The sequence below is a fragment of the Homarus americanus genome, unplaced genomic scaffold (genome assembly GCF_018991925.1).
Source record: "Homarus americanus isolate GMGI-L3 unplaced genomic scaffold, GMGI_Hamer_2.0 scaffold43308, whole genome shotgun sequence".
Classification (NCBI taxonomy): domain Eukaryota; kingdom Metazoa; phylum Arthropoda; class Malacostraca; order Decapoda; family Nephropidae; genus Homarus; species Homarus americanus.
In genome coordinates, this window is record NW_024723555.1 from 500,041 (window position 1) to 572,129 (window position 72,089).

A 72,089-nucleotide genomic window follows, 5' to 3' on the forward strand; every position below is an offset into this window, starting at 1 on the left:
TCTCACATACACATACCCAGAGAAACATATCAAATGTGCTTCTGTCTGTCTGTCTGTCTGTCTGTCTGTCTGTCATTCAATGTTCTACCACTATGGTGATTATCAAAGATTTTAATTCAATTTCCTTTTCTTTCTTAGTTCACTCTCAAACCTTGAACAAATAATAACACTTGCAATACAAATTATCTCAAAATCCACTAAAAGTTTCAATTCATTCACATCTTAACTAATACTAAATAAACAATTTTCTTTCGCATAGTATTATAGACGCTCAATTGACCCAAAAAAATCAACTTTTATGGATATCAACAAATATTTCTACAAAGTTTTATATTTATTTTTTTTTGCTCTAAGTTATTCTAAAAAAATCGAAATACCAAAAAAATTAAATTTTTTTGACTGTACGAGAGAGTGAAGGGAAATTTCCAGGTCAGTGTTAAGTAAAGTCTTACTCTCCTTTACCCCACAACTACCCCCGCCGCCCTCCCTAGGGAATTTCCCCTCGCCTCGGGTTGGACACATGAGACGAACCAAAAGTGCGGGGAAATTTCGCCTGAGGCAGGGAAGGTTTTAGTGGGACCTATCTCTTGTTGTTGTTCACGTTGGTGAGAATTATTATATCTTATATTTCTTTATTGTTTCTTATTGTTAATTACTTCTTATGATTATTCATTATATTTAATTATTATTCATTATTTATTATTCCTCTCCAATATTCCATATTATCCTTCATTATTTTATTTTATTTTTCTTCAGTATGTCTTATTATTCTCCACAATTTCTTATCATTTGTCATTATTTCTTATGTTACACGTTTTTCACTATTTCTTAGTCAATAGTTTTCGTTAATTCATGTAAAGAATATTCATTATCAAGGTTGAACTCGTTATCTTGTTTAGTGTTGATACAAGTTCGAACAGGAAGCAATTATACCTTGAGTCACCTGCCGTCTTGCCGTTATTAAGATAGTTCGATCATTAGATTTCCGCACAGACTCATGGCTGTGGGGAGGGGTGGTGGTGGTGGTGGTGGTGATGATGATGATGATGATGGTAGTAGTGGTGATGGTGGTGGAGTAACACACACACACACACACACACAAGAGGGCGGGATATAGCCAGTCATCCCGCCGCGTGCAGTGACCGTGGCGTGTTTATGGCGAGATAGAGAGGGTAATCCCGCCGCGACTCTCATACCTCACCCACCCCCCCTCCCTCCCTCCCTCACACAGCTGACACCACGCCCACTACCACCTGGACCCGTGAGGAGAGAGACAGAGACAAAGGGAGAGAGAGATACAGGCAGATAGATAGATAGAAACGAAAACACACAGAGAGAGAGAGAGAGAGAGAGAGAGAGAGAGAGAGAGAGAGAGAGAGAGAGAGATTACAATACAGTTTTGCCTATTTAAAGTACCCCAGCCTAGTCATGACACTGAAGCTACTGTCATTGTTTACTGTCACAGAGAGAGAGAGACAGACAGACAGACAGACAGACAGACAGATAGACGAAGACTCGGAGATAACGAGAAACATTAATCTTACTATATCTACTTTTCTGTCTGTCTGTCTATCATTCTCTCTGTTTGAGTTTCTTTTACTGTTTTCTCTTTTCGACATCTGTCTGTTTATCTGTCCCTCTGTCTGTCTGAAGTTCTGTAGTTATTTTCCTCCTTGACGTGTATCTGCCCGTCTCTTTCTGTTTAATTGTTAGTCTGTCTCGGTTTGTGTGTCTGTCTGACTGTCTATCTTAGCATCACTGTGGTTTCTCTTCTTGACAAGTGTGTGTGTGTGTGTGTGTGTGTGTGTGTGTTTGTGTGTGTGTGTGTGTGTGTATGGACTGTAGACTGTGTGAGGGTGTATTGTGAATTATAGTGTGATTTGGTTGGTGACTGTAGAGTGTGTGTGTGTGTGGGAATTTATTGTAGAGTTAGTAACTATTCTGTAGAGTAATTCTGTAGAGTAAGCCAGAGCATGGTGGTAGTTAACCCAGTTCCTGTAATGGTACTTACAACTCCATTAATTCTACAAAACGATGCTAAATACTGTACACCTATTTTGATAAAGAACTTAATTGAATCATAATGGTGTTTTATAGGTGATAATGGGAGATCTAGGTGAAAATTTAGGGTTAGGGTGATATAGACAAAAAAATAATTAGGTGAAAGATGAAGAATTTGGTGAAAAATAGGGTTTATTTACTTAGGTGACAACTAGAGGTTTAGGTGAAGGTTTAGGTAAATCGTGTGAGGATATCTTATACACTAGGGGGGGGGAGGATAGATTACAGGTGTCTCTAAAAAAAACACCTTAAATACCTGGCGTGCATCTTAAGACAGGTAAGCACACAGACACCTCACCTGGGAGGGGGGGGGGGTAATTTTACACGGTAACAGGTGAGTCACAGGTGTTAATCGGATGTTAATTTATGTCTTCATGTCAACACAAATCCCTTCTTAATTCTCATGATGGGTGGATGATGACGGATTCATATATCATCCAAGTGACGTGTAAGAGGGAGATTATATTTACTAGTGGATTATTCAGCAAGGCGTATAATGATGAAATGCTAAACCCCCTTGAGAATGATGACTTAATCGCTTGAGTATGATAACGATTTCATTATAAACGATTCCTGAATACCTTCTACCCATGTACATCTTCTTATATTCTATTGAAACTTTTATTTTTTTCACAGCTTCTTCTATTAAAAACAAAATTACCTCAAATGCCTCATACTAATTGTGTCTAAATAAAAACGTTCTTTGTTTTATTTACATTTGATTGTCGTCGGAAGAGGTGACTGTTATCGTATCTTATGACAGTCACCCGTCAACACTAACCCCCCTCCCCCCCCTCCCCCTTCTCTCTCCCCTCTCCCCTCCTTCTCCCCCTCCCTCCCTCCGTCCTGGACACTGCAGTTAATCCTTCCTTATCCTGGAGTTAACGATGATTTATTAAGGGTTATCTGTGGTGCATGATAACACAAATCCTGTCAGCTTTTGGTGACAGATACTGGGAAAGATATCGGTTTTTTTTTTGCTACACGACACAGCTGATAGTGTTTAGTCCTTTTTCCTTTGTTCAGAGAGAGAGAGAGAGAGAGGGGGGATCGTGTTCTCTAAGGGGAGTGTCTTGTTAGATGGACCTTAGTTCTAATGGGTTTTAACCTTATATAAACATTAGGCTTAAGGGTTTCAGTCCTAATGGGTTCTAATTTCATCTTCACCATTAGTATTAGGTTAAATTCTAATGGGTCACAGTTCATATGGGGGCCTAACGCTAATGGACTCTAATGGATTTGAGTCTATTAACTCCGTGAGTACGATGACGTAACCCCTTAAGTCATCAAGCCATCGTGGTGAAGGGGTTAATTCATCGTACTCAGAGGTTTAAGTCATCGTAGCATGATGATCTAACCCCTTGAGGACGATGACTTTATGTGGTAGGATGGGTAGCATATAGAAGAGAGGGAGCATAGTAACATACAGGGAGCATATAGCAGATATAGGGTACATAGTAATCACACACAGGGAGCATATGGAAAATATAGGGGGCGTAGTATTACACAGGGAGCATATAGAAGAAATAGGAAGCATAGTAACACAAACTGGGAGCATATGGAAAAGATAGGGAGCATAGTATTACACAGGGAGCATATTGAAGAAATAGGGAGCATAGTAACACAAACTGGGAGCATATGGAAAAGATAGGGAGCATAGTATTACACAGGGAGCATATAGAAGATATAGGGAGCATAGTGACACACACAGGGAGCATAATGAGACACTAAAAAATACATTCCTCACAATACGAGATAATGCTTGTCCTTATTTCTCGATTTATCTAACTAAAGTAAATCTCTCCCTACGAATAGAAAAAATCAACAAAATATTAGATAAAGTTTCCTAATTTTTTTATATATATCAATTTAAGGTAAAAAAAAATTCTCCGCTATGAAAAAAAATAGTGATTGAAATATTGTTCTTTTGGGGGTGTATGAGGAGGAGGACGGGGTGGGGTGGGCGGGGAGGGCGGGGGATGGGTTACGTAATTTGGGTGAGATACAAGAGGCAGTAGTTTACAGAGCCTGAGTTTGACATCACTGCTACCAGTTTGATGACACTGATAAGAGGCACTGATGATAAGGTGTGCCACTGGTAGTAAACTGCTCTCTCTCTCTCTGTTGAGCAAGTGTGTGTGTGTGTGTCTGTGTGTGTCTGTGTGTGTGTGTGTGTGTGTGTGTGTGTGTGTGTGTGTGTGTGTGTGTGTGTGTGTGTGTGTGTGTGTGTGTGTGTGTATCTTTCATTTATTAAAGGTAATTTTTATGATCAGTGTTATTCCATGAGAGAGACAGACAGACAGAGAGACAGTGAGTGAGAGACAGAGTGGAGTGAGAGTTTAATCAGCTAAACAACACCTGGACTCACCGGTGATGAGTCTCAGGTATAGCAAAACTTAATCACCTCAGTAATAAAAAACTCAGGAGCCCTGGTGGTGGTGGTGGTGGTGGTGGTAGTGGTGGTGGTGGTGGTGATGGTGGTGGTGGTGGTGGTGGTGGTGATGGTGGTGGTGGTGGTGATGGTGGTGATGGTGGTGGTGGTGGTGATGGGTGGTGGTGGTGGTGGTGGTGGTGGTGGTGATGGTGGTGGTGGTGGTGGTGGTGGTGGTGATGGTGGTGGTGGTGATGGTGGTGGTGGTGGTGGTGGTGGTGGTGATGGTGGTGATGGTGGTAGTGGTGGTGATGGTGGTGGTGGTGGTGGTGGTGGTGGTGGTGGTAGTGGTGGTGGTGGTGGTGATGGTGGTGGTGGTGGTGGTGGTGGTGGTGGTGGATGGTGGTGATGGTGGTGGTGGTGGTGATGGTGGTGGTGGTGGTGGTGGTGGTGGTGATGGTGGTGATGGTGGTGGTGGTGGTGGTGGTGGTGGTGGTGATGGTGGTGGTGGTGGTAGCTGTGGTGGTGGTGATTGGAGTGCAGTGACGGCCCTTACACACACACACACACACACACACACACACACACACAGTTTTACGACGTACTCCATATAATTTGCACAACCAGCAAAGTCAGAAAAATGAAAGTTATTTCATTCATTACTACCAGTCCAGCCTGTGACAGACATTTTAACGTTATTTCGGCACCTAATTCAACCATACGTCACTGAGCCTCTCGTTAAGTAAGTCACTTAAGTACATACAGATAAAAACACTTAACACTTTTAAACTGAGACTTGTGTCCTTGTGATAACCCTGAGTTGTATAAGTTATATTTTAAGTAAGAGTTTTGTGGTGTGTGTGTGTGTGATCATAATAATAATAATAATAATTAACGGTTTATTGAAAGAGCTTGGCAGCCAGAAGGCTGAAAATATACAGTTACATATTTGGGGAATGGGTTTCGAATTACAAATAATATACAAGTAACATAAGTGATACAAATAAGATATATGATAACTAGTTGGGGAAAAGCTCAAACTACAGTGCATTTCAACATAGTGACAGTGCAAGAAGTAGTATTTACTGGGAGTGAATACACTGGTTTATTACAAGTTATTGATAATTTTTACAATGGTTGGGACTGGGCTCTTCTTATAGCGATCAGTTCGTGCACGTATGGGCTGGATGCGGTTGTGGTGTCGAACAGCAATTCTCGGGCTAGGGATCTCAGGTGGTAGTAGGAGCCGGTGTCGAGGATGGTGTAGAAGCTTCTTACCAAATTTGCAGATGAGGTCGTGGTGATGGTCAGTGAGAGTCGAAAGGGTCAGTGTGTTGAGCACTTCTTGATATGTGGAGTAGGAAGGGGAGAGAATAATCTTGCATGCCCTCTTTTGCACTTTTTCTAGGTGTTTACGTTGTGTGGCATTTAGGGAGGAAGACCAGGTAGGGGAGGCATACAGGTAGGTGAGCTTGGGAAGTATGAATGTTGTGTAAACACTGAGGAGCTCGGGTGCAGGTTGTGTGTGTGAAAGGGAAGGAAATAAATCTATATGTATAAATTATTCTATTGAAATGCCCGAGCGTTGAATACTGACGTTTGCTATATAAATTTTGCATATATAAATTCAACTCATCTGGGCAGTGTTAATTTACGATTCTTTTCAGGAAAAATTAATCCTACATCCGTGACATTAAACCGTATTTAAATTACCTGTACAATGTAAAATGAATGAGGGAGGGGGAGTGCGGGAGGAGAGGTAGGGAGGGAGTGCGGGAGGAGAGGTAGGGAGGGAGTGGTGGAGGGTGATGGTGAGGGAGGGAGGGTTCGGGGTGACGGGGAGGGATGGGAGTGGAAGAGGAGATGAAGAGGAAGCTGGAGTGGGGTAGGAAAAGGGGGATGAGAGGGAGGTAGTGGAGGAGAGGGAGACGATGAAGGAGTGGAGAAGGAGAGGTAGGGGAAGGGGGAGAGTGGGAGAGGGTTGGGGAGAAGAGGTAGAGAAAAAGGAGGGAAAAGAGGGAAGGGGGCGGGAAGAGGGACAAGGAGGAGAAAGGTAAAGGAGCGGGAGGAAAAAGGGAGGAGGGAGGAGAGGGGGAGATAGGGAGAGTAAAACCGTAAAAACCATAGGACAGAAAGAAAAAAAATAACAATGATTTTATTATTAGTGTTTTATTTTTTTATTTTTTTTTACTTTACTTTTTTATTAAGAGTTAAGACAATCATACAACTGACGACAGATGAACTTAATTAAGCTCAGGTAGCTTGTCCGTCTACCTGTTCAACTCCAAACTTTTGTATTACTCACCCCAAACTTTTTATTTATTTTTATTTAATGGTTTAACGACAAAGTTTTTATTTATTTTTATATGAATTGTTAACTCCAAACTTTTGATCTATTTTTCTATAAACTTTTAACCACAAACTGTTTTATTTATCTTCTTATCTTTTCAATTACTTTCTGGTATCAACCTACTTCACTTACTGTATAAGACACTGCTATAATTACCTGTGTGTCTTGATTATATAATTTTTATCAATAAATTTCTATATAATATCTCACCTAAGATACGACTATATCAATACGTGTCTTTGTAATATATAAGCATGTTAAGGTGTTATTATTTATGTGTATATATGATTAAGTAATTTCTAAGTACTTGTATTTCAATATATATCAAATGGTAACTATAGCCCCTATATTCTCTAATTTAATCTATAAATGAATCTATTATATCTAACTCATCTCTTAGCAAATCCCTAAATATGTTGCGTCCTGATTAGTTGTTTCAGAGTGTATATAAATGGGTAATTATCAAGAATTCACTGTTAACATCGTAATTTTGCAATATTGATCATAGTTCACTATCTCTATACATGTGGCTATGATGTCAACAGAAAGTGACGTCATAGTGATAGTCTAGACCAAACCTTACTTAAAGTTCTCATGACTGTAAATAAAGACGTATTATATCCAGGTTTCGATAAGGTGTGTGATCTTATTTCCCGGTTTTAAAGGTTATTCTTCTTTAGTCTATTATTACCACACATAGGCTGCTGCTGCTTCATCATGTAGGTGTTGTGAGCAAGTCGTACTGTGAAGGTGGTTGTATGTCAGTCTGGTTATCCATGAATTTAGCCGTAAGTCCTTCCGATAGTCTGTCAAATCAGTCTTGCGTCAAAATAATCGTCAATGGAATTAGCCTCACGTCAAAATTGCCTTCTGGTTAGTCAGTGAAATCAATCTTACGTCAAAATAGTCTTTTTTTATACTTAGACTCTTCGACAAGATGATCGTCTGCAAAAAATCACGAGAGAGAAAGAGAAGAAAACCAGCCTGTGTGTTCATGTGAAAGACCAGCACACGTCACCTGACACTGAACTCCATGGTGGGGGGAGGGTGAAAGGGGGGAACACTGGCAAGGGGTAAACAGGGACTAGGAGAGGGAGAAGGAAGGGGAGGGAGGGAGGGAGGGAGCAGCAGTAACATCCATCACCAACATCACCAAAGCGGAGGAAGGGGGAGAGGTAGGAACGCCTTCCCCACCTTCTCCTACCTCTAAGAACTAATAACATTTACCAAAATCGATGTATAAGAACGACTAACTAGCGTAACCCAACAGATACCTCGAGTAAAGAGTGTTGACCTTTGAACCTACAAGTGACCCCTGTTGTGCCGTGATCAGATGAAGACCAGAGTACACAGGTGCCAGTTTCTATGACAGAGAGACCCAGTGTTTATCATCCAAAGTTCTTAAAGTTTTGAATTTCGTTGTGAGCAAGTGGAAAGGACCTGTGTGTGTGTGTGTGTGTGTGGTCTTATATAGTATTGAAGTTAATATCTGAGGCTCCTGATGTTACGACTTGTTTTTAGCATATATAAAGAACCTCACTGGTAGAACAAGTAGAGTTCTTCAGGACACCCGAGGTTCTACACTCTTCAACTTATTACCAGTAAATTTAGTAGAAACATCGCTGGCTCACTATGCTGAAGTCTTGGAGCAGAAACTTAAAGCGTGTAATCATCCCGACTGTAGTAACTGTGCTGGCTTCCGGGTTAGCAAATACTCTCCAAGCCATCACAGGTACACACACACACACACACACACACACACACACACACTCTCATTTACAGGAAATTGACTCTGATACAAAAGGACTTAGATAAACTCATGTGTGGGTGTTGGTGGTTATATCGTCAGACCTTCTAGCGTCGGCCCCTTAAGTATCGCGAGTATCAGCAGCTTTAACAATGCGTCTGTGGGTGTTATTGGTCTAGCCTCGAATTTAATGCATAGGAAAAGGAGGCACACCTGTTTACCTGTACGAGAAATGCTCATAGGTTAGACAAATATCACAACAACTAACAAGCAATTCGATAATCAAACGCCGACCTTATAAATTACATGACCTCATTTTAATCAACCTCTAATAGGAATCTTATTATCATATATTCATAATACACAAACTAATGAACATACCATTGGCCTATACCGGTTCATTATTGTTATTGAATTTATTAATAATTAGAATTGTATCTGAATTTTAGGGAAAGGCGAGGGTGAGGGAGGACGAGGGTTGGCGTGGGTGAGGGAGGGTGAGGGTGGACGAGGGAGAGATAGGATCAAGATTAAGGAGGACGAAGACGAGGGAGAACGGGGGTGAGGGTGAAGGCCAAGACGCTACCAAGAGAGAGGGAGGAGGGGGGGAGGGGGTTAAGCGTGGGAAAGTATACATGACGTAATAACATCATGAGAATAAGTGAGAACATCAGTCAATATCCTCCAGCGACTGACAACACGGTGAGGGTGAAGTCCTTGGCGATGATTATTGGTCGACCCTCAACCTCCTACGCCTCCCTGTACGGCAATAAACTCTTATCTCTCTCTAACTCTGATTGTCCGTGTGTGAGAGAAGACGACGTTTGGTGGATATAAATATAACCTGAAACCTTTTGATCATGTCTCACCTGCCTTAAAAAAAATGTATAGTAATTATGAGCGTGAGTCAGCCCCCCCCCCCTACAGGTAAGGTGAATCGTTGGAATAATCTTGCTCTGTTGTTTAGACTATATACTAAGTTCATATATTGATCTATTAATCTGGTAAGTATTCCTCTTGGGTTATATTACTCCGTGGATATATTATAATATTCCGGGTGTCTATAACATCAAGAGTAAACGTAGGTAGTTATTATTAATTTCATATTGGTAGTTATGGCAAAGTTAACCAGCACACAACAGCAGTCTCTCTATGTGTGTGACGGTCGAGTGTGGTCAGTCCTTCCTGCTGGGGGTAAAATACCGTACTGCCGATTTTATTAAGTTTACTAAATACTGTTGTTGTTGGTGGTAATAATCCCCTAGACACGAGTCACGACCAAGACCTGCATACTGGCGACATTGTAAGGGCAGCCTCTCGTGTGAAGGGGTGAGTGAGGGCAGGTAACAAGGGTCGTGTGGTGGCAGACGGTGAAGGTCGTGTTTCCGGGAGGAAGTATGGACCGAGTCTTGACTCTTAAGCGAGGAATCAAAATTTTCTCGCTTATACGTCAAAGTGAGTCGTGGTTATGTAGGCAGCAAGCGGTCGTGAGCGGGGGAAAGAAAGTCAGTCAGTTAAGTAAGGCGAGCATAGAGCTATTAACGCAATGTAAAAAAAAAGGCTTGAGGCAGAGGTTCGTCTGCGTGTGGTGGAGGTGGAAGGAGAAGAGAGAGCGTGCGAGACTGAAACCGAGAGTCGAGGGTCAGATCCTGAGGAAGAAGCGGCGCAACAGACACGACGCCGATAGGAGAAATAAAAGCCAAGAGATAATGTCCCTCACAACCTGAGCGGAGACCGTCCACGTGCTCCCGTCTCCATAGTTGCCCGTCGACTGCGCGCTCCTTGTGTGTGGCGACGGTCCCCTGTGCTGTGGGCGGAGCTTAGTACACCACCACCACCACCACTTATTATGTATTGTATGATATATGACGGTAAACCCGGGGCTTCTAGGCTTCCAATTCATTTCTAGTCACTGTTTTTCATCCATTATGTATACGAGTGTCATACATTCAGGGTGAATTTGTGGTCGGCAGGAATGACTGAGTTGTCGCCAAGAGAATGAGTAGTTGACATTTAGGGCGGCGCAAAAGGCCCTGAGGCTCCACCCAGCGGAGGAGGAGCCAGGGGTGAGGGCGGGGCGGCCTCTCGCACTACCAACCCTAAACGGTCCCCGAGAACCACCCTGGAGTTTGACCTAAGACGTTGTGCACGACGGATGCGGCGGTGTACTTGATGCTGTGCACGTGGCTCCGGGGGAAGTATAGTGTTGTGACAAGCCGTGCACACGTCGATGGGTCCGTGCACATAGTGTATCGGTGGAGACAAGCAAGAGGCGGAGTTACGGCGGCGTGGTGGCGGGAGTTAGTACTAAGCCAGGTGCTGAGGTGACCGCTCCTCCCTAGTTGACTCAACAGTGGCCAGACGCACCCTCTACTCCCTCCCCGCTACTCGCTTTATTACCACCCAAACCATCGTTACCACCGCGTTACCAGGGATAGTAGTAACGCTATCACTCCCCCTCCAAGTGTGTGACATATATATATAATAAAAAAATAAGAGAGAGATAGGGGACCTGTGCTCCCGACCGAGGCAGTGTGACATGGCCTCCCCGTAACGCATGTGACGTTGTGCAGCTACGCTCGGGAATGTGACGACGGCGAGGTGTGACAAGCAGATTCCTGTGACACCTCCCCCCCCCCCACGTCACCATGTTGGGGGTTGAATCCAAGCCTAATGATACAGAGAGATTTAAGCCGGACGGCCATGAAAAAGGTAAGTTTATCGAGATTGTTAAAGTAAAGTTGTTTTTGTGTGAAGTTGACCCGCTGTGTGTGTCACCTGCCACCTCCCTCACTGTTTTGGTCGATGCCACATTCCAAGCGTGTTAGGTGATCGGCAGACAACCAGGCAGTTACACTCGTAGTCCTGTCGACTCGTTGCACTATTAACACCACTGTGGTATGCTCCGCCACCCTCACTGTGTACCTGGTGGGGTGGGGGAAAATATGCAGTATATTGAGGTATTTGCCACACGGGGCGGATAAGTGAATGAATCGGAATAGACCACACACACACACACTGAGGGTAATAAACACACACGTCGCGACACCACACACTAACACAACACACCGTTTAGCTTACACTTAGTAGCTGTGCATGTAATTCGTGTGACAAATGCAGGTGGTAGTAACAAGGCCATTCGTGGGAGTGTCGTTACGGCGGGGGTGTTACGTTACAGCTCGTGTGGTGGACGGACACTTCTTGTAGCCGTCTCTGTCACACACTTCGTTCCTCCTCGACCTGAGCTTTAGTACACATCTTGAGAAGGAAAATAGAACTCAAAACTTACCTGTAATTAAGAAACTCCTTATATACCTGTTTTTTTTTATATAATTTAATTACCGAACTACCGGTACCACTCTTAGCTAATACGTGTAATTATTGCCCATCCCTATACAAAAGTAATTAATTCAGAAACTATGTCCCAGCGTGTGTTATAATTATTTGTATTGTTTGATAATCGTAGTGAAATAATTAGTAGTTTTAAGAGCACTATAGACTCACTCTAAGTTACGGTCTTAAACGACATGTGTGTGTGGTGTTAATTGTCGCTACCTGGGGGGTCGATTTTTTTTCCTTATTTTTTTTTTTAATTCAATCTTCTTTTTTTTTAACGAAGGGGAAAATAGAGAAAGAAATGGCTGATATTTCTTGTATATTTCCTTTGTGTCTTCATCATCAATATTTTTTTTCTTCTGATTCTTATTCTCTTTATAGGTCATAATCCTTTTCTGTTTCTTTATTTCTTGTTTCACTTCTTTTTCATCATTATTATCATCTTTCTCTTATCTCCCATTTACATTTATTATTGTCTTAGTTCTAATCTTCCTTCCTTTCAGTATTTGTATTATTTTTTTTTATGATTTTATTTATTTTTTTGTATATATTTTTTTTATGCTCTCAGTTCAAGTAGTATATCTTATCAGCATTGAGGAAGGGTGGGGGAGGGAGGAGGGGGGTAGCAACATATTATCTCCTGCTAGTGATAATGTGTGTGTGTGTGTGTGCGCGCGTGTGTGTGTGTGTGTGTGTGTGTGTGTGTGTGTGTGTGTGTGTAGACTCCTTATCACTGATGACGTTCAGTTTGGGTTGGCAACACAAAATTACATCTTAGGGTTATTAAAACACTAGTGGTGGTGGGGGGGGGGGGAGGATCCACACGGTGTTTTAAAAATGTAATCTTAACTTTTTCTTTACCGTAAAATATTATTAAGGTAATTATTTGGGTGAATAAAGTAGTTGGGGAAATTTAAGGTAAAAAATAAATGTTAAATAAATAAAATAGCTTGAGGTTACCTGTATGTATAAATGAGTGTTTTTAGTTATTTATTAATGGTTTAAAATACCCAACAGGTAATCACTAGTTAATGGGATTAGTAACAAGGTGTAGTATTTATTTATTTTTTAACCGGTTCGTTTACAAGTATTTATTTATTTATTTTTATTTTTTATTAGTGACAAAAAAATATACAATGGGAATTAATAAGAGTATTCTATCTTTATCTACTAGGAATTAATAGTGGGGAGTTTCATAGTAGTTAAATTAACACGAACGACACTTGCTTGCAGTTACCTTCCCTCCACACCCTTCTCGGTTAATTATAATCATTGAGGGTTAATGTTTGATCCTGTTAATTGTGGAGTACTGTACCTGGTGGAGGCCTGACACACACACCTCAGGTAAATACTCCCTAGGAAAAAAAATTAATACTTCACGATGTTGGAATTTCTAGATCAAGTAAAGATTTTCTTTTTTAGAATTATTTAACTTAATTTTTATTTTATTTTAATTTCTGATACAGGTGTGTTAGGTGATATACTATATGTAATTAATAGTTTTGTTTAAGTTTTTATTAGAAGGGTTATATCACGTGATTTCTTATACAGGTGTGAAAGGTAAATTAACACCTGTAATTGGTGATTCCCGTTGACTTTTTCACGTGGGCGGATATATTTTTTTTTGGGGGGGGGGGCGGGGTTAATGTTAACTACGATTAAATTAAAAATAAAACAAGAAATTCCTACCTGCAGGCATTTGATTTTGTTAAAGGATTATTGTATCTTTTTATGATAATTGATTCATTTTCATTAAACACTTTTGATATCCGTAGTTACAAAATTCCTGATTCCTGATTTAGATTCCCAATTCCTGATTACAGATTCCTAATTCTTGATGCATATTCTCAATTCCTGATACAGATTCCTAATTCTAGATATCAAATTCCTAATTCCTGATGCAAATTCCCAATTCCTAACATAGATTCCTAATTCCAGATGTTAGAGTCCTAATTCCTGATACAGATTCCTAATTCAAGATATCAAATTCCTCTCGGTGTTTAACTTTAATCCGCTACCAATAAGTTCCTCTTACGACAGATAGCCTTATGCAGTGATGTCATTTAAATAATTGTAGTCATGAGTTAAATAATAAACACGTAGGCTCTTATTACTGAAGAAGACGCTTAGGTGGGAGAAAAAGTTAGGAAAAAAGAAAGAAAATATTTAAGAGAGATTTTACTGCCAATCCTTAAATAGAATAAATCCTTTTCGAGTTGTTGTTGTTTTTTTAATTTTTATATTAATGTTATGAGCTAATAGGGAGTAGTAGAGGTATTTTTTATTTTTTTTTTATTTTTTTTTTGCGTCAGTCATATGGTTTGTGTAATTTATTTTCTTGGTTTTGTTTGGCTGTTGTGGTTTTGTTTGTAATACATATTATACATAATATATACGTACATACACACATATAACACCTCCCTCTCAACACAGTATACATACATGACACACATGCACACACACATATATGCATACGACAGCTTCCACACACACACACACACACCCGTCTCCAACACAATTGTCATATTGTATCTCGACCAACCACGACGTTTGACATTCGATATGAAATTAAAAATAAATATTAAGGTTCCCACATTTTAAATATTAACCAATGTACAATTATTAGATTACAATAGTCTGCATTTAAGAGTTTATTATCAGTGTGAACATCGCTATTATAGGTAGAGTAGTAATAAGATTATCTTTAAGTGTTCAGTAAGAGGTCTTTTACACGTGTCATCTCTTGCAATAAATATATATATATGTGTGTGTGTGTGTGTGTGTTGGTTCACCTGGGTAATTACCTGTCTTCAGTATATGTTGAATAGAGCCAGTGTGTCACTCTCTCTCTCTCTCTCTCTCTCTCTCTCTCTCTCTCTCTCTCTCTCTCTCTCTCTCTCTGTCTATCTCGCTATCACTCTGTTTATCTCTTTTTTTGTTGGCTTATGTGTCTGTCTGTCTCTGTCTCTTTCTATGTATACTGTATATATCTGTTTATCTCTCTCTCTGTCTGTCTCTGTCTAATTATAATCGTCTGTACAGAAAATTTAACTCTTATAAAAATTTACTTTGTCTTTGTTCACGGTGACTGAAAGAGCCTCACAAGACACACCCCCTCCCCCCTGACCTTCGCCTCCTGTCTGGCAAAACAGTGTTATGTAATCTATATAAAGGCAACCCGGAAAATAAAACTAGGAATATTGTATAACTTTTTTGTATAGAGTTCAAAGGCTGAGATAAATCACTCCAGGAAGTCTTAAAAGTGAAGGAAGGAAAAATTAGACTTACGATTACCTGAGAATTAAACACCCTAATGGTAACTTAATCTAATCTAACGGTGACCTAACCTAACCTAACACAACACTACCCTAATCTGACGCTAACCTAACCTAACCCACACCCCACACACCCCTCAGGTAGCGTTAGGGTGTTTAATTAGCAGGTGAGAGGAAGCTGCGGTGTCTAATCTTCAGGTGATCCCAAACAATAAGGTGACATTTCAATTCTGTTTAGCCTCACCCGAAAAAAAAAATCCGATGTTGAGCTTGAAATCCGCCTTTAATTCTGGACAGTCTCACCAGACCTATAATTTGTCTCTCCGCCAATGTATCTCCTCCTACGTCGCTAATATCTCCTCTCTTACTCCGCCAAGTTCTCTCTTCTCGCTCCATCAGTGTCTCTTCTCTCACTTCGTCAATGTCTCATCTCTTAATCCGTCAATGTCTTTCCTTTTCGCCAATGTCTCATCTCTCAATCCGCTAATGTCTCATCTCTCAGTCCTCCAATGTCTCTCTTCTCCGCCAATGTCTTATCGCTCAGTCCTCCAATGTCTCTCTTCTCCGCTAATGTCTCATCTCTCAGTCCTCCAATGTCTCTCTTTTCCGCCAATGTCTCATCTCTCAGTCCTCCAATGTCTCTCTTCTCCGCCAATGTCTCATCTCTCAGTCCGCCAGTGTCTCTCTTCTCAGTAAAATCTGATGAGAGAAACGTGCTGAGTCACATGGCGGTCTCAGCACCTCCTTGCCAACAAAGTGCTGCACGATGGACGTCTCTCTATCTCTCTGTCTCTCTATCTCTCTGTCTCTCCTCCAAACACAGTGATTTAAGATGGTTTTAAGGTATTTTTCAGTACTTTTATGGCGTTTTACGAAATGATTCAGAAAGATGTGGTGTGTGTGTGTGTTTGTGTGTGTATATATATATGTGTGTGTGTGTGTGTGTGTGTGTGTGTGTGTGTGTGTGTGTACCTGGGTTATCACTGAACAAGACGCAGAAAATATTAGCGAGTAATTCTTGTTTGCAATTATTATTATTTTTTCGTTTAGGGGAGTTTTTGATTTGCTATTGCAGTGATGTTTGCAACTTGTCCAACCATTCAAGATATTTTTTTTTAACATACGGAAACGTATTTGGTAATAGTAGTAAGGTAACTTGTTGAACCATACCGTTGGGCTGTGATGTTAGTAAATTATATTCCATTTTTCTCGTACTAATATTACATTTCTGTCGTGTTGTGGAAGTGATAGGTTTAGATTATTCCCCTAATTATAGATCAAATTTGTCGTTGTAAGTGTTGAAGGGACGACAACGCTTAGCCGGGGAAGATTTAGTAAATATCTGAGCGGCGCAGCTCAACAAACACGACTCAGAGTGTTTGGCCTCACAACTAAACGGTCCACAATATTTGTTTTTTATTTAAAGTGAAAATATAAAAAAAAACACAGAATCCACAACTATGTTTGAGGAATTACATGACATAAAATGAGATGATGATTAATTATAAAGGTTGTGTATAATAATAATAAAAAATCTAATACTTACACAGGTTTGAATTATCTCTAGTTAATATCTCCCGGAGACTAGATGTGTGGATGTGTCCATGTGTGTTTTCTGTCATCATTACATATTTATTTATATCACACACACCCAGTGGCATAAGAATATTTGTTTAGTGTTTGGGGGCGGCAGCAGCGTGTGGTAGTGTGGCTGTAGAGTAGTTGGCCGCAGGTGTTGGTCATAGCTGCGGGAGGCTGCGGCGCTTCACTCTCTCTCTCTCTATCTTCCTTCATAACCATAAAGATCATTCTCACCTAACCTTCTATAAGCGTCTGGGGAATATTTACTTTTACCCTGATGGAAAAATTAATCGTTCTATCAGGAGGAGGAGGAGGAGGAAGAGACCAGTGTCGTCGCGGGAGGAGGAGAAGGAACGAAGGAGGGAAGTAAGGGAGGAAGGAAAGAAAAGTCGGTAGCAATTGTTTGTGGTGGCGGGGAGGAAAAAGGAAGAAGAGTGTGCCCGTCACCTAATCCACAAACGACTAATGTTGGACAAGATTGGTGACAGGTCTTGTGTGGTGTGCCGAAGAAAGACCTCAGCGGGGGTCTTTTATAAGCGGAGACCCTCTGCATTGCAACCACACCATCCACTGCAGAGAGATTTTATTTTTAATGTACGGGTGAACGTGAGTTGAGGATGTGTTAAAAAATGAGAGCACGGCAGTAGGCAGAGTTAGTGTGATAATGAGGGTGGTGATGTGTGTGTGTGTGTGTGTGTGTGTTAGTTAGTTGAAGTGCCGCATCGAAGTCTCAACAGGAATGGCAGGAGAGACACGCCATTGTTGTTGTTGTTGTTAATTATTATTATTTACCTTTCTGACTTTTTATTGTTTCTTAATTGTATTTATTATTATTATTATTATTGTTATTGATTTTTAATATTACCGATATTCTTAATTATTATATTATCGTTGTCGTTGTTGTTATAAATATATCTAAAAATTTTCATACTAACCATCATTCAAATTTGTTTTATTATTATTATTATTATTATTATTATTATTATTATTATTATTATTGTTATTATTATTATTATTATTATTATTATTATTATTATTATACCTATGAGTGTGTATTGTTGTTTGTTGTTGAGAAGTGTTCAATATCTTCGTCTTTCCGTAGATAAACATACTGATTTAATTACCTTATATGTGCGCCAGTAAATGAATAATAATGTGTTCGGTGATGGAGGTTTCCTAATATAACGGACATTTAATATAACGGATTTTCTTCTATATAATCCGTTAAATGGAGGTTACATAGTATAGAAGAGTATTAATTTTGTTTCTCGTTCAAGATATATAATTTGTATGGTTGCATCGGAGGAATTAAATAGTATAGTGATTAAATAGATGTTGTTGGTGGGGAGTTACTTAAGGGAACTTATATAGGAAGATGTATTTAATTATGTGATTATTTTTTGTTAATGTTTATATATCTCTTACCTGAATCTTATAATAGGTTAAGTTACCTACATACACACACACACACACGGTATGTATGTATGTATGTATGTATGTTACACTAAATAGGTATAATCGCCTGTTAAGCCTTAAAAAGTAATTGACGTTTTTACCAAATAGGAATAACGTTTCATTGTCATTACTACAACTTAACGGGATTTAATTAATATAAGGTAAAATTGGCTCTATTTCATTTAAGACATCGTTATCTGTAAAATAAACCATACTTTAATTGGCTTAAGTTAGTAATTAATGTATTTGTTTATTAAATGTAAGTACAGTGTTATAATTAGTTTCATGATTGTCACAATATCCAGTTTTTTTGGTGAATTTCCCAGACCCAAAAATTTATAGAATTCGAGATGATAGATACTTGTACTTTAGCCCCTTGAGTACGATGGCTTAGTTCCTAGAGTACAATGAAGTAGCCCAGTAAGACAGATAGTTTTAGTCTCTTGAGTACGATGAATTAATCCCTTGAGTATGATGGCATTGTACTCAGGAAATTAAATCATCGTACACAAGGTGTTAAAAATATTTTACGGTGCTATTGAATTGTACTCTAGAAACTAAGTCATCGTACTCTAGGGGTTAAAGTACTGATCTGAGACACCCAGAAGGACTCGAACTGTTAAAATATCGTAAGTTAAAATATACTCTTAACTGATGATCTTAGAACGTATTTAATCTTGAGATACTCTGACGTATTCTCAAAAATTCTCACATAAAAAAAATCTTATCTGGTGAAGTTAAAACACATAAGTCTATCAGTAAAAAATAAGACAAATTTGGATTCCCAGAAAATCTTACGTTAAAATTACCTCCCTAAGCGGTGATATAAGAACGTAATTACTTCGATAATTTTCAACTCGACTCAAGATGGCGTCAAAATAATCAGAGACTTTACCTTAGCGGGATGAATTTTTATGTAACGTAGGGAATTATTCTAACTTTAGACTCTTTAAGTGTGCCACACGCTCATACGATATATATATGTATGTATGTATGTATGTAGAGAATATAATACGTAAGAGACCAGGCTAACTCACATGTAATCAATATAGCTCAAGTGAAGTTTTATATAGCTCAGGTAATTAACACACACACATATATATATATATATATATATATATATATATATATATATATATATATATATATATATATATATATATATATATATATATATACTGTATATGAGTAATATGTAGTCTACCCCCTCTCATGTTATTCTAAATAGCTCAGCTGAGGTGTAGGTAACGAGGTGTATTACACTCATCTAAGGTATATATATAGATCCTATAATATATGGTCTATAATGTGTTATTTCGCTCATCTGTATATATAAATCACACATGGGATGGCTTAAGAGATGGTGTGTAAGCCTTCAGGAAACTCATTCACTCCTTGAGTTATTTAAGGCTGAAAATCTGTGTATGTTAGAGTTTTTTTTTTGAGTTAATGATGCTGTCAAGTGTTGGTATCGGTGTAATGGCGGCCTACACTGTGCACTCTGGTGATTATGTCTACGGATAACCTTATGAACTCTTTTTCTTACTCTCTATCTCTTTTCTGTCTAACCCTCTCTCTTTGCTTTCTCTTTATATCTCTCTCTCTCTCTCTCTCTCTCTCTCTCTCTCTTGTTGTGTGAGTGTGCGTATATGGTCGGTGTGGAGGAGGTGGTGAGGTGAGGTCCAGTCTTCATATGTTGTTCAAACGCAGGATTTTTTTTTTTAAGCGATATCTGTTAATGTTTTTCCCTGTTCTCTTTTTCTTTCATTTCTTCTTGTTATTCTAATTCTTGTTCTCATTGTCATTGTTCTCTGTGTTATTCTTCTTCCTGTTCTCTTTAATATTCTTTATCTCCTTTACGGTCATCGATTCTCAATCCTCCGTGCGTTAAAATTCCCCCTTTATCTAGGGAGAAAAGACCACCTCTAGGTAATTAATCTTAAACTACAATACAAACGATTAATCCCCCAAATGGCGTCGAAATTCCCCTAGAACTACAAACGTAACTAATATGTGATCTATTTTCCAAGTGATAAAGAAGAGACGTCAAAATTAAGAATATGTGAGACTCTAGATTCAGTGATACACCCTACCATACTTGTCTTATGCGTTATTAATAAACTCCAAAGCCCGATTTAGTTGTGATAGAGATTGTAAAAACTGTAAAATAATTCGTAAGGTGTTGGATCATAGTTTTAGTGTTGTTATATATAAATTGTTGTCATCCCTCAGAAGAAAGTGAGAAAGTTACATCGACTATCTTAAAACAATGCCTTTGGTTGTCGCAGTAATACGCAGGCGCCGTAAGAGAGAGAGATATACGCTACTCATGAAGGTAAACTCTCTCTCATGTTAAAAATTTCATCTTGAGTGAAAAATACTAATTAAACCGTAGATATAATAAGGAAATATGTCATAAACATTACAAAAACAACAACATACATATCTCCCAGCGTGCGCGGTGTGGTTGTTGTTGTGGGGTGATGAGTCTGTGTTTTGCCTCATGCAGTCAGTAGCCAGGCAACATTCCGTTCTACGTCGGCGGGGTGGCTGGCTGGGGGTCGGAGGGGAGCACCAACACCCAAACATGCGCTGCTGTGCCACGATCGGTGTTCGATATATGGCAGACAAGGAGCAGGACCCCCAACCGGGAATGTCACTGCCTGGCGTGGTGTATGAGACTGTCTGCCGTCTTCTCCATGGTGTGTGTATGTATGTATGTATGTATATATGTAATGTAGTTGTTTATTATTATTATTATTATTATTATTATTATTATTATTATTATTATTATTATTATTATCATTATTATCATTATTATGGGTTGGGTGTAAACGGGACTACCAATAGGCCCGCTGCAGTTTCCTCCATTCTTATGTTTTTATTATCATCGTCATTACTAATACATTACTACTATTATCATTATTAACATTACTACTACTATTATTTTTTACTAGTACTATCATCATCATTACTATTATCATTACCTTTCCTGTGAATCTCGTAAGGCAACAGATAATACCAGGGTTCGTATCTTGGTTCGTAATTTTCCGGTAGTTCAACGATGTGTGTGACAGCTTCTACGTACTGGGCTCTTTGGCTAGAGTCCTCGATAACTTGTGACATGATACTTCTGCCTCTTGTGTTACACCGCCCGTCTGGTAACACTCTGCTTTACGTAGTTATTAGGAGATATATGGTGTATAGTTAAGTTTTTCTGAGATATTTGGTGATTATGGCGATAGTCAGGGATAAAAGCAATGATTGTAGTAGTGGTGATGGTAGTGGTGGAGATGGTAGTAGTGGTAGTAGTAGAGAAATAATAATAATAATAGTAATAATAATAATAATAATAATAATAATAATAATAATCTTACACAACATATCCATCCATACACAGTCTTATTTCTCTTCCAGTGTGACTGAAAACCCACAACAAATCAGGCACCTTCCCTTCCCTTCCCTTCCCTTCCCTTCCCTTCCCTTCCCTTCCCTTCCCTTCCCTTCCCTTCCCTTCCCTGGACACATATTTCCCACAGTTTACATTTTGTAATATTACACCTCCTTGGCCTAAAACCCCTCTAATGGGGGAGCTAAGGGTAAGGGGATGTAGGGGGGTTAAAAGGGGGGAGAAAACATACCCTTTTTTTTCTTAGTTGTAGTTAGTGTTGGGTTATAAGAGATACGTAAAGTAAAATTATTATATTGTTGTCTTTATGTGTGTGTGTGTGTGTGTGTGTGTGTGTGGATAAGTGAATGGTATTTTCTTACACTTACAACCTCAAGTGTGTTGGTACTGACTGTCTTCTTTGATAGTGAGGATTAAGTTAGCTCTCTCTCTTTCTCTCCCTCTCTCTCCATCTCTCTCTATCTCTCTCTCTTCCTCTCATTATCTCTCTTCCTTCCCTCTTCCTCCCTTAGTTAAGAGATACATCCTCACATCAAACCAGTTTATCGGGTAGAAAGGAAATTATTTTATTGTCCAAACCTCTGAGTATTGTGGAGGCTGAAGGCACGAGAGGTTCCTTAGGGAGGTGTTACCGGCGGAGTCCCTCGTCGGATCTCAAGTGAAAGAGCAATTAGTGCATTCCTGAGTCAAGACCCTGTGTGTGTGTATGAGTGTGAGAGAGAGAGAGACAGAGAGCGAGAGTGAGGGAGAGAAGGAAAAAATGAGGCGCTGAGCTTGTGTCTATTGTGTGAGAGGTCCTGCCTTCTGCTGATGGCTGCTGCTGATCGGGTTGCGATTTGGACGGAATTTTGGAGTGATTTTAGGTTCTGGGGTGTTTTTAAGGGGTATTTTTAGGTAATTTGGATTTTAGGAGGTAATTTTGAGGTGCTGAAGTGATTTTTGTGAATTGAAGGTGTAAATAATTCCGACATTGGGAGGCGACGGTGATGTTGAGGGGAATTTTTTAGGAAATTTTCTATATTTTGGGGATAATTTTCAGTATAGAAGAATTGTTAAATGATTCAGCGCTGGATTTTGGAATATGAAGGTAATTTCAGTGCTTCAGAGGTATAACTAATGACATATATGGAAATAATTCAAAATAATTACAGCAAGGAAGCTAATGATAATAATATGGTAATAATTATCTCACTAGACCCTTATATATATAGAGAGAGAAACGAATAATTCATGATTCAGGAAAAATTATTAAAAATATGACCAAAATTATTCCGAGTTCTTTTAGCAAACACGAGTAATGTTTAAACACCTAGAAACTAACATTACAAAATAACATTCGACTGTTTTGTACTTTGAAATCTGTTAGTTAGTATAAATGTTTAGATGTTTAGTGACTTTGTTTAACTTATTCTTTTGGTGTTTAGTGACTTTGTTTAACTTATTATTTATTTTTGTTTGATTGTCCACCCACGAGGTTGTGTCAGTTGAGAGAGACCTTGATTGTATGTTTGTCTTGGTGAGGCAGAGTTCTTCAGGTGGATGATGAGGCCTTGATGTTAAGGATGAGTTGTGAATGTTTTGATGACTAAGAAGATATGTTTTAATTTGAGGTTTTTGCTTCCTGTGAAATGTTTAGTGTTTATACGTTGGTCTGTCAGTTAAGGTAGGGTATCCGGTGAATGTTGAGGTGTGTCCGATGAATGTTGTTCTGTCAGCTAAGTGAGGGTGTCCGGTCAATGTTGGTCTGCCAGTTAAGGTAGGGTATCCGGTGAATGTTGAGGTGTGTCCGATGAATGTTGTTCTGTTAGCTAAGTGAGGGTGTCCGGTCAATGTTGTTCTGTCAGCTAAGTGAGGGTGTCCGGTGAATGTTTGTCTGTCAGTTAAGGGTGTCCGATCAGAGAGGAGTGTCCTATTAACATTGGTTGGTTTAGACAGGGAGGGTGTCCGCTGGGCGTCGGCTCTTCAGATAACAGAAATGTCTGGCAGATGTTGGTAGTCAGCTAGTAGGGGGTGTCCAAGTGTTAGTTACTGTGTGTCTATCAGTGTGTGTGTGTGTGTGTGTGTGTGTGTGTGTGTGTGTTTGTTTTATTGACAGCGTTAGTCGAACTCTTGCATACTAGCGAGGAATGGGGTTAGGTTAGGTCGACTAATCCCTTCAAAATTATGAAATTACGTACAAAACAAATTACAGTGACGTCTCCACATAACGGACTTGTCTCACTATATAATCCGTTAAATGGAGGAGCATCACATCTAACATACCCTCGATATAACGGACTTCCACCTCTATTATAGTTCATTAAATGGAGGTTTAACATCTAACATACCCTCGATATAACGGACGTTCCTCTCCATGCTGTCCGTTATATAGAGGTTTTACTACTGTACACTTATTATAGATTGATTTTGAGTGAAGGAAAAACATTAATATAATTTTCATGTGTCTACTATTGTAAGCCTTGACCCTTGAGTTTGTTACAAGTAAACTCTAAGTAACTGTAACATGGTCTAGATACAGTCTTTTACACCTCCTCCTCGAAAGTGAGGTCGAGTGTAAGCCCTGGGCCTCGATGGGGGGATGTTCGTGGTAGTGTAATCTGTGGTCAAGGTAAACCGTCAATGTAGATGTGTGGTAAATACTCCTTAACCACCTACTTTAGTTTACTTCTGTTTATCCTAATTTGATATTTTTTTTTACGTGTTTCACTGTCGTATCCGAATAAACAAAATATAATATAAACTTTAAAAGCGCTTATCATCATTAAACTCTTAAGAAAATACTTTGAAAAAAATTATTAGTATTTCACCAAACTATTTTATATGCTACGTGACAAGTTATTTATCAGAAAATAAATATTGACAAAAATATAGGATGATAGTTAAGTATATTATTCCAATGAACTTAACTACTAATAAAAGTGGTTTATAAACATAGCGGTAATGAGGAGAATAAATATTATAAGAGCCTTTATAAATCATTGGTAGTCTGCAGAGTCGAAGTCATCGTATCCAAGTGGTCATCTTGTCTCGGAATGGATGACTTTAGTACACAAATATATTCTCTTCATTACTTATCGCTTAATTATATTTATTTTTTATCACTTCACATCTATGCATTATCTCACAGCTGTACATGTTATGAATTGGTTATATAATTAATAACAAATTTATTCACAAGGTTGTAGATGTAACATATATGTATTATATTTTTTAGAGTGATTTGTATGCATCTTTTCGCGTGTATTAAATACGTGGTATACATATTCATACAGATATCATCCAGCCATCTTCCTTTCAGTATCAATCATCATGATATACTGACTGATAAAACTGATATTCTATTTAGTGAACAGATCGTCGACAGGTAAATGTGCTAATTAATTACTCATGTAAAGGTAGAATAACTTATCATGAGTGTAGTGACAATTGACTCAAAAGTCTACGGGTTGAGCATATCATATCGAGTGTCCATCGCTTACACTCCGGGACACTTGGGTGGATAAAATACACAACGGACGATAAAATTATAATACTCCTTATGGTTTTCTGAGGCCTTATTAAAGTTACCTTGTGTTAATTACATATAGGTAAGGAGGGGAAATGGAGTTACTTATATAGAATGAAAACTTAGTCAACATAGCTTAATTTAAACAAATAGTTGAAGCTCTTTAATCAATAATACCAACAACAGCAACAGTACCAAAACAGGAATCACTTCATCAAGGTGACAGTAAACGTCTTGAGAATATTTGTGATAACTTCATAATTTAATATAAGGGAAATTTTTCGTTAAATCCGGATTAATTTAAGTTCGTTGATAGCGTTCGTGTAAGAAATATGAGAAGAAAGAAAAATAATTGTAAATCGCTGTTGTAGAATTCCATAGAGTTCGTGGGAAAAATTCGTGTAAATTGGGGATCGAGTTTTCCGTGTAAATTCAGATTCAGTTTGTTTACATATTTTGGGTAAGGTTTTGTGGGGGTGTTCTTGGTAACGGTGAATACTGATGCTGGAGTGAATGATATGAACGATAGTAAACACACACACAAAAAAACATTCTCTCTCGCTAGGTGAACTGGATGAGGCTACCTGGTGAATGCTTACGGGAATGACTAACACACACACACACACACACACATACAGTCGTACATTCTCTCTCATTCCCCAATCATTCACTAAAACGGGTCTCTCTCTCTCTCTCTCTCTCTCTCTCTCTCTCTCTCTCTCTCTCTCTCTCTCTCTCTCTCTCTCTTTCCTTGTTTAAACAGGACCCAGCTGCTGTAGTGCCCCCCAAAAACACTCGGAGGCAAATAGAACACAAAGAATGATACGGACATGAACACATCATGCCTCCCAACACTAACTAACTAATTGCTTACAAACGCTGGCGGGCGGAGATGCTGTGCTGTTGTTACCCCGCTTGTCTGTCGGTCTATCGGTAACATAATTCCCAAGATTCTTTTTTTTTTTATTGAGTTATATTAAAGTTTTTATTTTTATTTTATATGTTTGAGGTGAATCATGGGGCCATTTGTAATTTATTGTTTCTAGTTAAATGGCCATGAGGGTAATTTTTTTTTTAAAGGGGGTTTAAATGGCACAAGGAAAAGATCATACTGATTTGTTATTGTTATATTTTGTTTTACCGAGATGTCTCTTTTTTTTTTTGTTAATGCAGTGTTTAGTATTACAGGTACACGTTCATTCATTATCAGGTGACTTAGGTGTTACTGAATACAAGTCTAGGTGTATCTTAGCGTCGAAGGATATCATATCTACTGTAGGTGTATCTGACCATCCAGAGGCGATATTCAAAGTGTACCGATATCAGCGACGGTTATCTTGTGTGTGTGTGTGTGTGTGTGTGTGTGTGTGTGTGTGTGTGTGTGTGTGTGTGTGTGTGTGTGTGTGTGTGTGAATGTTATCCTCGTCATGATATCAGAATGAAGAAGACATTTTACCGCTACTTTCAACATAATCATTAAACTTTAATGATATCGAATTCAGTTAATTGCCTCAAAGTGTTTAGTTATCTTGCCTAAACATCATATGATAACATTATAAGATGTTTCTCATTCCCCAAGCATGACATCTGATTCAAGTTAGTGCTAAAGGATAACCCTCAAGTGTTATGATAAATTGTATGTTATTAACTGCTCAAGCGTAAGGATACCAGAATCACACATATGTCTTATCGCTCAAGCGTTATGTTATGAAGAAGATATATTCTTAAGCGCTTGAGCGTAATATTAGATATGAGTTACTGCTCAAGCGTAAGTTTCAAAGGGGGTGATTATGAATTTGATGGTTTTAATTACATAAGCGTAATGGTAGAATAATTACGTATTTCTAAGTGCTCAGTTGTAATGCACAGGTGTAATGACGTCAAAATTATTTTTTTAGTGCTCAATCGCAAAGTTAATAATAAATACGACTGATAATTACCTTTAAGTGCTCATTCATAGTGCTCAGTAATAATAGTATAGTAAATACCTCTTGTGAGTGCTCAAAAATGACGCTCAGTAATAATGTATAGAAAATAAAAATATGATAATTATCCATAAGTGTTCAATCATAATGCTTAAAAAATAATAAAATAACACTGACCCATAACAATTAAAATGCTCAGTTATAATACTCAAACGTCAAGATATCAGACTCCAATTATACTTCAGGGCTAAGACTAAACGATTACTGATTATCACTCGATATAGTTATCTTATAATTTCCTCACATGATAACTTGCGTGAAATAGAGGATAACAGAGCATAATAGGGCATAACAGAGCATAATAGAGGATAACAGAGCATAATAGAGGATAACAGAGCATAATACGGCAGAGCATGATAGAGCATAATATATTTCCTTTGATTATATTTTCATTGTCATTGGTTATATAGATAATTAAATAGAATGTTAAATTAATTACCGATGAATTTTGTTAAATGCTAATAGGAGAAAATAGATCAAGGCTTCTATTAAATATGTGGGAATAGATCTTATAGATATAATTCTATAACGAGGATAGATAAATAGACCAATAGAATGTGTAAATGGATAGGTTAGGTTAAATTGATGGATAGACTTTACAGATGTATAAATATCTATAGGATAGGAAGATGGATAGATGAATAGACCCATAGACAGTCGCTTAGATGAATAGATAGATAGACATAGAAAAGATAGATAGACAAGAGAGGTTAACAGACCTTTAAAATAATCACAAAAGGGGATGAGGATAATGGATAGATAAGTGGATAGATGGATAGATTGATGGATGAATAGACTCCCGGAAAATCATCTGGACGAATGGATAGACACATGGATAGATATATAGATAGACGGAAAGAGAGGCTAGATGCGTAGATTGACGAATAAGTAGAAAAAAATAGAAAAAAGGGTAGTTAGATGGATAGACATGGATAACTATATACATGAATGGATGGACAGGTGGATAGTCCTCAAAATGGATAAACCTGTTTGGAATATTTGAGAATAATGGATAAAAATAGATAGAACATAGTTAGAACTGAATATATTGAATGAAACCAGATAACAATGTGGATAAACGAACACACACACACACACACACACACACACACACACACACACACACACACACACACACACACACACACGGACAGACAGCTCAGTATGGGGTGGGAGGGGGTCAGATCCCTAGAATGACGGATGCATAAATATCCTGAGATAATCACATGAGGGGTGTGTGAGGTAAAGGGGAGGGGTTGAGGGGTGAAGGGGGGAGAGGTGAGGAGGAGGGAGAGGTGAGGGGAGGAGAGGTGAGGGGAGGGAGAGGTGAGAGGGAGGGAGGAAGCTCCATACATCACTGGCCTATGTTTTCGAAATGGTTGCTTCCGGCCGCTGCCTAATCCTGCCCACACTTCCAAATACTGTCTACTACTACTACTACTACTACTACTACTACTACTACTACTACTACTACAACTACTACCTACGTCTTAAAAATATTAATCAAATTTAAAGGTGATTCCTGTATTGAGGGAAGTACAGTCTGGCACTAACCTAACGTAACCTAATCTAACCTAACCTAACCTAACCTAACCTTAACCTACTGTCGCGTGGGTCACCTCCACCAGCACACTAACATGAAACTCTACGGGATTTTTCTGCTGTTGTCCGGGATTGTTTTGGTCAGGTTGTGTGGTGGTGGTGGTGGTAGTAGTAGTAGTAGTAGTAGTAGTAGTAGTAGTAGTAGTAGTAGTAGTAGTAGTAGTAATAGTAGTGAAATTTCCTCCATCCTTTGGAAAAAAAAAAGTTCCAGTTGTATCCGATGAAGCACAACACTAGTGACTTCTTTCATCCTAGAATTAATATAAAAATTTATAACCTATTCCCGTAAAAAGGATTACCTCCATCCTGGGAATAAAAGGTTCTATATTTTTCCCCCATTAAACACAGCATATACTTGAGTTTCCTCCATCCTGGGAATTAAATATAATCCGATTAGAATTTGAAACCATTCTCTATTTAGAAACCTTACTGAAACCTGAAACAATAAATAATAAATAACTAGACATAAGAACCACAGTAAACGAACATTAAAAGAAAAAAAAACGATATTAAGAATTATATAATAGTTTGTTTTGATTAAGGTAAATATAATAAATTAGATAATGTGTTCTGACCCCACTATGGCACTCCTAACAGAATCTACATACATATTGGCCCGTTGTCTGCCCTTGTGTTCCCTGGTCAGCCAATTTCACCTCTAAACTAAACTTAAATCCTAATAACGAGTTTATATTCGGGTATTACTGTTATTATTGTTATTTTGGTTCATGATGTTAGTGTTTTTATAGTGAATTTTATTTTGTATTTTGTTTACCTGTGATGAGATAAAGTGTGTATCGTTCTGAGGTGGATTATTATTATTATTACCTGGATTATGTTGATTATTATTATTATTATTATTACCTGGATTATGTTGATTATTATTATTACCTGGATTATGTTAATTATTATTATTATTACCTGGATTATGTTGATTATTATTATTATTATTATTTCCTGGATTATGATGATTATTATTATTATTACTATTTTTTTATTTTTTTTATTTTTTATGAACTACCTACAGCACTCACATATACCTGTACAAGGACCTAATACCAACCAGGTGTGTTAGTACCGTGTGTTACCCAAGAGGCTGACTGACCTGGACACAGTTTACAGGACTTCAATAACTCCACCGAGATGATTATATTATAGTCTGTGTCAGTTATTATCATAGATTTGTACTGATTCGATATTTTAATTTGACGAGCGTGAATAGTTATAATTTGACGGAGATAAACCACTATGTTTGAACGTACGAACTAGTCTGTGTTTTTGTTGTGTGGGGTTTTTTTTGCTGTTGGGAAGTAAGCATTATCATTATGCCGAGAAGTGAGGGAAGTGAGGAACAACCAATGCATGTATGTACAGTATAAGGAGGTATAAGGAGAATAGAGAGCCAGAGAGAATAGGTAAAACTGGGGTCAGGTTGATAATAGAGTTATTAAAAGAATGAAAGATAAAATGAAAGGGTAAACAAGATTAGATAATTCAGATATAGATGAAGGAAAGATGAAGGAATACCAGTAAGAAGATGGAAGGTATGAGGTGAAGGATGCAGAAAAAGCGAGGTGGGAAGGAGGGAGGGAAGGAGGGAGGGGTGTGTGTGAATGAGTGAACAACATGGTGTCGGGTGAATTTTTAGGGTAGGTTTTGTTGGTAATGGAGCCGTGTAGAGGTAAGTGAGAGCCACAATAATAGGAAGGAAGGAAGGAAGGAAGGAAGGAAGGACCAATAGTGTAAACTGAATTATACAAATATACCTAAACTTTTTTGGGGCAATACTGCGTTGTATGTATGTATGTATGTATGTATGTATGTATGTATGTATGTATGTATGTATGTATGTATGCATGTACCTTACGAACTCAACCACCGATGTAAAACAAAAACAAATTAGAAACTTGATAATAATATAAGATCTTTCAGGGTATCAATTATGAACAGTTAGTAGAGAGGAGAGATGATCAGTTTTATAACACGGATGGAGGAGAAAAAAAATCGATTTTAATTCCAGTTTATAAAGAAAAGTTATAATATACCTTCATATAAAACTAAACTATTATTATTATTTTTTTTTTACAATGTTACTTATTATATATCATTGTTTATTTTTTCATGTTATTGTGAAGTTCTTGTTGTTCATGTGGATGTTTATGTGGTGGATGAAGATAGTTGGTAGTTATTAAGTTGGTTAGGTTAGTTTAGGTTAGGTTAGGTTAGGTTAGGTTAGGTTTGCAGCTACCGTTCTATGTGTTAATTTTTTTGTGCTGTTGGTAAGATAATGTAAATTAATTTTATCTTGTAACATCACAGACATGATTATCTCTCTTTCTTTACTCTCTCTCTCTCTCTCTCTCTCTCTCTCTCTCTCTCTCTCTTCTTTCTCTCTTTCTTTATCTCGCTCGCTTTACCTCCCTCACCCTCTCCTCTCTCCTCACCCTCACCCTCACCCTCTCTCTCTTCTCCTCTCCTCACCCTCACCCTCTCTCCTCTCCTCTCCCTCACCCTCTCCCCCTCTCCCTCCCCTCCTCTCTCTCCCTCACCACCTCACCCTCCCCCTCTCCTCTCCTCACCCTCTCCTCTCCTCTCCCTCACCCCTCACCCTCTCCCTCTCCCTCCTCACACCTCTCCCCTCTCCCTCACCCTCACCCTCCTCTCCTTCCCTCTCTCCCTCAGATGGCAACCTAAGAGGCTACTAAGAATCTGCCGCTTGCTTTGAAGATAGACTTGGAATGGGATTGGTCTTTTGCTCACCAACGGGGAGGAGGGGAGAGGGGAGGGGGCAGGAAGGAGAGGGGGGAGAAGGAGGAGGAGAGTTAGGGAGAAGAGGAAGGGAGTTAGTTAAACTCTCTAAGGGGAATTATATTTATTCATTCGGGTTTCTAAAGCTGATTTCAATTTCGGGGATTGATTGTCCTGTAGAGTAGACATGGCCTGGGGAGGAAGAGGGGGGGGAGAAAGGAGAGGTGTGGATAGGAGGAGAGTGGGGGGGAGGAGGATGAAGAGAACAGGGATGAAAGGAGGAAGAGAAAGAAGGAAGGAAGAGGAAAGGAAAAGGAGGGGAAAGGGGAAGAAAAAGAAGGAGGAGGAAGGAGGATGGCGAATGGGAGAAGAGAGAAGAAAAAGGGAGGGTAGAAATCGTATTGTGGAAGGGATGGGTGGTGTTGGTAGTAGTGATGGTGGTAGTGGTGGATGGTGGTGTTGGTAGTGGTGGGTAGTGGTGGTAGTAGTGATGGTGGTAGGTGGTGGTTGGTGATGGTGTGTGGTTGGTAGTAGTGTGATGGTGGTAGTGGTGGTAGTGGTGGTTGGTGGTGTGGTGTTGTAGTAGTGGTGGTGGTATGGTGGGTGGTTGGTGGTCATGGTTGGTGGTGGTAGTGATGGTAGTGGTGGTGTTGTTGAGTAGTTGTAGTATGGTTAAGATAAGTGGGTTTAGGATAGGGGGAGGAATGGGGGGGACGGGGTGGGGACGAGGTATATGAAGGTGAGGGGGGAGGGGGAAGAGGGAGAAAAGATATCAGGTAAATTGCCAGTCGTCATTTTCTTAACAATTTCCTCGTTTAAATTATATACTAGAGCATTTATTATTTATATGTAGTTATTTCTCTTATTGCTGTGAACATATGTGTGTGTGGGTGGTGTTTGGGGGGGGGGGGCGTCGCTGCGGAAGTGGTTTAGCATGGAGGATCAACTCTTGTAAAATTAGTTTAACTTCACCCACCTGTACACTAAGAAAAACAACTGAACGAAGTAAATGGAAAGAAAGAGACGATAATTACATAAAAAAAATTGGATATAGTTCCGTTTTTTGATGTATGACGATGTTAGGTTCACATAAAATCTGCCTCTGTGTGTGTGTGTGTGTGTGTGTGTGTGTGTGTGTGTGTGTGTGTGTGTGTGTCTGTGTCATACTGCAGGTGCGACGCTCTTGCTCCTAATTACCGGGAATGCCAGGTAAGAAAATGTTAATTAAAAACAAATAAGACAACTCACGGGCAAGATTACATGAAAAGATTGTCAGAAAATTGGTACATAAAGACTGACTTTGTAATAAAACGCTGCACAAACTCGTTACTGGAAGGTTTTACTATTTGAAGTAATTACGCTAAATTAATAGTCATCCTGAACTTAAAATTCTCACCTGGGAGAGAAAGACGTAACTCATTTTAACCTAAATTAAAAAAAATGAAATAAATTTATGCATCTTGACAATACAAGAGGCTAATTTTATCACCAAACACGAACATTACACTAAAAAAAAAGATCAAATACTACTAATGTACTTTTTCTCTCAGATACGAATTCAATAAATAAAAATCGTATGGAATATGCACAGGGTTGAAATGTTGCCAAACGAAAAAAAAAACCTTGTGTCATTTTCTTTATATTATATCAGTTAAGGGTCGCTTATTACCTCGTCTTCTCGTAGGCGTAGCTGAAGGCGGTATTAATATTTTTGCCTTGTCCTTTTATGTGTGGATGGGTGAGTCGGTGTGTCGCTGGTCTTCGTATACGATTCATGTGTCTTGATGTCTTGTACACCTGGGGGTCGTGTACACCTGATAGTCTTGTACACATGGGGGTCTTGTAAACCTAGGGGGCTTGTAAACCTAATGGTGTTGTACATCTGGTGGTCTTGTAAATCTGATGGTCTTGTACACCTGGGGGTCTTGTACACCTGATTGTCTTGTACACCTGGGGGGGCTTAAGTCTTCTGTCAAAACCAACATCATCTAAAAAACAACAACCTCCTTTGCCCCTCGATGAATACCTCTTAATTATCCTGTCAATCAACTTGGGTTAAATTAGTCATTAACAGGTAACTTATGCCAATCAATACACAAATCACAGGAGTAAAGGAAACTAATTATCGTTTACCTGTAAATGAGATGACATTCAGGTGACAAATTTTCCCAAATGTCTTTTGTTCACTATTTCTTAATTGAGTTTATTTGTTTAGATAATTACAAATTGTGTTTCTCAGACAGATTTTTTCCTTTTATTTTTATTTTTGGTTTCTAGTGGGAAGGAGTCAACCGCATGTTTTTGGTTTTTTTTAATGTGTTATTATCCCTTTTTCTTTCGTTCTTTCTCAATCTCTTTACTATTTCTTAGGTTTTATAAGTTACATCACGATTTGTGGAGTTCAGTGTGTGTGTGTGTGTGTGTGTGTGTGTGTGTGTGTGTGTGGGTGTGTGTGTGTGTGTGTGTGTGTGTGTGTGTGTGTGTGTGTGTGTGTAATGACATAAACAAAGATAAACTAAAGGAATAATAAAAAGAAGGAAAAAAAACAAAAGGGGAGACAAGAAAATAAGGAGAAACAGGAAAATCAAACATCAAAACAAAAGAAAGAATAAATATTACACTTGTTGTCCTTGAGAAAGAGATGATCGTGTCAGACATCACGTATGGGCGAGGGTGATGATGTGGGTGGTGGGTGGTGGTGTGGGTGGTGATGTAGGTGGTGGTGTTGTTGTGGGAAGTGGGTGGTGTGGGTGGTGGATTGTAATTTGTCGTGGATCAGTCGAAGTTGGTGATGTTGGTCTTGTTTGGGTGGTGTGGGTGGCGATGTGGGTGGTGGTGGTGTTGTAGGAGGAAGTGGGTGGTGTGGGTGGTGGATTGTAATTTGTCGTGGATCAGTCGAAGTTGGTGATGTTGGTCTTGTTTGGGTGGTGTGGGTGGCGATGTGGGTGGTGGTGGTGTTGTAGGAGGTGGGTGGTGTGGGTGGCGATGTGGGTGGTGGTGTTGTTGTGGGAAGTGGGTGGTATGGGTGGTTGCTGATGTGGATCGTGTGTCGTAGGTGCTCCCATGGTGGTGGTGTTGTGGGTCGTAGCTAATGTTTCTTTATAGGTCGTAGCTCGCCCCGTCGATTCCAAGAGTGGAGGTTGTGTAAGCTAACCACACGACACACATTAGAGGTCACGTCGTCTTGGGCACTAGCGATCATTTTTTTTACCTTACAGTTTTGTATCATGAACTTCGTGATAACTATATGATTATTACAACAAATGATTATAAATGGTTGTTGTGTGTTGCAAGGACATAGTAATACACATTCATTTATTATTGTCGTAGGTTCATAACACGTATCTACTTAGTGTTTGTCATGAGGTCACACAATCGCACTAAATTATTGGTTGTCGTCTGTACAGAAATGATTAATTTGTCATCTATCGTAAGCGAACAAAACCCTTAACAAATGGGGTGTCACGAGCGCGTAACACAGACACCTATTTATCGTTAGTCGTGAGCACACAACACAGATGCTATAGTCATTAGTCGTAGGTACACAAAAGACGACCATAATAACACCACCACCTAGCACCTGAGACAAGTCCTTACTGCTAGTGACAGGAGGAAGACACGGATCCTACCCCCACCTGAGTCCTTGAGACAGGGGACAGGTCTACAGGATGTGGGGGATGCCTGTCCTTCGTCGCCAGCAGCGGGAGGGCGTGTGGAGGGGGCGCCTCAATCCCGCCACAGACGTCTCCTTGTATCCTGCAGGATCTGTCGGGGTCCTGTGGTAGGGGGGGAAGGGATGTGGAAGGATATGCCGTGACACTATGATAAGGTATGGTTGGTGGTGGTGTGGATGGGGGAGGTCAGCAGGATATGGAGAGGGGAATGAGGGAGGAATGTGGGAAAGGGGGAGAGGGGTGTAGGGGATGATAAGGAGGAAGTGCCTAAGAGGATGAAAGAGGCAGTGTTGTGTTAATGGTAGGGGTGATTGGTGGTAGGTGTGTGTGTGTGTGTGTGTGTGTGTGTGTGTGTGTGTGTGTGTGTGTGTGTGTGTGTGTGGGTGTGTGTGTGTGTTGTAAACCATCCCGTCAAACTTGTACATTTTCACACACTTTTATTTACAATCACACCTTTCAAACACACACTCACTCCCTCCCTTTCTCTCCCTCTCTCTCCCATCCCTACCATCACCAACTCTCTCTCTCTCTCTCACCCCACACTTCTCCTCCTTCTCTTACTCACACATTCTCTTACTTATCTCTTCTCTGAAACACACGCGTCACTTCCCCAGTGATTCACCCCAGCCATCTTGTAATACTGCTCCTTGTCACCGCCACTACAAGCATTTCCTAACACACATTAAAGCTTTCATAGATCACGCTCTCAAGTTCAGACACAACATATACATACATACATACATACACACATACATACATACACACATACATACATACATACATACATACTGTACATACATACATACATACATACATATATACATAAAAGATCGTCTCTAAGATATTTTTAATCCAAATATTTCCGTGTTGTCTAAGTTTTTCAACACTGGAAGTAAGACTTAAAATTTATTATTTGCTGTAATATCTCGTATGTTCATTATTGTTGTTATTTTCTATGTTATTCTTTTTGTTAGTGTTATTGTTACTGTTATTGGTACTCTCGTTGTTATTGTTATTTTTCCTCGTTTCTGTTGTTGTTATTGTTGTTATTTTCCTTGTTATTGTCCTTGTTCCTGTCGTTATTTAAGGGTTGAGGTAGTTCAACAACCAGGGCCGTTAACAATAGGAACAAGGAGTAGGTAGTAACTGTACCTAACAACAAACAACTCTTAAATAATAGTTACATCAGTACAAAGCCGCGACCATTATAGCCGCAGCGAGTGTGTGTTGATAAGGTCGCTCAACTGTTGGTGAGCTGAATAATAATAATAATAATAACAATACAACCACCACTGCAACTATTACTACTACTACCATACTACTACTAATAATAATAATAAAACCACCACTGCAACTACTACTATTACTACTACTACCATACTACTACTAATAATAATAATAACAAAACCACCACTGCAACTACTACTACTACTATTACTTCTACTACCATACTACTACTAATAATAATAATAATAAAAAAAATACAAAATACACTGTTATTAGTCTATTTTAGTTCATCCTTTAGACAGCAGCCACACACTTGGTTATTTTATTCTCCGAAACACTAGACGGATTTTATTTAGCTGATAGGAACTCACATGAACACTCACTTGCCCTCTGTTAGGTTAAAGACAGCAAGAACAAGAGGCTGAAAATATACAGAGGACACGATATGGTATGTAAATAATGTACAGTGACGTGTGTGTGTGTGTGTCTGTGTGTGTGTGTCTGTGTGTGTGTGTGTCTGTGTGTGTGTCTGTGTGTGTGTGTGTGTGTCTGTGTGTGTGTGTTTGTAGTTAGAAAATCATATATAAACATTGTCTTTAGTGTTTATTAATGTATGTTTTAAATAATGTCAACTTAAGGGGCAATGTTTTGATACGTGTCCCCCAGAAATGTTATGTGTTATAAACTCTTCGCTGAGAGCACTGATAAATAAAATAAAAAATTTATGTTGTTTTTAAATAGAGATTATAATATTTTTCCTTGTGATTTATACGTTATTGTCTTTGTTTTCATTGTGATTTTGTTGGGTTAAATCGCTTGATAATAACAGAGGGGAATAATAAAGAGAATTCGAACATCTGAAACCGCAAGGAAAGTCCCCGAGTTTATATATTTACTGTGTTGGTTTACGAGAGAAAATATGTATTTATTTACATCATACCGTAGTCGTAGTTTATATATAAATATGTGTTAGTTGGAGTTATATTGATTCTTTGTTTTCTAAAGTTCTGTATTTCAGTTTGTTAATGTTTCTTGTTTATCTCATTGTTTACTTACATTGGTATTCTTGCTGTTTACCGCATCTTAGTATTGGTTCGTCTTGCGCCTGGCAGCACCGTCGGAGGGGTAGGGGGGGTTGTTGCCAGAGGAGTTTAGAGCTGTCGTACACCCAAACATATATAAAAAAATATGTACCGGAAGTCCCTGGAACAGGATTCATAATGATGCACTATGTATGTCCACTCTGTCCAATAATTTTTCTTTAAACAAAATTGCCTGTCGAGACAACCGGTTTAGTGCAGTGAACCGCTGAACCCAGTGACTAACATACACACTGACACCTTGCGGCAAATTGTATATATATATATATATATATATATATATATATATATATATATATATATATATATATATATATATATATATATATATATATATATATATAGAGAGAGAGAGAGAGAGAGAGAGAGAGAGGACCACTACAGTACAGGAGTCGCAGCCTCAGACAGAACACGAATCGTTCTTGGAAAATTTGCGATAATTTTCTCCTGACTGCAAGTGACTATTTTTGTCGCTAACACTCCCTGTGGTCTATAATATTAGATAATTTTACATTTATATACAGACAGCAAGAGATACAAAATGATGCCTTTAAAATATTACATTTCGAAGACGCCCTCAGGTTGATGAGCCGAGGGGCGCTAGCCAAGGCGACCCTCTCTGACCGCTGCTGGGAGTCCTGGTGGCTTCACTGATCCTGTAGCTCAAACTCCTCCTGAGAGAAATATTACTCGAGAACCGCAGAATATTTCCCAGTATTGAGACACAACAATATTTATAGATCAAACGTCTGTACTTATGTTTCTTGGTGCCCTTGAACCTTGTCGTCCCTCCCGGTCAAGCTCTACTGTAGAGACAAGTACTCATCAGGGTGGAAGTACATAGGTAATAACACCTCACTTGTCTGCTGTTCTTCCGGAGGTAAGGTGGGTGCGGTAATAGGGTGGGGGGGGAAATATTGTGTACCTGTAATTCTCTACTACACTCAATAACGTTTTTTATACAAGTAAATTTTATTCGTCAATAGTATCGTTAATGTTATAATAATGATGATGATGATGGTGACGATGATGACGATGATGACACTGACGATGTTATGATGCTGACGGTGACGATGATAATGACAATAATGATGATGCTAATAATGATGGTGATGATGATACTAATGATGATGACAATAATGATAATAAATTACTGACGTCTTAGTTGGTCCAATAACTCCTACACCTGTCTTAATAAATCACGCAAATGTTTCTTTAATTATACAAACTTATCGATTAATTTTTCCACATAAACTGTAAATAAAATTGCCAATTAGGGAATAAATCTCATATATTTTGCTTTTCGATAGGTAGAGTATACATGGGCTATACATAGGCTATGTCTAGTATAAATTACAATGTGATAACTTGAACAGGCGGAGAGAGAGAGAGAGAGAGAGAGAGAGAGAGAGAGAGAGAGAGAGAGAGAATAAATGTATCTCTTTTTCCTTATTTCATCAACACTCTTACGTCTATACTCTCGCTAATCTCCGGGGAAGGTAAATAAAACACACCTTTTCTTAATTAATTGCTTAAGACTCCGTCACCCTTCATGCATGTTACACCGTGGCCTTCTGACGTCTTAGCCTTCGTTAACTGAGGAAGGAGAAGATAATGATGATGATGGAGATAGATGGGGGAAGAGAGAGGGAGAGAGGGGGAGAGAGAGAGAGAGTAAAAATACATCCCATTCTTTCGTGTTTAGTCGCCCCTTCTGACATTTTCAATCGTGCTACAACACCCAGTCGGGATACATCTCTCTCTCTCTCTCTCTCTACTCTCTCACTCGGAGATTCAATTCCAATCTTCTGTTGACATTTGCCGCCTCTGTCACGCCGCCAACCTTGTGTCTTGCGTGTTAGGTGTTGATTGATAGAACCGTCACGCCACGAACGGCAACACAACAGCGGTACCTCTTCCAAACCAATTCTGTCAACTACCGTCTTTACATCCTGTCTAAAATGTCTTTGAGTAGTCTTGCGTATCTACGTAATTATTAGGTATATCCCGGAGTATATTTTATGTTTTTTTTTTTCAAGGTGGATTTTGTTTTTTTCTTGTGTATGTGGTTGACTAACGGCGTTCTTCAGGGGATGGTATTTGGGTCCGTCTCTGTTTTATACTTGTATGGTTTTGTGTGTGTGTGTTGCTTTATGTTATTTGTATACGTTCAAACAGCTATTATTTACTTTTATCTTGTTAATTATTGTTAGTTTTGTTTTTTATTGTCTTTGTTGTTAAGTTTGGGCTTTTATTTTGTCTATTATTATGCTTTGATTTTTTTATTTGTCCGTTTTTATTTTCTGGGTCTTATTTATCTTTTGTTTTTGTTTTTTATCATTGTCCACTATTACCTTCGGTCTTTTGTTTATCTGTTGTTGGTCTTTATTTATAATTATTCTTGGTCTTTATACATTATATAACTTTCTTTGTTTATCCTATGTCCAATTTTCATCCATTGTTTTATGTCTTCATTCGTTTATTCTCCTCATTCTTCATTCATTATATATTCAGTATTTATTCATTTACTTCCCCCCCATTCTTCCTTCATTATCTCACGTCCTGTCTTCATTCATTATACATTCAGTATTTATTCATTTACTTCCCTCCATTCTTCCTTCATTATCTCACGTCCTGTCTTCATTCATTATACATTTAACCTTCATTCATTTTCATCCAATTTTCTTTCATTGTATTCCATGTTTCCTTTTAATTTTAGTCTTATTTCCAACCATTCTCTTTCATATTACAATTATTGTCATTTTTTTTATTGTTTTTCCGTTCGTGGTGTTTGTATGTAAGGAAAAAATAGGAAAAATGTAGAAATAACAAGAAAAACAACAGCAATGTTTTTTTACATAACAGGGGCTTGTTGTTGTTGTTGTTGTGATTGTTTTACAATTGTTCTTGTTCTTATTGTCATTTTTTCCTTGTTGATGTTATTGTTCTTGTTATTGTTTTTGTTATTGTTATTCTTGTTATTGTGCATGTTGTTCTTGTTCTTCACGTTATTATTATTGTTCTTGTTCTTCTAACCCCCTTCCTTCCCTCCCTTCCCTCCTTACCTCAACACCCCTTGGGAATTTGGACCCTTTTCCTGGACGTCAGAGCGATCAAGAGGGTGTCCTAGTTAGTCATGTGATTTACTATCGGTAGCCTGAGGGAGGGAGGGAGGGAGGGGAGGAGGGAGGGATAAGGAGGGAGGGATAATAGGAGGGAGGGAAGGGGAAAGAGATCGTGGAGGAAAATTAGTGGAAGCCTTTGGGAGGAGGGACGAGGAAGAAGGGAAGGAGGGAAAGAGGTAACTGAAGGAGCCATTTAAATTATGTATAATGTATAATCCAATGTCTAAAAAAATTATATCATTTTTTTTAATTACTCTATGCGGAAAGAATTATTTTAATCATCTAATTTAAATAAAAAAAATATTCATAGAGTAATTACAATAAATTAATGTTTGTTTACATTTGTTCAGGTATGGTTCAACACATCACAGGTGAAGGAGGTGGGACCCATCGGCTTGAGTGAGTGAGTACCTGTACCTTTACCTGACTTACCTGTACCCCTGTTCTTTCTATCTCTATTTATAGCGAATAAAATCATAATTGTCTCCGTAATAAGAACTGTCATATATATCTTGGCCACGTCTCCTACTCTTACTTTATCTTCATTTTACTATTTCTATCTTTCTTAGTAGTTAGAATTGGTCATTAGTCTCTTTACATGATTTCATACCTGGTGACTTCTGTGTGGGGATGGTATAGTAGTTGTTGTTGTGGTTAATTAAGGACTTGACACCTTTTTTTGCTTACCTGTACAACCCCCGTTAGACGTCATAAGGAAGAAGGTTTATATTTTGTTTCGTTGTTGATTTTTTTAAAGTAAGTGATGATGATACTGAACGATATGTGGAATTTTTTGTTCGTTTTTAAAAGCAGTGAAACCTATCCTTCTCAGTTCTCGTTCACTGCATTTCTCTGTTCATTCACTCTCACTGCTGTAACAGATGTGGTCTTGTATGGCTCACCGCTAAAATGTCTACTACCCTAGCTTCCTATTTCGGTTTATACAATAATTATTATATATTTCACGTCACTCATTTATTGGGTAGAGTCAGGGTGAGGGAGGCAAGACATTTTTACACCCATGAATGAAATTATTTATATATCTCAGAGAATTTACGTATTTTTGAGCATAATGTATAATTTGATGTAGAAAAAACTGATGTGATCGATTTTTTTGTGAATTAAAGAAATTATAATGCTTGAAGATTTACAAAAATATCCCAATGGCAGTATTATTATTGTATGGGATTAAGATTATTTATTTAGTGTTTAATTGTTTTATAGCAAGACAATGAAGTTATTAGAGACGCAAGTGAGAAAAATAAACCATACTACTAATTCTGACAAAACCGCAACACAAACCAACTTAATAAACCACAATCAAACGTAGTAAAAACCTAATTTAAAACAGGGTTGCAACAGATTATCTTATCGCAATGTTTATTATATAAGAAAAATTAATAAATTATCTTCCAAAATTATTTCCAAACTAAAAAACAAAATACAATGACTTTCAAAACACTAGGAACAAAACAGATAATTTCGTTCGCTATATAATTCGGGGTTACATGAAATAGTCGGGATGTAATGATGAACTAGGTTAGGTTAGGTTAGGTTAGGTTAGTTTTTTTTTACACCGCCTCGTACACTTACTCAGGTGACTATCTTCGTTAATTACAGGTAAGACAGTCTTGAAGCTATCTGTCTACGTCCATGAAAATAACAATTCAAGAAATGTTTTGGTTTTGGTTTTGAGAAGAATTATTATTATTTTTTTTTATATCCTTTAAAGAATATTATTGTTTAGGAATGTTAAGTTTGGACCGTCCTAAGGTGTATGGCTATTGTATGTGACTGTATTTTGATGTATTATCTCTGTATTGATTTTATTTTGCTAAGATGTTAAAATTCACTAATACATGAATACATCAATAACTTGGGGTAACATTTAATTGATAATAACTAATGTATTTTCTAAACTAAATTAACACACTAAAAGACCTTAATTATTAAAGCTTTACAACTCTTATGACATCAATACTTCCATGGATAGTAATCAATGAACACACCTTAGTCCTGTTAATTGATTTAGAACTCACCTGGTGTCGAGTGAGAACCTTAAGAGAAGTTCTTTTTTAATCTCCAGACCTTGAGGGGGAAAGACAGTCGTTTGTGTTAAGGGTGATGATAATGAGGTGATTTGGTTGTTATATAATTATTTTTTAATATTTTTCTTTATTTCTTGTTTTTGTTGTGATCATAAAAGTATATATAATTTTTTTTTTTGTGTTTTAAGTCTATACCGTTGAGTGTTGAGTACCGTTAAGTATTAAGTACCGTTGACTGTTATGAAGTACCGTTGAATATTATTAGTACCGTTTCATTTTATCACGCCTGTTCACACGTATTGATACCGTTGAATGTTAATACTGTTGTCATTCGGTACCGTTGACAACACATACCGTATGTTCTTCAGTAGCAAAACCCCGTACCTGTGTTTTATATACCGAGTGTGTGTTGACGAGAGAGGCGTTGGATGGCGGTCAATGCGGATTTTTACCGCGATCAGCTACCGGCAGGCGACAACAGTACCGCACAACACGACTTTGTCTGTTTTGTGGTGGTCGCCATGGTGTTGCCATTAGCTGTGATATACTCTAAGGTTGTCAGGATGTTGCCATAGTGTGATGTTGTCAAGGTGTTGCCATAGTGTGATGTTGTCAAGGTGTTGCTAGTGTGATGTTGTCAGGATGTTGCCATACAAATAATGGCAGCGACTCAGACAGATGGCACTTAACAAATTACTAAGAAAAGATCATTACTGTTCCTGATGCACAATAATAATAATAATAATAATAATAATAATAATAATAATAATAATAATAATAAATAACAATAAACAAGTCAACACAATTAAGTAAATATTAACAAAATCAAGGAAGTTACAACAAACAACTTTCCCAACATTCATCTCACGAAAAATTTCCTCCTCAAAAAAAAAATACTCAAGATAGAGACAGGAAGAGACAGTTTCGGAGAGACAGAGAAACAGACGGAGTTCTTACCGCTTATAACCATCTCCTACCACCAGACAGACAGCGGTCAGCGACTACCACAAACACAGTTACCGCAGACGTCGAGAGCGGTGAGGTATGCTGAACTAAACGCGGTGGCCAGGTGCAGTAATTAGGGCTGCAGTTCACAGATGGCGCAGGTGTTTGTGGCCTGAGACGCCTGCATATGTAATTGCCAGGGGAAAGGGAGTGTTGAATGGTGGAATAAACTCCCCCTTAAGAAATAAATTTACGGATGATGGTGGGTGGGATTTATTTTTTTACGTATTTTTTCACTTTAGAGTAAATCTATAAATTTTACTAATAATTAATGTTTTTACTGAACTTTTGTTTATTTTCTCAGTAAAATAAATCTGGACTTCGGTTTTATATTCATTTCACTAAATTTCACCATTAAAATAAACCTTTAAATCTTGATAGTAATTTACATTTATTCTATATAAAGGACAAGTGAGGTTTTCTTTTCGAGTGATGATACGGTTTACGTAAAAGATTATTATGTAAAATTCACTATAACGCAACACGGGTTTAATAAGAGATTTACAAGACCTGAGTATATTATTTTTTCGTCTTGGGGAACATCATTACAATAAACATGGTGTAAGATGTTATTACTCTCTCTCTCTCTCTCTCTCTCAATTGCTAAAATACCCCAATAAAGTGATTTCGTGTAAATAAAGGTCACAGTGGCGGTCTTTCTGCAGACTACACTTAGCTACACCCACACCCAGCTGATACACACCCTCGTGCTACACGCTACACCCAGCCACACCATGATACACTCCTCCCTGGGTCACACTACACTCAACCAGACACACACTCCTCCGTGGGTCACACTACACATAGCCACACCATGACACATCCCTCCCCTGTGTAGTGTTCCTTATGTGTCACACTACACCCAACCACACTACAACATCTATCACCGTACACTTACACCCCTCTAAGTGACCTTCCTAGGTGTCACCACTACACAACACCTCTGTGTAGTGTGTGTGTGTGTGTGTGTGTCAGGCAAGTCTGGTGGGGTGTCGTGAGTCGCTGGGTGTATGACAAACGAGTGTATATCCCGAGTCCTGGCGTGACGTGTGTGTCCGTTTTGTGTGTGTCAGACGCGTTGTGGGTGGGGGGGTTGGTGGGGGGTGGTCTTTGATGTGTCCAGCCCAAACACAAGTGTCACCTCCACTCACGCAGGAGGGAGGAGGGGGGAGGGGGAGAGGGGAATGGGGGAGGAGAATATGTTGTGTGGAGGGAAGGGAGGGTGAGGGAGGGACAGTGACGGCTATGAAGGAGGTGGAGGAGGAGGAGGGACATGATGAAGGAGTAAGGAGTAACACAGGAAGGAGGAGAAGTAAATGAGGAAAGAGGAGGGGTTAAGAAGAGACGGTGGGAGGGAAGGTTTGTTTCACACTCACAAGGAACTCTCTCTTCTTCCCTACTCCACGTCCTTCTTTTTCTCCACCTCCACTCCCTCCTCACGTGCCCCCCTTTCACCTCCTCCTCTCTCCTCACCCTCTCACATTTCTCCTTGTATAAGCGGTCTCTGGACCCACTATTTACTGTTTTTTCGTCTTATTACTGTGTTTCAATTCCTGTTATTTGTTTGAGTCGTGTTTTGGTATTTTATAATCACCGTTCAGGGAGTTGTGTTGTTGTTGTTGTTGTTTGTAATCATCATAAACACTACACACACACACACCACACACACACACACTCACACACACACACACACACACACACACACACACACCACACTCACACACACACACACATACACGAGTAATATTTCCCATCTGTTTCAACATGGAGTTCCCAGTTGCGTCTATGTTCCCTCACACTTTGTTAACACATATTGATGTATCTATGTGTCCATCGGAAGTTACCTAATATACATACCAACACATGAAGGAAGGGAGAGGGAGGGAGAGGTTGAGAGGGGAAAGGGTTGGGGAGGGGAGGGGAGGAGAGGGGGGGAGGGTTCCATCATTTCCTCACTACTTAACACCTGTGATACTGAAATGATACGATTCATAGTTATTTACTTTTTATGATTTTTCGCTTCCTAATTTTTTGGGGGCGTGATTTTTTCAATGTTTTTTTTTGCAATATGGTGATTATTATTACATGGTTTTTTTTCTTTTATTTTAGTCAAACGTGATAAAAGGTTTAATTTCTTCCATCAATTTTTTTTAATAGTCGTTCTTTTTTTCCGCTCTAATTCAGGTGATAAAAGCTGTAATTTTTATCATAAGTTTTTGAAATAATCTTTTACAAAATACTGAGTCATCATTTTTGGTGTTTTCGTTTTACACTTGTATTTTATTTAATGTAATTGAGACTGATTTTTTTTCCCATCGTGTCATTAATTATTATTTATCAGTTTAACGAGAAACAGCCTTACCGACCAGAGTTCTTTGTTAATAAGTCTATGTCATCACAATGCTTTGAGGCTTCGGATAATGACGCGTATATATATTTATTTTTCACTTCATTCTTATACACATACATGAGTGGATAACCTCTCGTCGTCACTTTAATATTCGTTCTTTTAATTCTTCAGTATGACAGTGACAACTCGTAGGGAAAAACATCAGAAATTCGATCAAAAAGTTTAGTAGATTTTTAAACCCATTGTATCGTGTTTTATTTGTATTAACTCCTACTCAAAATTTTGGAGTGTTGTGGTAATCTATTGTGTATGTCTGTTCTATCGTGTAGTATGTAATTATATTCTAAATTATTTCAAAATGATAACTATGCATCAGAGGCCATTGTGTCTTTCCGTGTCGATTACTATATGGATCTATCAGTGCCTTTTGCGTGACGATTTCCTTTGGTAATGTTGTTGATAATTATAACCCTTCATCCCTGACCCCGCCACGCATGGGAGGATATCCAGCCAATCAGATCACGAGACGACCAAAGCCAATGGGCCATTCGTAGAAGTTCCCTTAGATTGACGTCAGCCAGCCAATCAGGTAACGTCACTGTGACCTCCATATTATCACACGATGAAATGTCTCCTGTGAAATAATTATCAAAATAAACAGTAATCGTTCTTTGGAGTTAAGTCTTCAAAAACGGAAGATCTCAAGTTGGGTTCCCCGAAATCTCAACTTGGAATTGATGTTGAGAATCACTAATACAAAAACGTTTTCATAAGAATCTTTTTTTTTTAACACTCGCCTGCCGCCGCCGCCGCCACACCTTCGTCTAAATGAAATCCTTCTCAGAAAAGATCTTATATAGTGACCTTCCTCCCTCCCTGCCCCGTCTCCCTCCCTGCCCCGTCTCCCTCACTACCCCGCCTCCCTCCCTGCCCCTCCTCCTCCCTGCCCTCCCCTGCCTGCCCCCCACTGCCCCGTCTCCCTCACTGCCCCGTCTTCCTCACTGCCCCGTCTCCCCACTGCCTGACTCACCTGCCTCTCTCTTCCTCCCTGCCCTGCCTCCCTCCCCTGCCCTGCCTCCCTCCCTGCCCTCCTCCTCCTCCCTGCCCTGTCTCCCCACTGCCCCGTCTTCCTCATTGCCCTGTCTCCTCATTGCCCGTCTTCCCCACTGCCCCGTCTCCCCACTGCCCCGTCTCCCCACACCCCGTCTCCTCACTGCCCCTGTCTTCCTCACTGCCCCGTCTCCCCACTGCCCCGTCTCCTCACTGCCCTGTCTTCCTCACTGCCCCGTCTCCTCACTACCCCGTCTCACTGCCCCGCCTCCCTCTCTGCCCCGTACAATAACCTCCTTAGGAATTACCTCTAACACCACTATTACCACCATCAACTGCCACCACTAATCACCATCCCCAACTTAAACCATTTGCACCAATCACCAGCACTAACCTACAACAACTCCCCCTTCCACCCCTTAATCACCATCTCCACCCCCTCAACCACTATCACCACCACCATACCTCCTACCACCGCAACCATCATCACTATCCTCAACAACTATCGCCTCTACTTACCACCAACATTACTATCCCCCTCTCACTATAATCACTACCAGCAGTGCCAACTACTACTACTACTACCCCACAGCAACCATCAACCCCCAACCCCCCAGCATCACCTACCACCACCATCCCGTAACCAACCTCTCAACCACTACCAACCACGAACATCCACCACCAACCCTCCAACCACCACCAACCACCACCTACCACCAGCTCGCCACGCCTTAGTCACAACAAATCATCCGGTCTCTTAGGACTCCACCTCTGCCTGTCCCTCAAGTTATCACCGGGGTCCCTTGTCGCCTATTATAGCAGCGAGGGGCGAGCAAGACCCGAGATGCCTTGTGAGGTTGGGCGAGCATGGAGAGGGCGGAGCAACCTGTCATACTTGTCATCATGGACAGTGTGAGGGGGGGGTGAAGGAGGGTGATGGGGAGGGGGAATTAGGAGGGTCAGGGGGTTAAGAGGAAGGGGGAGCGTGTTAGGAGGCCTTTTGACGTCATAGTTAATTTCGAAGACGTTACCTGTATGATGTCATGAGTGATGGTGGTTGTATCTAGTTGTTGATGATGAGGAGGAGGAGGAAGGAAAAAAAGAGGAAGAACGAGAGGAGGAAGAAGGAAGAGGAGCAGGAAGGAAGACGAAGGACTTGTCTTTTTTTTAATTCGTTTTGCACAGAAGTCTATCTATCTATCTATCTATCTTTATCTATCTATCTATCTGTCTATCTATCTATTCATCTATCTATCTATCTCCTCGAAATGTTTCACTGGCGTATTGGTTTTTCTTGTTGTTTGTATTTTTCGTATATTTTCTTGCTGCCTGTCATTCTGTCCCTTAATTATCTTTTGTCTGTCTGTCTGTCTGTCTGTCTGTCTGTCTGTCTGTCTGTTGCCCCTTCACCTACTTCCCACCGCCGTCACGATAAACATATATAGCATTAGTGTGGGATAGATAGATAGATAGATAGATAGATAGATAGATAGATAGGTTCCAGGTGGAGGTTGAGGTCGAGTGTCAGGTCAGAGATAAATTCCGAGGTCCAGGTCAGAGATGAACCCCTGGCCCAGGTCAGAGATAAACCTTAAGGACCAGGTCAGAGATAACCTCAAGCCCAGGTCAGAGAAAACCTAAGGCCCAGGTCAGAGATAAACCTCAAGGCCCAGGTCAGAGATAAAACCTCAAGGCCCAGGTCAGAGAAACCTTAAGGCCCAGGTCAGAGATAAACCTCAAGGCCCAGGTCAGAGATAAACCAAGGCCAGGTCAGAGATAAACCTCAAGGCCCAGGTCAGAAATAAACCTCAAGGCCCAGGTCAGAGATAAACCTCAAGGCCAGGCTGCTGGGTTTAATACTTAGAATCCTGTGATACGGGCGCGGGGGATGACGGAGCGATACGTGGCCTAGGGAAAAAGAAAGGGGATTTGAGGGGAAAAGTTAGTGGGATTTGAGGGAGAAATAGGGAGTTTGGGAGGAGGAGGTAGAGGGATTTGAGGGGAAGAGGAAGGGGAGAATTTGAGAAGAGGAGAACATGGGGGGGAGATGAGTTGAATTTGAGGGGAAATTTAAGAGAGTATAATAATGGTCATGAGGGTTATAAAGGGAAGGGGGAATGAAGGGGACATAGGAGGTGATGGGACGTCTAGGAGATTATAATATCATTTATTCCCCTCTTTAGTATATAACCTTTTCCCTCTTCACCTCTCTAATATATAAGTCATTCCCTCTCTATCATGTGACCCCTTTCTTCCCCTCTTTTTTATATAATCCTCAGAGACATAAATTATATCACTAACATCATTTTCACCTCAGTGTTATGTAAGTAATATTGTAAAAAGAGGTGGGGGCGCTGGGACACGGGGGGCGGGGGCGCTGGGACACAGGGGGCGCTGGGACACGGGGCGCTGGGACACGGGGGCGCTGGGACACGGGGGGCGTTAGGACACAGAAGGTCGCGTTAAGGACACAGGAGGGGTTATAATTAGTTCAAGTAAAAAGCCGGGGTGTGAGAGTGTGTTGTAGTGGCGGCGGTGTTCGTGTGTGGTGTCCGGCATGTCCTCGCCACGTCACACACCTCTGCGTCCGAAACCTTGCATGCTCTTTCTCACAGTTCCCCCTCCCCTCCGAAAAACAACAACAAATTTTCACATGCTTTTCTCTTTCGTATTTTGTTTTATTCTATTATTTCATCGTAAACTTCGCATTTCTCTCATTGGCATATCTTGAAGTTTATAAAAAAAACCGTATCGCCTAAAAGATTGTATATCTATCTTTTTTTTTCCCCTAAACTTCGTATTTCTTCCTGTTTTTTTCCCCAGTTTTCGACTTCAATCCCACAAATCTCCCCATTTCCCCACCACTTCATCCTAAGCTTTTTATTTATCGCGCATTTCTTCTCCCAAACTCCCTCAATTCTCCCTCATAAGATCCTAAGCCTCTTATTTCTTCCTCATTTCTCCCTCACATTTGTTCATGTCTTACTGAAGGTTATATTTATTTCATATTTATTCCTCTACCTTGGACGCCCCCCCAACGCCCCCTTACCCCCTACCAACCCTTACCCTTGCCCCCTACAACCCTTACCCTTACCCCCTCCCCCACCCATTAGTGTTGAAAGCCAAAGTCCGCCATATTGAATGCCCTGACTAGAAGGGGGCAATAAATCAATCCTTGGATGTGGAATTTGAGTTCTCCATCGTGGGGGGAGGGAGAGAGGAGGGAACAAAGACAGAGGTAGGAGGAGGAAGAGGAGGTTTAAGTAGGCTAAAGAAGGTGGGATAGGGAGAAGGAGAAATTAGCAAAGAAAGAAAGGTAATAGAAAGAGAGAGAGAGAGAGAGAGAGAAGAGTGTGTGGAAGAGGAAGAAAATATGGGACAGGGGTGAAGGATTAATGAAGGAGACAAGGCAGGGGGGGAGGAAGGGTGTCAGGGGAGGAAGAGGAAGGGTGTCAGGGAGGAGGAGGGAGGAGGAGGAGGGGTGTCAGGGGAAGAGGAGGTGGTGAAGGGGAGGTGGTCAGGTCACGTGAGGAAGCAGCACCCCTCACAACTATATCTCTTATTTGCCTACTTGGTCGCCAGGAGACGCCCCCCTTGTCATGCATATTATCGTGTATGATATTGAGCGATGGTAGGGGGAGGGGGAGGAGCGAGGGAGGGGAGGGGAGGGAGGGGGGGTGAACGGAAGGAGATAACATGGGTAGAGAGGGGAGGAGGGGGATAGGGGAGAGGGTATTCATTAGTGAGAGATAAGGGAGGGAGAGGAGGAGGTAGTGAGAAGGATGAGAGAAATGGGGAATGGTGGAGTAATTAGGGAGGAAGATAAAGGAAGATAAAGGTGAGGAAAGGACAAGAGAGAGACAGACAGACAGACAGACAACCCGAGGTAACATAAAACTCTAATCAACACAAATTAAAAAAAACACCGAAATTAAAAAAAAAAAATCCGAACAAAAACACACAAACACCCACCATAGACACACATCAACACTAAAACGCCACTATTACTATCAAGGGGAAAAAAAAACAACTCCCAAGTTACGAGAAATTAGCGAATTCTTTCGTTATTTTAATTGCGTTGGACAGTCCAGCTTGTGGTACCGCGCGAGAGATTAACCAAAGGCGAAGTTACAATCGATATAAAGAATATACTGCGAGGCGTGATGTATGATGTAGGGTAATGGCGGCTTAACATGCACTCAATCCTGGTAAGAAAAAAAAACCGCGCGGGTATACTTTTGCTACGGGTATATTATCGATGAAATTATATGTATACAACGTCTATCTTTATATATCTTTCTGTCTTTATCTATCTGTCTCCGTCTCTTTATCCTCTGTCCGTTTTACTTTCTCTTTCTCTCTCTCTGTCTCTTTTTATCTCTCTCTCTTTGTCTGTCTTTCCTGCTTTAGTTTGACACGAAATAAAAAAAACTCTCTCTCTACTATGAACGCTTTGAGGTGAGGCAGTATGTACGTTAGTCTCTATTTACCCGCTGATGAATGGAGAAATGCCGTTCAGGTGACCGACTGACTGGACCTCACCAACGCGCGCGCACCTAGAATGTCTTTTGTTTCTGTTTGTGCACCTAGAATGTCTTTTGTTTCTGTTTGTCCTCCTAGAATGTCTTTTGTTTCTGTTTGTGCTCCTAGAATGTCTTTTGTTTCTGTTTGTCCTCCTAGAATGTCTTTTGTTTATGTTTTTCCAACAGTATCACAAACTTTATAGCGAAGGACAAATAAAAAATAGTATTGTTGAAAAGGGTTTTGTTATCAATGTAATATATTGTGGGTCATAAGTAATAAATATTTTGTTGAATTTTCTTACTCTCAATTTCACCTCAAAGAGAAATATTTAAGTGATAGATGTGTATGTATGTATGTATGTATGTATGTATGTATGTATGTATGTATGTGTGTTTGTTTGTTTGTTATAAGGGCTTTCGTTTGCCAGAAGCGTGAGAGTTATTGAGTCAGTCAAGCTCTGGGCGCGTGAGTAAGAATGTCAACTTGTCACGGAGGAGTGCGAGGCGACACTCTCCCATAACGACCGACCCAGGGGCCCACCCAACACACACACACACACACACACGCACACACACACACACACACACACACACACACGCTCTCCCTGAAACTGATTTATTAATTACACTCCCTTATAAATGTCGTCACCTTAGGGGGAGGGCAGGATATATACCCTTCATTAAATATCCCATTTTGGGGTTAAATTATCATAATCTTGGCGTAAGACTCGACTTGTGTAAAAACTTTATGGGGAGACGCGACACTGTATGTAATGCGGCCCAAAAAAAGGAATAAAAATTAAAAAAAAACATGTGTAAAGATAGCTTGTTTGTTTTATAAAATAGCTGCAATGTTATTAGTGTTCATAGATTAAAATGAAAGAAAAAATACTCTGTTGCTGCTTTATGGGGAATTTTGAAATTACATCAGAAAGTTTTTTCCTTGTTGCCGAGGCTAACTCACTGTACCGTTATAAACAATATTGGCCAAATTACGCCTTAATCCCTGTGTGTCGTGTTTAATCTTCACAAGACTTATAAATATTTCAATTTTGTGGTGGGAAGCCATAAAGTGTCGGCGGTGAATGTTTTACAGTATCGTTGATAAGTAAAGCAAATTACTTCCGAGTTGTGTGTGCATGGCCTGACAGGTGGGAAAATAGTGCCACGCCACACGGCACAGAAGAGCGTAGTAAAGTGTCTGGGAGCCTTATTTACTGGTCTTTGTGTACGCTGACACATAGCCCAGTCTGGCCTTAATGCTTTATTTGGATGTGGTTTATAATAGCGTGTTCGATTTACAAATAAGTTCTGGTGCGTGAGTACGTACATACGCAGGCGCAGAAACGCACGACGCATACGTACACGCACACACACACACACGCACACACACACACACACACACACACACACACATACACACACACATACAAACAGTATACGTTGATAATTACTGTTTGGGCGTGAGCCGTGGCATGCCCGCACCGCCACCCAACTCATTACGCAAAATTAATTTGCAAGTTCACTTCCATTATGACTCTCTGTCGCGTGGACCGCCCACCCCTACAACACATGGAGGCCGCCCCCCCCCCTTATAATACACGGGGGGCCGCTCCCCCCATAGCACATGGGGGTCGACCCCCCTACAACATACGTGGCGCCGCCTACCCCACAACACACAGGGGCCGCCCACCGCACAACACACAGGGGGCCGCCTTCTCCTCCAACATGGGCGTCGCCCCCTACAACACATGGGGTTTGCCCACCCTTCAAAACACGGGGGGCAGCCCACCCCACAACATATGGAGGCCGCCCATCCCTACAGCACTCCTGTGAAGCCGCGCCTCTTTACGAGACATTCTTAGGAGGCTGACCAAGCCTACAGCACACTTGAGAAACCACCCATCAATATACCATACTGGGGCCGCCCTCCCCTATTGCACATGGGGAGTTGCCCATCCTTACAACACACCTAGGAAGCCGCCCGACAGTACACCTTGGCGGAGGCCGCCCACTCCTTTTGCAACACCCTTACAACAGAGTAAGAGCCGCCCATGGCACTGGAAGGCCGCCCATCCTTACATTCTTAAAGCATATTACATTTCTTGTGACACTTTCCGCTAACACCTGTAAACAACACGTGTACAGGTGTGTGCAGGTGGCCTAACCTCCTTGACGCCTCAAACTGAAGACACGAGAGTAGAATATGGTCTTGTCAATACAGGTGTTTTTTTAAAAACTCAGATATCGTAAGCAACAGTAGCTTTAATTAGCGCAGGTATCTTTAATTAGCGCAGATATCCTTTGTTTGCGCTGACATATCTTCCATGGCGTTAATTACTTTTATGGTGTTAATTACTAGTTTCGGGGATTAGTTTTTGTTAGCTAATTGGGTCAACTTGCATAATTAATCATCAATTATTGAGTGACGCCCTTTGTATTATGGGAAGTTAACTATTAGAATATGTATATCAGTAATTACAGGTGTTACAGTACAAGACACCTGTTCCATATTACAGGTGTTATAGTACAAGGCACCCGCCCATTCATTACATTACTAATTATATGTATTACAGTCATTACAGGTGTTTTCGTATGACACCTGTTTTTTCCTTCACACATGAATTTTTTTTTGTTGAATAATCGGCAAATTTTAATATGAAAAAATTACATCTAATAAATTTAAATTTCCGGGGTTACCTAACGTATCAATCGGTTAAAAGGCCAATCAGGGTGCGTCATTGTGGATAAGAACCAATCAGCGTGCGTCATGGTGAGCAAAAACCAATCAGCGTGCGTCATTATGGGAAAGGACCAATCAGCGTGCGTCATAGTGGGCAAGAACCAATCAGCGTGCGTTATAGTGAGGAAGAACCAATGAGCGTACGTCATGGTAAGCAATAACCAATCGCAGCACATCTTGCCCGTGTATACGTTGATTTGTACATTAAAAAAACACACTCTCATTTCTTTATTTAGTCATTTCTTTATTTATCTTTTTCGTTATCTATTTTGTTTATCTATTTACGAATTTATTTATTTCTTCTTCGGCTTAAAGATAACGTGGATGATACACGATACAGTAAACACCAACTGTAATCCTATTAAATCTCTCTCTCTCTCTCTCTCTCTCTCTCTCTCTCTCTCTCTCTCTCTCTCTCTCTCGTCCCATTGTCAATCTTTGGGCGGAAAAAATAAACATAAACATTTTTCCCCTAGGATGGTCGTGAGCGTCTTAGTCAGTCTCAGGTGGTGTCGAGTTTTTCTTTTCCCAGGTTAGACGTCGCCAGAAAGTGACCAGCGGTTAACATCAAAGGTGTGTGAGGTAACAGAGACGCATACATACATACATACATACATACACACATACATACATACTTGATAACAGACAATTATTCATCTCCCGTCATCAGTTACACCCAAAAAAAACTACGACCTAAAAATATCACGTCTTTACCACACAGCCACGTCACGTTGTCATGGCTACTACGACACACGTCACGAAGGTCTTACCACGTCAGGGTAGGAGGTGAGGTGTTGGTGGTCGTGGGGGGGGGATGATGGTCGTGGTGGGGGCTAATGGTCGTGGGGGGATGATGGTCGTGGTGGGGGCTAATGGTCGTGGGGGGATGGTGGTCGTGGTGGGGCTAATGGTCGTGGGGGATGATGGTCGTGGTGGGGCTAATGGTCGTGGGGATGATGGTCGTGGTGGGGCTAATGGACGTGGGGATGATGGTCGTGGTGAGTGTTGGTGGTCGTGGGGGCTGATGAGGACCCCGGGGTGTCAAGGTGGCCCGTGCCCTTATCGCCAACATCAAGATTAATAATTCATGACGGGCGGCTATTGTCGCCGCCAGCTCTCTCTACCTCCTTACCGACCATTATCAGCCCCGCACACACACACACACCACACACACACACACACACACACACACACACACACACACACACACACACACACACACACACACACACACACACACACCTGTCTTCATGTATACCTCAAACACTGTCTTCCATACAGACAATATATTTTAACCCACTTCACTAAGGCAGACTGACACTTAACTCCATTATCACGGATTACATGTCTGTGTGTGTGTTTCCAGGAAGACGCACATGTATGCTCTTTGTGTAGGTATTTTTTTCGCCGACATATTGATGTCGTGTCATGAGGAATGATGAATCGTGACAAACAAAACAGAATCATTCTGCCAACACAGGTTTGACGGCAGCTTTTGACTGTCATGACACCTGTGCCAGTCCTCACTCATGACACCTGTGCCAATCCTCTCTCATGACACCCACAACACGAGTCTTGCCCCCCTCAGGTAGAAGCTCAGGACCGGCCCCTGGTGTTAGAAATTCTGAACCCAGATTGAAGGAACCCTGGATACAAACGGAGCCATAATCCTGGATCCTGGGGCTCTAACCCGCTGATCCCAGGGCCAAGAGTTCGGAGCCTGAATTTAGAGCTTTGTCCATTGAGACTTGACCTTGACGCCTAACCTTTCATCTCGAGATCTGAGCCTTGAGCCCAGAACCACAAGTCCGAACGCCTGAACACGGGTCGTTAACGTTGAGTCCTAAGCCCTAAGAAGGAAGAAAATGGAGAACGGGAGAGAAAGAGAGGGGAGAGGAGGAGAGATGAGACGGTGGAGGGGGGAGAGGGGAGTAGAATTTGGCAGCGACGGGGTGGGGAGGGGAGGTGTCACCCCACAGGTCGGAGTGACAGTTGCTATCAGGCTACAAATTGGTCGACAGCTCACTAAGTGCTGTCTAATGGAGAGGCCGAGCTGTGAGTGATAAGAGAGCAAGTACCTGACAGTGAAGTCACCTGTCTGCCCACCCACCCACTCACCCACCCACTCACTCACCCACCCACTCACTTCCTACGTCTGATTGTTATTGTCAATCTACTTTTTATCTTATTTATTCATTTATTTATTATTATTATTATTATTATTATTATTATTATTATTATTATTATTATTATTATTAATGGATGATTTTGTCTTCGTCTTCTTTTCTTTATTCTATCCTCGCTTCTTCATTCTCACATTCTTAAATCTCTGCTCTTCTACCCTTCTACCTCTTCCTCATTTATAAGAGAGAGAGAGAGAGAGAGAGAGAGAGAGAGCGAGAGAGAGGTTGACAGAAATCTTTACTTGTTGTCTTTTTAACGAGGTTGTAACAGTAGACGTGTCCTTCTATTAATCATGATTGGAATATTCAGAGAGCCATTGTTTGATGAACTGGATTCTGGGGGGAGGATAGGAGGAGGAGGAGGAGGAAGAGGAAGAAGATATAGAAGAGAAAGAGAAGAACGACCATGTGGAAGAGAGGCTCGGAACACCTGTCTATCTTCTTGGACCAGTTTTTAATTACCGCGACGACAAACTGCCCAGGTGTTCTTCTATCTATCTATCTATCTATGTGTCAGAAAATATAATAACACAAATAATACTCACTCCTTATCAGTCACTCAAGAAATACTCATTAATCGTTTTTTTATTAGTAATTAACAAAATAACAGCAAGAAGATGACATTGGCTTAGCAAAGAAAAAAAATATACTATTTTTTTCTTTTCCTCCCCGACAGGAAGTTCGCCCGTCATGAATTTTATTGCTTCTTTAGAATAGAATAGATTGCATAGATAATATTGATTGTACCTGATAATAGTCGCCTCTATTACCAACGTCTAAGGAGAGGTTGTCATTGGCATACTAAATAGCTGGTTGCAAGGGTCTTTATATTAATAACAAAAAATATAGACGCTACCTGTGAAAATACCTGTGGAAAATACCTGTGGAAAATACCTGTGGAAAATACCTGTGAAAATACCTGTGGGAAATACCTGTGAAAAATACCTGTGAAAATACCTGTGTAAATACCTGTGGAAAATACCTGTGGAAATACCTGTGTAAATACCTGTGGAAATAAGTATAGTGTGTTTATTATTGTTTTTATTAATCCCAGGATGAAAAGTGACAAGGGAATAGTGGTAAAGTTGTATTGTGTTGTTTAGTATAGGATAAGAAATTTGATCACAGGACTTAGGTTAGGTTAGGTTAGGTTAGGTTAGGTTAGGTTAGGTTAGGTTAGGTTAGGTTAGGTTAGGTGAAGAAATACCTCAGATGAGAGTTACGAGTCTGCTATGTGTCTCATGTTAGTGGGAGAAAAACACAAGAGACGAGAAATATGAGATAGGAAAGAGAAGTTAGAGAATTTAATGTGGAATGGGGATGTGGGGTAATTAGTATAGTTATCTGTACTTGGTTTTCTTTTCCATATAATTTTCTTTTCCATATATTATAAACTTGACTTGGAATGAGTATACGTGTTTTGATTCCTGCATGGAAGAGTTGTAGGTGGGAAATCCGAGACCAAGTCAAAATAAACATAGAAAACGAAAAACACACACACACACACACACACACACACACACACACACACACACACACACACACACACACACACACACACACACACACACACACACACACACACACACACACACACCTACACAACGCTAATGGCCGCCACGGGTCCCTTCCCAGAGATAGAATATAAGACCAAGAGCCAATAATTATCAACAGTTTGTGTGTTAGTTTCTCGACTACATACACGGATCCGTCTGAACGCATCTAACTGATTTACTAATGAGGTAAGACCTGCAACTTACGATCCCACCTCCTCCCTCCCCAACAAAAAAAAGAAGAAAGAAAAATATAAAAATTACACTTTCTAAGAGTTTAGCTTCAAGGGAAATTTTGTTTTAACTTAAATCGAATAAGAGGAAATAATTATCATACGCATTATAGAGGATCAAGACCTAGATTAATTTGCCGTAAGATAAAAATCAAGACCGACAACCACACCTGCAAGAGCTCAGCGTGTTGAGGGGAGCTTGGCGTCACAGGAGACCACATACTCAGGTGCCCCACAGATATGCAAAGCCTTATGCTAATTTCGATTATAACTTTATGCAAATGAGCTGTGGACGAGACAACTAAATGGCTAAAATGCATTGATAGTTATCCCGTGTGTTTGTCGTGTCATTTGAGCTGTAAACTGGTTGTCGGTAATGAATGGATATATATTTCTGATGGCTTCCTGCCTATGTTGTCCTGCTTAATATGCCAACACTAATGTGCCACAACCTGAAAAATGTTTCCCTGATTACGACACTGGGGAGGGGGGGGACATGTTCTATTTATGACGTGAGATACTGTACAGACATTACCGACATTGTATTACAGTGTGGGGTCCTCTCCTCTCCTCAAGTTTTCTGTTCTATAAAACCGGGTCCATTTTTGTTATATCTATTTTATACCATTGCTGAAAAATGGATCCTTCTCTGAAACAAATCCTATCCTTAATATGTGTGTGTGTGTGTGTGTGTGTGTGTGTGTGTGTGTGTGTGTGTGTGTGTGTGTGTGTGTGTGTGTGTGTGTGCGTGCGTGCATTACGTGCGTGCGTGCGTGCGTGCGTGCGTGTGTGTGTGTGCGTGCGTGCGTGCGTGCGTGTGTGTGTGTGTGTGTGTGTGTGTGTGTGTGTGTGTGTGTGTGCGTGCGTGCGTGCGTGCGTGTGCGTGTGCGTGCGTGCGTGCGTGTGTGTGTGTGTGTGTGTGTGTGTGTGTGTGTGTGTGTGTGTGTGTGTGTGTGTGCGCGCGCAATACATCACTATAAACAATGTTACTTTTCGTTAATTCATATTTCCAGATTATTAAATATTTCACTGCCTCGTGTTCCTCCCTCACCCTCACAAGTTCCCTTTAAGGAGGAACTCAAATATACGTCTAATATTCACAGGAAGGTTTCTGTCCCCTATAAACAAGACCAACACTGTACGTTCATCAGTTCATCCTCTTTATAAGGTCACTTGTATAATGCATTGATCAGTACTACAGTAAACATTAAAGAGTGCATCTGCTTTATAACTCTCTTCTATAATGCATTGAACAGTTGTACTACTTTAAATAGCTCACCTTACAGTATATATCTCCACAGTAACTTCGAAAAGAAGTCACATTGCTTTTATGTCAGGAATGTGTTGATGATTCGTACACAGTCAGCGGAGGTTGTGGCCATAGGTAAGTCGTATTGTATTAAGTGTTGGTGATATATATAGTCCAGACTCGTACCATTAAAAGACTGACAGTAAATATAGATCAGACCTTTATCGGTGATTAAGTCTTTTTTTTTTAATGTCTGATCCATACTAAGACATAATTCAAGTTCGTAAAGTATTAATAAATAGTTTTTTTTTTATAATTTTATGAAATGTCGCAATAATTTTCCACCGAATTCATTTTGGGAAATTATTTTCATTATTATTATTATATTATATATATTTTTTCTGCATGAACGTGGCAGCTTTCTGGATTCGTAACGTAAGGAATCTGTAGAAAAAGACATTATCTAATTATCTTCTTCCTCTTCCCTCCTCTCACCCTCTCCTCTTCCTCACGTATTATTATTTTTTTGTGGAGGGAAGAGAGGATAATGCACAAAGAGAGAGAGAGGGTGGAAGGAAGATACAATTGCATTTTTTTTGCATTCTCTTTTCCTTCTCTTTCCCAGCCTTACCCCTTGCTTCTCTCTCTCTCTCTCTCTCTCTCTCCTCTCTCTCTCTCTCTCTCTCTCTCTCTCTCTCTTGTGTGTGTCTTCCTCCTGTGTTGACTGTGTTTACTTGTTATTTGTTGTCATATATATCTGTGTTTATGTTTACTTGTCGTTGTCGTGTTTCTTTGTTTGTTTACTTGTTGTTGTTGTGTTTCTGTTTATGTTTACTTGTCGTTGTCGTGTTTCTTTGTTTGTTTACTTGTTGTTGTTGTGTTTCTGTTTATGTTTACTTGTTGAAGACTCCCCTCACCCAGTGAATACATCAGAAGGGAGACTTATGAAGGAACTCTTGTCTGAAGAACCTGAAGAAACAGTTACCTGAAGGAGGAACTGCCTGAAGGAGGAACTGTCTGAAGAAGGACCTACCTGAAAGAGAACCTGTCTGAAGGAGAACCTGTCTGAAGGAGAACCTACCCGAAGGAGGACCTACCCTCAAGTAGGACCCATCTAGAGGAGGAGGAGCCGCCTGGAGAAGGACCCGACTGCCGGATATGAGACCGCTGAAGGGCACCTCACGAAGGGCTTATCGTGACCACTCAGGCGTCTGGTGTTTGCTCAGAATTTTCTCTCTGGTGTTGTATCTGTCTTTGTCTGTGTCTGTGTGTGTGTGTGTCTGTCTTTGTCTGCGTCTGTGTGTGTGTGTGTCTGTCTTTGTCTGCGTCTGTGTGTGTGTGGTCTGTCTTTGTCTGTGTGTGGCTGTCTGTCTGTCTCTGTGTGGCTGTCTGTCTGTCTCTGTGTGGCTGTTTGTCGTCTGTTTTTTCTCGATTTTTTTGTTTGTCTTTGATAGTTTTCTTTATTTTTTCATTTGTGTGTGTGTGTGTGTGTGTGTGTGTGTGTGTGTGTGTGTGTGTGTGTGTGTGTGTGTGTGTGTGTATGTGTGTGTGTGTGTCCTTCCCTCAAGAACAAAGGAACTTCCCCCTTATGTTCCCATTTACGTAAGAGTCACTTTATCTTAATTATATGTCGGTGTTTCATTCTACCTCTAGGCATTTCTGGCTCCGTGAAGATGCTGGAAAACAGACAGACAGACAGACAGACAGACAGACAGACAGACAAACAGACAGACACACCGACAGACAGTGTAATTTACTTTTTCTTAGACCTGAATACAAAGAGATGCTTATCACCTGTAGATTAGATGTACCTGCTTATTTCACCTGATAATTAAACACCTTAACGCTACTTTTTTGAGGGGTTATGTTAGGTTAGGTTAGGTCAGGTTTAGGTCAGGTTTAGGTGTGGTTATGTTTGTTTTAGGTTAGGTTAGGTTAAGGTTTTTCTAATTGGGTTAAAGAGGTAGAGAGAGTGTTTCTTACTTACAGTAATTGGTTTTCTTTGTAATTACCCCAGCAATTAGCCAGCCAGGTAGCCAACCAAGTAACGAGTTAGCCAGTTCAATAACGCACCTGGCAGTCAACCCAATAGTTAGGCAGTCAGGTAACACCCCAGGCTGCCCGGTAACACCTCAGGCAGCCCGGTAACACCCCAGGCTGCCCGGTAACACCTCAGGCAGCCCGGTAACACCCCAGGCTGCCCGGTAACACCTCAGGCTGCCCGGTAACACCCCAGGCTGCCCGGTAACACCTCAGGCAGCCCGGTAACACCTCAGGCTGCCCGGTAACACCCCCAGGCTTCCCTCCCCCTTCCCCCTTCCCCCGCCCAGTTGAGTTTTGGAGTTGGAAGTCGAAGGCGTGGTCATGGAGGAGCATTCGGACGTGCCCCTCGCAGATGGACACAGATGGCTCAGTGTCTAAATAAGACAAACGAAGAAAAAGAAGACAGGAAAGAGCCCCCGGCCTGGACTCTCCCCCCCCACCCACCTCACCCCCTCAATATCCCTCCAGAAAATAGACCACCACATTGTGTGAACTGATTAAGAAGATGTTGGTGGTGCAGTAAAGGAACACGGAACACAACTCTATACTGTTCCGTGGTCCGTGATAGTAACCTTTGTCTTTAAGTATCTGCTCCCAAGTGACTTTTCAATTGGATTGGAAGAAAATCTCGTTATAGGTGGTCATTAACTAACCAATAACGCAGACGGAGCGCAAAATCGAAGAACGGTATCCCCTCTAACCCTTTTACGCTGACCAATGGGAGGAGGTGGCTGGACGTACACCATGCCAGATGCAGGATAGTGTGGTCTTCCCCTCTCTCCCTCCAGCACACCCTCTCCTCTGTTCTTCCTTTGATCTCAATCAACATATTTACTCTGCCACTCAATTATTTACTCCCGGAAGTTGAGAAAACAAAAAACTACAGACAGTTTTATCCAATGGAAACTCCTGTAAAGCCGCGGATGTTGGATTATATTCGCCAAACAATAGACGAGTGAACCTGGGTGGCGGTGGGGGCTTGGTAGGCATCGTGCGCGGCTGGTCAGAGGAATCTAATAAACTGGAGCCGGATCTGATCCCACAGCGGATGGTGCTCGATCCTACTTGTTTATTACGGTTCACTCATTGATGAAATATTTTGTTGTATACTGGCTGGCAGGCTTTCTCTCTCCTGCGCTATGGTCGAGCACCATTGAAATTACAACCTCCCCCTACCCCCTCTTCCTCCCCTATCCCCTCCCTCCCCTACCCGCTCCCTCCCCTCCCCCCTCCCTCCCCTCTGCTACCCCTCCCCCCAAATATAGAAAAAACTTCCCCAACTATGTAATAACAATGTTGTATGTACCTTTTTTTTTATTAGCGAACGAAGATAATTCTTTTTTCCTCTTGTTTTCAATCAAAAATGGAAAAATATATTGCGTGAGGCTTTTATAGAGGAACAGATCACCGGGTGGAATTTATTTTTTCCACTCTCTACCACCACTACCACCACACCACACCTACTACCACTACTACCACTACTACCACCACACCACACCTACTACCACTACTACCACTACTACCAACCACCACACCTACTACCACCACTACCAACCACCACACCTACTACCACCACTACCAACCACCACTCTCTACCACCACCCTAGTATATATTGTCTCACACACACCACACACACACACACACACACACACACACACACACACACACACACACACACACACACACACACACACACACGCACACACCATATAACAAACATTATCATTTCTTATTTCTTGGAGTTAATTAACAATAATAACAACGAGAATTATATACCACAACAATTACGTTACATTTGATTACAACACGATAACTACAATAACTAGGACATTAATAACTCACAGAACGATAACTACAATAACAGAAATAGATAAATCACACCTATATTACGATAGAATGATATAGAATAATAGAGCCTGGATGATTATACTTATGTTCGAATTATAGAGAAAAATAGAGCTATAATTACCCTGTTTAGCTCAATTATACATACGTCTCTATCCTGGTTATATCTCTTAAACGACTCTATAATGCGTCTGTCTTATACGTATTTCAATTATAGGGGTCTATTATACGTATGTTTATTATACGAGTTTGTTATGACTATTATATGACTGTTATATATATATCTCAATTATATGTCTTTATTATACCACTATATTACCCCAAGATCGTAAATAAGTCTTTTATGCTTTTCTTATCGGCTTTTTTTTTCTTTTTTCATTGGATTTGTATTTTTCTGTTGGCATTTTAATACATTTTCTTTCCTATATTTTCTTTTATTTTTGTTATTTGTTCTTTTTTGTATTTTTTATTGTAATATTTATTTTATTTTATTTATTTTTTATTTGTATAATTTAATCACTCTATATATAAATTATTTTGTGATCTTTATATATATACATCTGTTTAATACATTATATAAATCGTTTTGGTTTCTCCATATTCGATGCCCCAGGGTTTAACACTCCGCAAAACCTCTCAAAATAGAAGCCAATTTGTCCCTTTGTCGAGCATACTAAACCCACACAGGAACTGCCCCTAAAACCTATAATTCCACGTGTTACTGTATAATTAGCACACTTGTTCATAAATTATAGGTGGTCCTCGCCTCCTCTTCCTCCTACCCTTTCCGATACCCTCTTCCCCTCCTCCATCCTGCCACTACCAGCATCTTCCCCTTCCCCCACTCCCCTCAGACATTTCGACACCCTTTCCTCTTCCCCCCTTCCCTTTTCCCCTTCGATACGTTCTCCTCCCTTCCCCCTCTCCCGTCGACGCCTCCTCTTCCCTTCCCCTTTCCTCCCCTCGACAACCTCTTTCCCTCCCTTCTCCAACCTATCCTCCTCCCTCGACACCCTCTTCCCCAACCTACCCTCACCCCACCGCTGCATTATTAAAACAAACTCCTCAATCAAGGAGCTAATTGCATAGAGTCTATTAACTTGTGGCTTATAAATTGCTCTAACACCACGTGAACCTCCCACCCTCCTTTCCCTCCCTTCCTCCCTCCCTCGTTTCCTCCCCCTTCTCCTACTCCTCTTTTCCCCCTTTATTTACCTCCTGATCCTCTTCCTCACTACCTTTCTCTCTCCCTTAGCACCTCCCCTCCCCCCTTAACACACATCACCCCTCCTCCTACCATCTCCCTTTTCTTTCTTATCCCCTTACTCTCCCCTCCCATTTAATCTGTCATATTCCCCTTACTCTTCCATGCACCTCTCCCCTCTCCATCTCCATTAACCCCTTCTTGTCGTTCTCCTCTTTTCCCTTCCTCTCTCCTCTTCTCCCCTCCCCTCCACCTCTTCCTTTCTCATCATCACTCCTTCTCCCCTTCCTCTCGCCTCCCTTTCTCATTTCGCCTCCTCACTCCTCTCCTCTCCTTTTCCCTCTTCTCCCCTCCCATCCCCCCTTCCCTTCCCCTCACCTCCCCTCCTCTCTCCTCCCCTCTGTCTAATATGAATCCTAACCAGCCAGTTATTTTCACTAGCAGAAACACCCTCAGTCATGAACCAAGGAAGAGGAGAAGGAGGAGGAGGACAAGAAAGAAGGGGAGAGTAGGAGGAGGAGAAAGAGGAAGTGGAAGGAGGAGGAGGAGATGTATAGAGAGGGAAAGAAGGAGGTCAGGAAAAGATAATGGGATGTATTGAGAGGGGAATGGAAGGAAGAAGATGAGAGAGAGAGAGAGAGAGAGAGAGAGAGAGAGAGAGACAGAAGGAGGGGGAAAAGAGACTAAAACCCTATACTCACCTAATCCAGGGACTTTATAATCACTCTGAATTATACCAATTATAGGAGGTTAGACCAATTATAGAAGGATGACCACAGAGACCAGGGATGACCCCCTCCAGGTCCCGATTATCTTGTTTTAGCTGTGTGTTATCTTGTTTTAGCTGTGTGTTATCTTGTTTTAGCTGTGTGTTATCTTGTTTTAGCTGTGTGTTATCTTGTTTTAGCTGTGTGTTATCTTGTTTTAGGTCTGGCTATTTGTTTTAGGTCTGGATTAGCGAGGCATTTCTCTAAGTTTGCATACATTGTGGATTTCTGTAATTGGTGGATTCTCTTCTCCTGTGGATTTCTGTTGTCTGTGAACTTCTTTTGTCTGTTTCTGTGGCTTTTTGAGAGAATTTTGTTGTCTGTGAATTCCTCGTCATTTACTGTCGTGAGTAAATTTCTGTGGATCCGCTGTCGTGTTGTGTGTGTGTGTGTGTGTGTGTGTGTGTGTGTGTGTGTGTGTGTGTGTGTGTGTGTGTGTGTGTGTGTGTGTGTGTGTGTGTGTGTGTGTGTGTGTGTGTGTGTGTGTCGTTTTCTACGTGGTAAGTGTCGTGTGTCGTCCCCTGGGGGGTACTTAGGTGTAATTAACGTCATTATCCACATGACATAGGTGGAGGAAAACCTTAACGCCTAGTGAGACAAACTGGGGTGAGAAGTTGGGTCTCAGGAGCAAAACAACACGAGAAAGTTAACTGGATTGTCGTAAATTGAAAGTTTTTTTGACACGAGGTAATAATCGAAACAAAAACATTCTTGTTGTTGTTGTTCTTTTTCTTCTTCCATCACCATCTTATCTTCTTCTCCAGCTACCATCTTTATTATCATTATCCCCTCTATCCTCATTTATTATTCCCCCTTTCTCTTCTCTTTCATATCTCCACCTTTTCCTAACCTGGCACACTGAGACCAACAATACACGTAATAATAATAATAATAATAATAATAATAATAATAAAATAATAATAATAATAATAATAATAATAATAATAATAATAATAATAATAATAATAATAATAATAATAATAATCACTTTACATCCTCCTACATCTACTGGATTATTTAATGACTGGGGCTATATAAATAAGGGTGGCTTATAATTATTACATACTAGAAATTAATTGTTATAAACACCCATTGGGAGGTGAGGGTAAGAGAGACTTTCTGGAATGGTTCGTTAGGTTTTTCGTTATGTTTGAGATAGAGTTGAACGATGTGTTGTGGAGGGTCGTGGGTTTGTGTGTGTGTGTGGTGTTTTGTTCACATGTTATTGTGGTTTGTTTGTTTTTTGTTCGTTTTATGTGTGTTATTCTTTTGTTTTCTTTGTTGATTGTTTTATTTTATTTTTTTTTATTTCTTCTTCTTCTTCTTCTTCCCTCATTGTGTTACTCTTGTTCTCACTATCTCTTCCCGTTTCGCTATTATTCTTGTCCTCTTCCTTGTTTCCTCGGCTATTATCTCTCTACTTGATCTTCGTTATTCCTTTGTTTTGCGTCTCTTCCTGTTCCCTGTGTTATTATTCGTCTTTCTAAATATAGCACGATGGTGAGACTTTGTTGTGGTAGTAGTAGTAGTAGTAGTAGTAGTAGTAGTAGTAGTAGTAGTAGTAGTAGTAGTAGTAGTAGCAGTAGTTAGAAGCTTTTATAGGTCCCCGTTCACACACACACACACACACACACACACACACACACACACACACACACACACACACACACACACACACAGAGGAACGCCACTCGACAATGACCAGGTATGCCTTCCACCCCTTCACGTCATCTACGCCCCTCCTCCCCATCCCTCCCCCCCACCCTTACCCCCCCCCACCCCCTTTAGGCTGTAGATCAAGCTTGTATATTTTTCCAACATACACAAAGACTAGGCCTACCTGAGTCTTCGTTTAGGTCGAGGTACAGGGACAAGCCTATGGGAGTAAACATTAGCTGAGTTCCCCTCTCCTGTTGTAAACGCTGAGGGGAGAGGGGAGAGGTCGAGACTGGGGGGTAGGGATTGTGGAATGGGGGAAGGAGGGATTGTGGAAAGGGGGAAGGAGGGATTGTGGTTGAGGTAGAGAGAATGAGGGAGGGAGGAATGATAGGGTATAGTAGAGGGGAAAGAGAGGATGTGGGAGAGTAAGAGGGGAAAGAGAGAAAGATAGAATGATGAATCGAGAGAAACAGATGTAGAAGAGAGGCGACAGAGATGTGTGAAGGGAGATGAGGGGAGAGGAAAGAAACGTGATAAACTGAGAGAGAGAGAGAGAGAGACAGAGAGAGAATTAAGTTTGTATGTATAAGAAAGATATTGAGAGGGGAAGATTTTATGTGTGAGTGAGAGAGAGAGAGAGAGAGTGAGAGAGGGTAAAAGTATGAGAGGGCGAGAAAGAGGAGAAGGGGGAAAGAGAGACACCTGAGACTTATCACTTCCCAAAGGGTAAAATATTCTCTTCATTTTTCTTCATTTTCTTCCTTCTCGAAGATGAAAATTACGTCACTCTTGTTTAGAAAAGAAAATGATATATTAAATGTGTACTCAAGAAAATACTGAAAAAATTAGGTTTTATAGTATTAAGTCCATAAATTTATCTTACACACACACACACACACACACACACACACACACACACACACATTGACACACATTTGCCACACACACACACACACACAGTATATACATAACCTATAATAATCACACACACACTCCCCCCCCCAAAAAAAATTACAAAATTATTTAAATTTGTCATAAAAAAAATAAATATCAACATTTGTCGAAGATACCTGCATGATTTTTCCAATTATCCAGCGAAAGGTGTAGCCAGGTAGGTAAATTAGTGGTGTACCGGCATATCGGAGACTCATCATCTGTTTTACGATATACATGTGGGTGTTGGGGTGCATGTGCTCTCGTGTGTGTGTGTGTGTGTGTGTGTGCGTGCGTGTGCGTGTGTGTGTATGTGTGCTAACAATGGTAAAGTGTCTATGATAATTACAGGTGGTGAGGATACAGGTGGCGGGCCTCTCTTGTTACAGACAGGTGTAGGTATTGGGGTCTGTTGGTAGTTATGATTGTTGTTGTTTGTTGTAGGGGTAGTAGTTGTATGTGGTAGTTAGTGTGATCGTGGTAGTGGTGGTGGTGATGGTAGGTGTTATGATAGTGGTAGTTGTAGGTTTATTATACAGTAAACAAACAACACGATAAGGCCTGCCTCATTAACCTAACCTAACCTAACCTAACCTAACCTAACCTAACCTAACCTTATCTAACCTACATAGGGTCTGCATCACTCAGGGGCCATTGAACTTCCGTGAACACATGAACAAAATGACACTTGCCACAGATGAACACAATGTGGTGTATGGCATGGTGGGGGGAGGGGGGTGGGGGGGGTGTTACTACCACTCCATGTTGAGTACAGGTTCATGTATTGAGAGTCAACTGTTTGTACTCAATATCGGGAACAGGTGTTATCTGCAGGTGTACAGGTGTCAGCTCCCCCTTACACTCACTTGTTGTTCATATAATTTATGCGTATGATGTTGATGTTGATATTGACAAACACTAAACACGTGTCAGTGGAAGGGGAGGGGGGTGAATTGTACTGTGTGTGTGTGTGTGTGTTAGGTTAGGTTAGGTTAGGTTAGGTTAGGGTTCAGTAGGAGTGGGGTCTATCAGGACTAAGGGGCCCATCTGACCTGCTTCTGTGTACAGTGTAATGTGACAGTATAATAATATATTGTGTTGTGATACAGTACTGTAACCTGTCTCATGTCTGTACCTGTATTCTCCTCTGTATCTTGACCTGCATTAGTCCTTATCATCTCCTCTCAGGTTGTGCGTTCATTCTTATATTTTGCTCCTCGTTTCCCATACGAATCCTCCCTCCTTCATCCTTTCCTTCATACCATCCTTCCTCTCTCATCCTTCCAGTGCCTCACCTCACCATTCCTCATTCCTCCCTCAATAACCCATCAGAACCCATTATAATTGAGCCTTCCCCCAAACCCCCAACTTTACTAACCCTTCTTTCACACACCCACGGCCCCCACCACGCCCTTCCACGCCCCCCTACGCCCCCACGCCCCCCCCCCTACGCCCCCCACCCCCTGCACCGTCCCGGGCCACACCCGGTGACGGACAGTAGACTGTTGAACCCTACCCATTGTTTACAAGGGGTGCAACAGGGGAAGGAGGAGGAGGAGGAGGAAGAAGAGGATAAAGGAAGGATTAAAAGGAAGAGGAGTGATAATGTGTTACTTGTCTCTTCCACTTCCTTATCTTCATTTTTTCCTCCTCTTCCTTCTCCTTTTCATTTGATTTTGGTTTTCCTTTTCCTTTCGTATTTATTCTCTTTCTTCTCTTCTTCCCCATCACACTTCTTTCTTCTCTTCCCTTTCCTACTCTTTATCTTCCTTATCACTATGATCGTCTTCCTCTTCGTCTGCCTACTCCTACTTTTATTTTTTTTCTCTTCACCTCCTCCTCCTCCTTTTTGTCTCCTCCTCTTCCTCCTCCTCTTCTTTTCCTTTCCTTCCACCACCTCCTCCTCCCTCCTCTCTGCATTACCTCCTTCCCTCACTTGATTAATTTCCACGCCACTCACAGATGCTGTGTAAGGGTTTAAATTTCCGCCTCTTGGCGCAGTTCATGAGGTACTTGGGGAGTGAGGGGAGGAGGGGAGGAGGGGGGAGGAGGGGTGGGTGGGGAGGTGAGAGGCGACGCCGGTGGGAGTGCAAAGGCCTCACCCCGCCCCCTCCTCCATGCCCTCACAATACATAAATATATATACTACCTGCATAATTTGCATACGTCCGCCATGTGCTCTACCACACACATACACACACACACACACACACACATATGCGCACAGAAACACTTGCTCAGCCACACATACATACATACGCACAGACACACCCACGCGCTCACACACACACACACACACACACACACACTTGTACGTTTACTTCTTACCTACTCTCTCTCTCTCTCTCTCTTCATACACACACATCAAATAAAACTTAAAAACAAAAGTAAAACGATAAAGTTAAGGTATTTTACTTTTACATACACAAATATTATTTTTTTAGTATTTCTGTCGTTCATTTTACAGATCATTGACTCTGGATTCTCAAAGGTTCTGTTCTCTAGAATCACGTGAAGATTAGGCACCCTTGATTATATCACCTGATGATTTAACACCCTAACGTTACCTGGGGAAATTTGATTAGGTTAATTTAGGGTGTTTAATCAGAAGGTGAAATGGGGTAGGGTGGTTGTTGTCTCTAACTGGGTGATTAAACCGTATCTAATTAATTCACTAAAACCAAGACGCTTAATGAAAATTCCAGGTTGAATTATCGTCCTCAAAAGGTTAAACTAATTTCCACAAAGAGTTAAACCATCGTCCTAAAAGGGTTAAATCATCGTCCTAAAAGGGTTAAATCATCGTCCTCAAAGAGTTAAACCATCGTCCTAAAAGGGTTAAATCATCGTCCTAAAAGGGTTAAATCATCGTCCTCAAAGGGTTAAATCATCGTCCTCAAAGGGTTAAATCATCGTCCTAAAAGGGTTAAATCATCGTCCTCAAAGGGTAAGATCATCGTTCTTAAAAGGTTAAACTATCGTCTTCAAAGGGTTAAGCCATCGTCTTTAAAGGGTTAAACCATCGTCTTCAAAGGGTTAAACCATTGTCCTCAAAGGGTTAAACCATCATCCTCAAAGGGTTAAACCATCGTCTTCAAAGGGTTAAGCCATCGTCCTCAAAGAGTTAAATAAAGTATACATGCCTTTCGTTCTCGCTATATAGGCAGTAAAATTATCCCACAGTCGTTCTACAATATTGATTAAAAGGAAAACAAAACCTTAAGTTATTTCTGTAATGCATCTGTGAGACATTGGTAACCCGAGTTGTAAGCCAAATTCGATTCCTCAACCAAACTTATTTTCTATGTGGTCCGTCTAATCTGTCCCTCTGCCGTCAACTCTGCTATTATTTTCGACAGTATAATCAAGTTAATTAGCTACATACACCCAGGTGAAACGTTAACTGTCTCACCTGTGAAAAAAAGAATGGTGGGAAAAAACAGGTTTGTAGAATACTTTACATAATAAACCCCAACGAGGAAGATATATTATCACAAACCAAGGAAAAAAATAGTATAGTTTATATACCCTAGAGAATGGTGTCAATAAAAATCATATACATTTGTGGGTTTTTGCTGATAGAGATATTTATATAGGTATGAGTAATCTAACCTAACTTAACCTAACCCTCCCCCCCCACAGGTAGGGTTAGGGTGCCAAAGGGTGGTTAATCTTCAGGTGATTCTTAATATTTTTTTTAATATGTTTTTGAGGTGATGTATTTACCTGAGTGGGAGAAGGTCTTATTACGTTAGGTAGTAATGACTAGAGAGGTGGTGATGCTGGTAGTGATGATGATGATGACGATGATGATGATGATGGTGATGATGATGGTGATGATGATGATGGTGATGATGATGATGATGATGATGATGATGATGATGATGATGATGATGGTGATGATGATGATGATGATGATGATGATGATGATGATGATGGTGATGATGATGATGGCAGGATGGTGATGATGATGATGGTGGATGATGATGGTGATGATGGTGATGTGATGATGATGATGGTGATGATGATGATGATGGTGATGATGATGGTGATGATGGTGATGATGATGATGATGATGATGATGGTGATGATGATGATGATGATGGTGATGATGATGATGATGATGATGGTGATGATGATGATGGTGAT